At 63.2% G+C, this 66,108-nt stretch overlaps 18 non-coding genes across 18 annotated transcripts; all 18 read left to right on the top strand.

Moving 5' to 3' along the window:
• Positions 1-1,912: 1,912 nt before the first annotated feature.
• LOC142865310 (5S ribosomal RNA) lies at positions 1,913-2,031 on the top strand. Its single transcript, XR_012915613.1, has one exon. It is a non-coding gene; the product is annotated as a 5S ribosomal RNA (ribosomal RNA).
• Positions 2,032-5,819: 3,788 nt separating this feature from the next.
• LOC142865381 (5S ribosomal RNA) lies at positions 5,820-5,938 on the top strand. Its single transcript, XR_012915684.1, has one exon. It is a non-coding gene; the product is annotated as a 5S ribosomal RNA (ribosomal RNA).
• Positions 5,939-9,698: 3,760 nt separating this feature from the next.
• LOC142865394 (5S ribosomal RNA) lies at positions 9,699-9,817 on the top strand. Its single transcript, XR_012915697.1, has one exon. It is a non-coding gene; the product is annotated as a 5S ribosomal RNA (ribosomal RNA).
• Positions 9,818-13,598: 3,781 nt separating this feature from the next.
• On the top strand, positions 13,599-13,717 carry LOC142865304 (5S ribosomal RNA). Its single transcript, XR_012915607.1, has one exon. It is a non-coding gene; the product is annotated as a 5S ribosomal RNA (ribosomal RNA).
• Positions 13,718-17,209: 3,492 nt separating this feature from the next.
• On the top strand, positions 17,210-17,328 carry LOC142865306 (5S ribosomal RNA). The gene has a single exon (XR_012915609.1). It is a non-coding gene; the product is annotated as a 5S ribosomal RNA (ribosomal RNA).
• A 3,531-nt stretch (positions 17,329-20,859) lies between these two features.
• On the top strand, positions 20,860-20,978 carry LOC142865301 (5S ribosomal RNA). The gene has a single exon (XR_012915604.1). It is a non-coding gene; the product is annotated as a 5S ribosomal RNA (ribosomal RNA).
• Positions 20,979-24,439: 3,461 nt separating this feature from the next.
• On the top strand, positions 24,440-24,558 carry LOC142865308 (5S ribosomal RNA). The gene has a single exon (XR_012915611.1). It is a non-coding gene; the product is annotated as a 5S ribosomal RNA (ribosomal RNA).
• Positions 24,559-28,351: 3,793 nt separating this feature from the next.
• LOC142865380 (5S ribosomal RNA) lies at positions 28,352-28,470 on the top strand. Its single transcript, XR_012915683.1, has one exon. It is a non-coding gene; the product is annotated as a 5S ribosomal RNA (ribosomal RNA).
• Positions 28,471-32,231: 3,761 nt separating this feature from the next.
• On the top strand, positions 32,232-32,350 carry LOC142865307 (5S ribosomal RNA). The gene has a single exon (XR_012915610.1). It is a non-coding gene; the product is annotated as a 5S ribosomal RNA (ribosomal RNA).
• Positions 32,351-36,134: 3,784 nt separating this feature from the next.
• On the top strand, positions 36,135-36,253 carry LOC142865393 (5S ribosomal RNA). The gene has a single exon (XR_012915696.1). It is a non-coding gene; the product is annotated as a 5S ribosomal RNA (ribosomal RNA).
• Positions 36,254-40,036: 3,783 nt separating this feature from the next.
• Positions 40,037-40,155, top strand: LOC142865303 (5S ribosomal RNA). Its single transcript, XR_012915606.1, has one exon. It is a non-coding gene; the product is annotated as a 5S ribosomal RNA (ribosomal RNA).
• Positions 40,156-43,634: 3,479 nt separating this feature from the next.
• Positions 43,635-43,753, top strand: LOC142865291 (5S ribosomal RNA). Its single transcript, XR_012915594.1, has one exon. It is a non-coding gene; the product is annotated as a 5S ribosomal RNA (ribosomal RNA).
• Positions 43,754-47,283: 3,530 nt separating this feature from the next.
• On the top strand, positions 47,284-47,402 carry LOC142865290 (5S ribosomal RNA). The gene has a single exon (XR_012915593.1). It is a non-coding gene; the product is annotated as a 5S ribosomal RNA (ribosomal RNA).
• Positions 47,403-50,945: 3,543 nt separating this feature from the next.
• Positions 50,946-51,064, top strand: LOC142865289 (5S ribosomal RNA). The gene has a single exon (XR_012915592.1). It is a non-coding gene; the product is annotated as a 5S ribosomal RNA (ribosomal RNA).
• A 3,537-nt stretch (positions 51,065-54,601) lies between these two features.
• Positions 54,602-54,720, top strand: LOC142865288 (5S ribosomal RNA). Its single transcript, XR_012915591.1, has one exon. It is a non-coding gene; the product is annotated as a 5S ribosomal RNA (ribosomal RNA).
• Positions 54,721-58,258: 3,538 nt separating this feature from the next.
• On the top strand, positions 58,259-58,377 carry LOC142865286 (5S ribosomal RNA). Its single transcript, XR_012915589.1, has one exon. It is a non-coding gene; the product is annotated as a 5S ribosomal RNA (ribosomal RNA).
• Positions 58,378-61,903: 3,526 nt separating this feature from the next.
• On the top strand, positions 61,904-62,022 carry LOC142865285 (5S ribosomal RNA). The gene has a single exon (XR_012915588.1). It is a non-coding gene; the product is annotated as a 5S ribosomal RNA (ribosomal RNA).
• A 3,536-nt stretch (positions 62,023-65,558) lies between these two features.
• LOC142865284 (5S ribosomal RNA) lies at positions 65,559-65,677 on the top strand. The gene has a single exon (XR_012915587.1). It is a non-coding gene; the product is annotated as a 5S ribosomal RNA (ribosomal RNA).
• Positions 65,678-66,108: the final 431 nt, after the last annotated feature.

Below are 66,108 nucleotides of genomic sequence, written 5' to 3'. Positions count from 1 at the left end.
ACGCAGCTCTCCACGTCGGATTCCGGGGCTCTCTGTCCTGCCCGAAGGCCCAGCTGGCCTGCGGGTCCTTAGAGTGGCAAAAACATCCGAAAACTGAGATTGAGGGTCCGGTGGGTGTCTGCACTTTTGTGCTGGGCACCCCAGGGAGGCCCGGGGGCTGGCTGGACAACGTGGTCTGCTGGGCGGGGGGGTTGGAGGAGCAACTGATGCCCTTTGCACTTTGGGTAGCAAGAGTCTGAGGTGTCTCTGAGCCCTGTGCCCTGGGGGGGGGGGCGGGGGGGAGGAGGAGGAGGAGGAGGAGGAGGAGGTGGGAAGGGCCGGGGCCTGCAGTCCTGTTCCCGGGGTGGCACGGCAAGTGGCTTCTTCCACAGGCTGCTTGGCCTGGGCTCCCTGCACCTGGGCCTTTGGAGGACCGGCCCTGTGCTTGCCAACACTTCCTGCAGGGACCCAGAGCTGGGAGGTGGCATCTCTCAGCCCTGGGTCGGGCAGAGCCCCAGCGGGCCATGCCCACAACCTCTCTCAGCACCGGTCCCCCAGAAGGCTCCTTTGGGACCAGGATTCTCTTGCGGTGACTCTTTAAGGTCTGGCCCCTGGATGGAGGGGCACCAGGAGTAGAGGAGCAGGAAGGGGAAGGGGGTGGCCATGCGAGGGGACACTTTGAGGCCAAGTCCCAGCTTCAGCCTGATCCTCCTGGGAACCCCGCTCTGAGACAAGGAGCCGGGCTTCGCATTCCCACAGCAGCCAGTCGTGGGCTGAGGACACCTGGGGCGTTGGGAACTCCCTGGCTTCTCCTTGGTTTAACGTCTAGAGCTGCTTGTGAATCACGCCGCCACACACACCCGAGCGCAGGTGTCTTCCGCACAGACTGCGGGCCTCGCTCTTCTGAATGCCGCTAGCTCGCCACCCACCCACGGGTGAACCTGGTCAGGGTGCTTTCTCTCAGGGGCAGACTCTTTTCCGGGCGGGCTACCGGTGTCTCTGTTTGCTCGTTTCTTGCTTCCATTTCGGGAAAGTCTTCCTTGCTGGGTGTGGAAATCTCCTATGCCTTCCCTCGCCTATTCTGTCAGCTTTCAAATTCTCTTTCAGTTGCCACCCTCACAGATGGATTAGGAAACTCTTTCCGGTGCACTCATTAGTGAAATGACCTCCAGGAAGCTGGAATCCAATATCTAATGGCCGATTTTTAGCGAGTCCACACGCCAGGGTGGTCGGGGTCCAATGCAGCCCCGGCCAGGCCCAGGCCCCTTGGACTGGGCCACAGGAGGACACGGAGGAGGGTCCCGGCCCCCACGAAGCGGTGCCGGCAGTTCTCCACGGGCTTGGGCGTTTTCCAGAGGTAGGAGATGGAGGGGACTGATTTCTTCAGCGCCCCCCAAACCACGCCACCCCACCCCACCCATGGGACACATCCCCAGAGAGAGACGCCCCATACACTGGCTGTGCCCCAGCCCTGGCCCCGGGGAATAGGCGGCAGCCCACCCACAGGGCGAGGGGGGGGCGCAGCTGAAAGGGGTTGTGGGGGAGGGCGGCCCCTGGCTGGGGTCAAAGGGCGAGCGTCCCGCGGCGTGCGCAGTCAGCGGCAGGCAGCGACGCGCTGGGGGTGGGCAGCGGGTAGGTGAAGGAGGCCGGGCGAGGAGACGAGGGGGGCTGGGAGGGCTCCACCTTGGCGAGTCCAGCCGTGGAGGCGCATCTTGTGTGAGTGTGAGTGAGTGTGAGTGTGTGTGTGTGTGTAGAGAGAGACAGCCCCCCGCCCCGCCCCGCCCCGCCCATCACCCCCGTCCCTGGGAGCCCGCGGGACCGGCCGGCGAACTCAACCGGCCCGGCCGGGCGCGGGGCCTGGGGCGGGAGGCGGCGGCGGGGAAGCCCAGAGAGGCTCGGCTTCTCGAGCGGGGCAGGGGCGCCCTCCGCCGCCGTCTAGGGCCACACCACCCTGAACGCCCCCGATCTCGTCTGGTCTCGGAAGCTAAGCAGGGTCGGGCCTGGTTAGTACTTGGATGGGAGACCGCCTGGGAATACCGGGTGCCACAGGCTGCTGCTTTTTTTTTTTTTTTTTTTTTTTTTTTGCCTCTTGTTCTGTCCCCTTTCTGGGAGCGTGGCGGCGGCCCGCGGTGGGGGTCACCCCCACCCTCAGCGCCCGCCCGCGTTGCCTGGCGCCCCAGCCCGCACCGTGGGGCCTCCTCTTGTCCCAAGCCGCGACACCGCCGCCACGCGGCAGCATGCGTGGCATCTGGACTGTCAGGTCTCAGACCAAAGGTCTGCTCTGTGGGAACCGACACGCTGGAGGAAACCTTGAGAGTCTGAGAGGGGAGGGAGTTCCAGAAGAAGGCCAGGATGTCATTTTGAGGGAGCATGTGACCAGAACTCGTCCCGTTGCTTTTGGGGTTCTATGGGCTACACGCAGGAATCTTTGGTGGTGGCACCTGATGTTGGGGGATCCGGAGTCACACCCAGACCTGCTCCACAGGCCTCCTTTTACTTTTCTCTTCGGATTCATTATTTTTAAAAAGTGTCTCTTACCTCTATGATTGCATTTTCTTTTCTCTCTCTCTTCAAGCAGATGATGGGAGTACAAGTATTCAGGTGACATGTGTTGCCCGTGCCCCCCTCCCCCCTGTGTTCTTTTTTTTTTTTTTTTTTTGAGACAGAGTCTCGTTTTGCTGCCCAGGCTAGAGTGAGTGCCATGGCGTCAGCCTAGCTCACAGCAACCTCAATCTCCGGGCTCAAGCAATCCTGCTGCCTCAGCCTCCCGAGTAGTTGGGACTACAGGCATGCACCACCACGCCCGGCTGTGTTTTTCTATATATATTAGTTGGCCAATTAATTTCTTTCTATTTTTAGTAGAGACGGGGTCTCGCTCTTGCTCAGGCTGGTTTCGAACTCCTGACATGGAGCAATCCGCCCGCCTCGGCCTCCCAGAGAGCTAGGATTACAGGCGTGAGCCACCGCGCCCGGCCCCCCCTGTGTTCTTATTCTTATACCTCTCAGGTTGTTCCAGCGTATTGTGGGGGTACCAATGTTAAGGTCGGGTGCCTTGCCCTCTCCAAGCCTCCCCCCTCGGGTCAGAGCTTCAAGTGCGCCCATCCCCCAGTCGGTGCGCACCCACCCCATGCCTAATGGATGTGTATGCCCCTCCCCTCCCCCCACCCGCCCGACACCCACCCGATGAAGGTGATTCCTCTCTGTCCACTTAGGCGTCCATCCGTTCGTACCAATTTGCTGGTGAGCGCGCTCACGTGGTGCTCGTGTGTCCATTCTTGGGATACCTGGCTTACTGGAACGGGTACCAGCTCTGGCCAGGAGAACACGAGAGGCGCCCTCTCACCGCTGCTCCTCACAGCCGAATGGCACTCCGTGGTGTCCACGCGCCACATTTTATTCATGCACTCCTGGATGGATGGGCACTCGGGTCGCTTCCACGTCTTTGCGATTGTGAATTGTGCCCTAACTGTAACCCTAACCCTTACCCAGCCCGTCTCCTCTGCCCCTGCCTGACGCACTCCTCCCCGGCCAGGCCCATCACTGTCCTGGGCCCCCGACTGACCGGCTCCTCCCCGCCCGGCCTGTCACCGTCCTCTGCCCCTGCCTGACATGCTCCTTCCCGCCCACCCGGCCTCTCACCGTCCTCGGCCCCTGCCTGACCGGCTCCTCCGTCGCCTCGGCCTTCCAAGGGCTTGGTGTGGACGCTGCTTCCAGGAAGCCCTCCAGGAACCCGGCAGCAGGGTGGCCGCAGCAGTCTCCAGCAGCCGTCCCTAAGTCGCTTGAGTGCGGGGGACGTGCCCCCGCTGTGCCGCGGGGGCCCAGCCTGGTGTCTTCCCTGAGGCCCTGGGGCTGCCGGCTGGGCTGCCGCTCCCCACAAGGGGAGAGCCGCGGAGGTGGGGACCGCCTCCTGATGGGGACGTACACGCAGCTCTCCACGTCGGATTCCGGGGCTCTCTGTCCTGCCCGAAGGCCCAGCTGGCCTGCGGGTCCTTAGAGTGGCAAAAACATCCGAAAACTGAGATTGAGGGTCCGGTGGGTGTCTGCACTTTTGTGCTGGGCACCCCAGGGAGGCCCGGGGGCTGGCTGGACAACGTGGTCTGCTGGGCGGGGGGGTTGGAGGAGCAACTGATGCCCTTTGCACTTTGGGTAGCAAGAGTCTGAGGTGTCTCTGAGCCCTGTGCCCTGGGGGGGGGGGCGGGGGGGAGGAGGAGGAGGAGGAGGAGGAGGAGGTGGGAAGGGCCGGGGCCTGCAGTCCTGTTCCCGGGGTGGCACGGCAAGTGGCTTCTTCCACAGGCTGCTTGGCCTGGGCTCCCTGCACCTGGGCCTTTGGAGGACCGGCCCTGTGCTTGCCAACACTTCCTGCAGGGACCCAGAGCTGGGAGGTGGCATCTCTCAGCCCTGGGTCGGGCAGAGCCCCAGCGGGCCATGCCCACAACCTCTCTCAGCACCGGTCCCCCAGAAGGCTCCTTTGGGACCAGGATTCTCTTGCGGTGACTCTTTAAGGTCTGGCCCCTGGATGGAGGGGCACCAGGAGTAGAGGAGCAGGAAGGGGAAGGGGGTGGCCATGCGAGGGGACACTTTGAGGCCAAGTCCCAGCTTCAGCCTGATCCTCCTGGGAACCCCGCTCTGAGACAAGGAGCCGGGCTTCGCATTCCCACAGCAGCCAGTCGTGGGCTGAGGACACCTGGGGCGTTGGGAACTCCCTGGCTTCTCCTTGGTTTAACGTCTAGAGCTGCTTGTGAATCGCGCCGCCACACACACCCGAGCGCAGGTGTCTTCCGCACAGACTGCGGGCCTCGCTCTTCTGAATGCCGCTGGCTCGCCACCCACCCACGGGTGAACCTGGTCAGGGTGCTTTCTCTCAGGGGCAGACTCTTTTCCGGGCGGGCTACCGGTGTCTCTGTTTGCTCGTTTCTTTCTTCCATTTCGGGAAAGTCTTCCTTGCTGGGTGTGGAAATCTCCTATGCCTTCCCTCACCTATTCTGTCAGCTTTCAAATTCTCTTTCAGTTGCCACCCTCACAGATGGATTAGGAAACTCTTTCCGGTGCACTCATTAGTGAAATGACCTCCAGGAAGCTGGAATCCAATATCTAATGGCCGATTTTTAGCGAGTCCACACGCCAGGGTGGTCGGGGTCCAATGCAGCCCCGGCCAGGCCCAGGCCCCTTGGACTGGGCCACAGGAGGACACGGAGGAGGGTCCCGGCCCCCACGAAGCGGTGCCGGCAGTTCTCCACGGGCTTGGGCGTTTTCCAGAGGTAGGAGATGGAGGGGACTGATTTCTTCAGCGCCCCCCAAACCACGCCACCCCATCCCACCCATGGGACACATCCCCAGAGAGAGACGCCCCATACACTGGCTGTGCCCCAGCCCTGGCCCGGGGGAATAGGCGGCAGCCCACCCACAGGGCGAGGGGGGGGGCGCAGCTGAAAGGGGTTGTGGGGGAGGGCGGCCCCTGGCTGGGGTCAAAGGGCGAGCGTCCCGCGCGTGCGCAGTCAGCGGCAGGCAGCGACGCGCTGGGGGTGGGCAGCGGGTAGGTGAAGGAGGCCGGGCGAGGAGACGAGGGGGGCTGGGAGGGCTCCACCTTGGCGAGTCCAGCCGTGGAGGCGCATCTTGTGTGAGTGTGAGTGAGTGTGAGTGTGTGTGTGTGTGTATAGAGAGACAGCCCCCCGCCCCGCCCCGCCCCGCCCCGCCCATCACCCCCGTCCCTGGGAGCCCGCGGGACCCGGCCGGCGAACTCAACCGGCCCGGCCCGGCGCGGGGCCTGGGGCGGGAGGCGGCGGCGGGGAAGCCCAGAGAGGCTCGGCTTCTTGAGCGGGGCAGGGGCGCCCTCCGCCGCCGTCTAGGGCCACACCACCCTGAACGCCCCCGATCTCCTCTGGTCTCGGAAGCTAAGCAGGGTCGGGCCTGGTTAGTACTTGGATGGGAGACCGCCTGGGAATACCGGGTGCCACAGGCTGCTGCTTTTTTTTTTTTTTTTTTGCCTCTTGTTCTGTCCCCTTTCTGGGAGCGTGGCGGCGGCCCGGGGTGGGGGTCACCCCCACCCTCAGCGCTCGCCCGCGGTGCCTGGCGCCCCAGCCCGCACCGTGGGGCCTCCTCTTGTCCCAAGCCGCGACACCGCCGCCACGCGGCAGCATGCGTGGCATCTGGACTGTCAGGTCTCAGACCAAAGGTCTGCTCTGTGGGAACCGACACGCTGGAGGAAACCTTGAGAGTCTGAGAGGGGAGGGAGTTCCAGAAGAAGGCCAGGATGTCATTTTGAGGGAGTATGTGACCAGAACTCGTCCCGTTGCTTTTGGGGTTCTATGGGCTACACGCAGGAATCTTTGGTGGTGGCACCTGATGTTGGGGGATCCGGAGTCACACCCAGACCTGCTCCACAGGCCTCCTTTTACTTTTCTCTTCGGATTCATTATTTTTAAAAAGTGTCTCTTACCTCTATGATTGCATTTTCTTTTCTCTCTCTCTTCAAGCAGATGATGGGAGTACAAGTATTCAGGTGACATGTGTTGCCCGTGCCCCCCTCCCCCCTGTGTTCTTTTTTTTTTTTTTTTTTTGAGACAGAGTCTCGTTTTGCTGCCCAGGCTAGAGTGAGTGCCATGGCGTCAGCCTAGCTCACAGCAACCTCAATCTCCGGGCTCAAGCAATCCTGCTGCCTCAGCCTCCCGAGTAGTTGGGACTACAGGCATGCACCACCACGCCCGGCTGTGTTTTTCTATATATATTAGTTGGCCAATTAATTTCTTTCTATTTTTAGTAGAGACGGGGTCTCGCTCTTGCTCAGGCTGGTTTCGAACTCCTGACCTGGAGCAATCCGCCCGCCTCGGCCTCCCAGAGAGCTAGGATTACAGGCGTGAGCCACCGCGCCCGGCCCCCCCTGTGTTCTTATTCATATACCTCTCATGTTGTTCCAGCGTATTGTGGGGGTACCAATGTTAAGGTCGGGTGCCTTGCCCTCTCCAAGCCTCCCCCCTCGGGTCAGAGCTTCAAGTGCGCCCATCCCCCAGTCGGTGCGCACCCACCCCATGCCTAATGGATGTGTATGCCCCTCCCCTCCCCCCACCCGATGAAGGTGATTCCTCTCTGTCCACTTAGGCGTCCATCCGTTCGTACCAATTTGCTGGTGAGCGCGCTCACGTGGTGCTCGTGTGTCCATTCTTGGGATACCTGGCTTACTGGAACGGGTTCCAGCTCTGGCCAGGAGAACACGAGAGGCGCCCTCTCACCGCTGCTCCTCACAGCCGAATGGCACTCCGTGATGTCCACGCGCCACATTTTATTCATGCACTCCTGGATGGATGGGCACTCGGGTCGCTTCCACGTCTTTGCGATTGTGAATTGTGCCCTAACTGTAACCCTAACCCTTACCCAGCCCGTCTCCTCTGCCCCTGCCTGACGCACTCCTCCCCGGCCAGGCCCGTCACTGTCCTGGGCCCCCGCCTGACCGGCTCCTCCCCGCCCGGCCTGTCACCGTCCCCTGCCCCTGCCTGACATGCTCCTTCCCGCCCACCCGGCCTCTCACCGTCCTCGGCCCCTGCCTGACCGGCTCCTCCATCGCCTGGGCCTTCCAAGGGCTTGGTGTGGACGCTGCTTCCAGGAAGCCCTCCAGGAACCCGACAGCAGGGTGGCCGCAGCAGTCTCCAGCAGCCGTCCCTAAGTCGCTTGAGTGCGGGGGACGTGCCCCTGCTGTGCCGCGGGGGCCCAGCCTGGTGTCTTCCCTGAGGCCCTGGGGCTGCCGGCTGGGCTGCCGCTCCCCACAAGGGGAGAGCCGCGGAGGTGGGGACCGCCTCCTGATGGGGACGTACACGCAGCTCTCCACGTCGGATTCCGGGGCTCTCTGTCCTGCCCGAAGGCCCAGCTGGCCTGCGGGTCCTTAGAGTGGCAAAAACATCCGAAAACTGAGATTGAGGGTCCGGTGGGTGTCTGCACTTTTGAGCTGGGCACCCCAGGGAGGCCCGGGGGCTGGCTGGACAACGTGGTCTGCTGGGCGGGGGGGTTGGAGGAGCAACTGATGCCCTTTGCACTTTGGGTAGCAAGAGTCTGAGGTGTCTCTGAGCCCTGTGCCCTGTGGGGGGGGGGCGGGGGGAGGAGGAGGAGGAGGAGGAGGAGGTGGGAAGGGCCGGGGCCTGCAGTCCTGTTCCCGGGGTGGCACGGCAAGTGGCTTCTTCCACAGGCTGCTTGGCCTGGGCTCCCTGCACCTGGGCCTTTGGAGGACCGGCCCTGTGCTTGCCAACACTTCCTGCAGGGACCCAGAGCTGGGAGGTGGCATCTCTCAGCCCTGGGTCGGGCAGAGCCCCAGCGGGCCATGCCCACAACCTCTCTCAGCACCGGTCCCCCAGAAGGCTCCTTTGGGACCAGGATTCTCTTGCGGTGACTCTTTAAGGTCTGGCCCCTGGATGGAGGGGCACCAGGAGTAGAGGAGCAGGAAGGGGAAGGGGGTGGCCATGCGAGGGGACACTTTGAGGCCAAGTCCCAGCTTCAGCCTGATCCTCCTGGGAACCCCGCTCTGAGACAAGGAGCCGGGCTTCGCATTCCCACAGCAGCCAGTCGTGGGCTGAGGACACCTGGGGCGTTGGGAACTCCCTGGCTTCTCCTTGGTTTAACGTCTAGAGCTGCTTGTGAATCGCGCCGCCACACACACCCGAGCGCAGGTGTCTTCCGCACAGACTGCGGGCCTCGCTCTTCTGAATGCCGCTAGCTCGCCACCCACCCACGGGTGAACCTGGTCAGGGTGCTTTCTCTCAGGGGCAGACTCTTTTCCGGGCGGGCTACCGGTGTCTCTGTTTGCTCCTTTCTTTCTTCCATTTCGGGAAAGTCTTCCTTGCTGGGTGTGGAAATCTCCTATGCCTTCCCTCGCCTATTCTGTCAGCTTTCAAATTCTCTTTCAGTTGCCACCCTCACAGATGGATTAGGAAACTCTTTCCGGTGCACTCATTAGTGAAATGACCTCCAGGAAGCTGGAATCCAATATCTAATGGCCGATTTTTAGCGAGTCCACACGCCAGGGTGGTCGGGGTCCAATGCAGCCCCGGCCAGGCCCAGGCCCCTTGGACTGGGCCACAGGAGGACACGGAGGAGGGTCCCGGCCCCCACGAAGCGGTGCCGGCAGTTCTCCACGGGCTTGGGCGTTTTCCAGAGGTAGGAGATGGAGGGGACTGATTTCTTCAGCGCCCCCCAAACCACGCCACCCCACCCCACCCATGGGACACATCCCCAGAGAGAGACGCCCCATACACTGGCTGTGCCCCAGCCCTGGCCCGGGGGAATAGGCGGCAGCCCACCCACAGGGCGAGGAAGGGGCGCAGCTGAAAGGGGTTGTGGGGGAGGGCGGCCCCTGGCTGGGGTCAAAGGGCGAGCGTCCCGCGCGTGCGCAGTCAGCGGCAGGCAGCGACGCCCTGGGGGTGGGCAGCGGGTAGGTGAAGGAGGCCAGGCGAGGAGTCGAGGGGGGCTGGGAGGGCTCCACCTTGGCGAGTCCAGCCGTGGTGGCGCATCTTGTGTGAGTGTGAGTGAGTGTGAGTGTGTGTGTGTGTGTAGAGAGAGACAGCCCCCCACCCCGCCCCGCCCCGCCCCGCCCATCACCCCCGTCCCTGGGAGCCCGCGGGACCCGGCCGGCGAACTCAACCGGCCCGGCCCGGCGCGGGGCCTGGGGCGGGAGGCGGCGGCGGGGAAGCCCAGAGAGGCTCGGCTTCTTGAGCGGGGCAGGGGCGCCCTCCGCCGCCGTCTAGGGCCACACCACCCTGAACGCCCCCGATCTCGTCTGGTCTCGGAAGCCAAGCAGGGTCGGGCCTGGTTAGTACTTGGATGGGAGACCGCCTGGGAATACCGGGTGCCACAGGCTGCTGCTATTTTTTTTTTTTTTTTTTTTTTGCCTCTTGTTCTGTCCCCTTTCTGGGAGCGCGGCGGCGGCCCGGGGTGGGGGTCACCCCCACCCTCAGCGCCCGCCCGCGGTGCCTGGCGCCCCAGCCCGCACCGTGGGGCCTCCTCTTGTCCCAAGCCGCGACACCGCCGCCACGCGGCAGCATGCGTGGCATCTGGACTGTCAGGTCTCAGACCAAAGGTCTGCTCTGTGGGAACCGACACGCTGGAGGAAACCTTGAGAGTCTGAGAGGGGAGGGAGTTCCAGAAGAAGGCCAGGATGTCATTTTGAGGGAGTATGTGACCAGAACTCGTCCCGTTGCTTTTGGGGTTCTATGGGCTACACGCAGGAATCTTTGGTGGTGGCACCTGATGTTGGGGGATCCGGAGTCACACCCAGACCTGCTCCACAGGCCTCCTTTTACTTTTCTCTTCGGATTCATTATTTTTAAAAAGTGTCTCTTACCTCTATGATTGCATTTTCTTTTCTCTCTCTCTTCAAGCAGATGATGGGAGTACAAGTATTCAGGTGACATGTGTTGCCCGTGCCCCCCTCCCCCCTGTGTTCTTTTTTTTTTTTTTTTTTTGAGACAGAGTCTCGTTTTGCTGCCCAGGCTAGAGTGAGTGCCATGGCGTCAGCCTAGCTCACAGCAACCTCAATCTCCGGGCTCAAGCAATCCTGCTGCCTCAGCCTCCCGAGTAGTTGGGACTACAGGCATGCACCACCACGCCCGGCTGTGTTTTTCTATATATATTAGTTGGCCAATTAATTTCTTTCTATTTTTAGTAGAGACGGGGTCTCGCTCTTGCTCAGGCTGGTTTCGAACTCCTGACCTGGAGCAATCCGCCCGCCTCGGCCTCCCAGAGAGCTAGGATTACAGGCGTGAGCCACCGCGCCCGGCCCCCCCTGTGTTCTTATTCATATACCTCTCATGTTGTTCCAGCGTATTGTGGGGGTACCAATGTTAAGGTCGGGTGCCTTGCCCTCTCCAAGCCTCCCCCCTCGGGTCAGAGCTTCAAGTGCGCCCATCCCCCAGTCGGTGCGCACCCACCCCATGCCTAATGGATGTGTATGCCCCTCCCCTCCCCCCACCCGATGAAGGTGATTCCTCTCTGTCCACTTAGGCGTCCATCCGTTCGTACCAATTTGCTGGTGAGCGCGCTCACGTGGTGCTCGTGTGTCCATTCTTGGGATACCTGGCTTACTGGAACGGGTTCCAGCTCTGGCCAGGAGAACACGAGAGGCGCCCTCTCACCGCTGCTCCTCACAGCCGAATGGCACTCCGTGGTGTCCACGCGCCACATTTTATTCATGCACTCCTGGATGGATGGGCACTCGGGTCGCTTCCACGTCTTTGCGATTGTGAATTGTGCCCTAACTGTAACCCTAACCCTTACCCAGCCCGTCTCCTCTGCCCCTGCCTGACGCACTCCTCCCCGGCCAGGCCCGTCACTGTCCTGGGCCCCCGCCTGACCGGCTCCTCCCCGCCCGGCCTGTCACCGTCCTCTGCCCCTGCCTGACATGCTCCTTCCCGCCCACCCGGCCTCTCACCGTCCTCGGCCCCTGCCTGACCGGCTCCTCCATCGCCTGGGCCTTCCAAGGGCTTGGTGTGGACGCTGCTTCCAGGAAGCCCTCCAGGAACCCGACAGCAGGGTGGCCGCAGCAGTCTCCAGCAGCCGTCCCTAAGTCGCTTGAGTGCGGGGGACGTGCCCCTGCTGTGCCGCGGGGGCCCAGCCTGGTGTCTTCCCTGAGGCCCTGGGGCTGCCGGCTGGGCTGCCGCTCCCCACAAGGGGAGAGCCGCGGAGGTGGGGACCGCCTCCTGATGGGGACGTACACGCAGCTCTCCACGTCGGATTCCGGGGCTCTCTGTCCTGCCCGAAGGCCCAGCTGGCCTGCGGGTCCTTAGAGTGGCAAAAACATCCGAAAACTGAGATTGAGGGTCCGGTGGGTGTCTGCACTTTTGAGCTGGGCACCCCAGGGAGGCCCGGGGGCTGGCTGGACAACGTGGTCTGCTGGGCGGGGGGGTTGGAGGAGCAACTGATGCCCTTTGCACTTTGGGTAGCAAGAGTCTGAGGTGTCTCTGAGCCCTGTGCCCTGTGGGGGGGGGCGGGGGGAGGAGGAGGAGGAGGAGGAGGAGGTGGGAAGGGCCGGGGCCTGCAGTCCTGTTCCCGGGGTGGCACGGCAAGTGGCTTCTTCCACAGGCTGCTTGGCCTGGGCTCCCTGCACCGGGGCCTTTGGAGGACCGGCCCTGTGCTTGCCAACACTTCCTGCAGGGACCCAGAGCTGGGAGGTGGCATCTCTCAGCCCTGGGTCGGGCAGAGCCCCAGCGGGCCATGCCCACAACCTCTCTCAGCACCGGTCCCCCAGAAGGCTCCTTTGGGACCAGGATTCTCTTGCGGTGACTCTTTAAGGTCTGGCCCCTGGATGGAGGGGCACCAGGAGTAGAGGAGCAGGAAGGGGAAGGGGGTGGCCATGCGAGGGGACACTTTGAGGCCAAGTCCCAGCTTCAGCCTGATCCTCCTGGGAACCCCGCTCTGAGACAAGGAGCCGGGCTTCGCATTCCCACAGCAGCCAGTCGTGGGCTGAGGACACCTGGGGCGTTGGGAACTCCCTGGCTTCTCCTTGGTTTAACGTCTAGAGCTGCTTGTGAATCGCGCCGCCACACACACCCGAGCGCAGGTGTCTTCCGCACAGACTGCGGGCCTCGCTCTTCTGAATGCCGCTAGCTCGCCACCCACCCACGGGTGAACCTGGTCAGGGTGCTTTCTCTCAGGGGCAGACTCTTTTCCGGGCGGGCTACCGGTGTCTCTGTTTGCTCGTTTCTTTCTTCCATTTCGGGAAAGTCTTCCTTGCTGGGTGTGGAAATCTCCTATGCCTTCCCTCGCCTATTCTGTCAGCTTTAAAATTCTCTTTCAGTTGCCACCCTCACAGATGGATTAGGAAACTCTTTCCGGTGCACTCATTAGTGAAATGACCTCCAGGAAGCTGGAATCCAATATCTAATGGCCGATTTTTAGCGAGTCCACACGCCAGGGTGGTCGGGGTCCAATGCAGCCCCGGCCAGGCCCAGGCCCCTTGGACTGGGCAACAGGAGGACACGGTGGAGGGTCCCGGCCCCCACGAAGCGGTGCCGGCAGTTCTCCACGGGCTTGGGCGTTTTCCAGAGGTAGGAGATGGAGGGGACTGATTTCTTCAGCGCCCCCCAAACCACGCCACCCCATCCCACCCATGGGACACATCCCCAGAGAGAGACGCCCCATACACTGGCTGTGCCCCAGCCCTGGCCCCGGGGAATAGGCGGCAGCCCACCCACAGGGTGGGGGGGGGGCGCAGCTGAAAGGGGTTGTGGGGGAGGGCGGCCCCTGGCTGGGGTCAAAGGGCAAGCGTCCCGCGTGTGCGCAGTCAGCGGCAGGCAGCGACGCGCTGGGGGTGGGCAGCGGGTAGGTGAAGGAGGCCGGGCGAGGAGACGAGGGGGGCTGGGAGGGCTCCACCTTGGCGAGTCCAGCCGTGGAGGCGCATCTTGTGTGAGTGTGAGTGAGTGTGAGTGTGTGTGTGTGTGTATAGAGAGACAGCCCCCCGCCCCGCCCCGCCCCGCCCCGCCCGTCACCCCCGTCCCTCGGAGCCCGCCGGACCCGGCCGGTGAACTCAACAGGCCCGGCCCGGTGCGGGTCAGCGCCGGCGCGGGGCCTGGGGCGGGGGGAGGAGGCGGCGGGGAAGCGCAGAGAGGCTCGGCTTCTTGAGAGGGGCAGGGGCGCCCTCCGCTGTCTAGGGCCACACCACCCTGAACGCGCCCGATCTCGTCTGGTCTCGGAAGCTAAGCAGGGTCGGGCCTGGTTAGTACTTGGATGGGAGACCGCCTGGGAATACCGGGTGCCGAAGGCTTCTTCTTTTTTTTTTTTTTTGTTTTGCCTCTTGTTCTGTCCCCTTTCTGGGAGCGAGTCGGCGGCCCGGGGTGGGGGTCACCCCCACCCTCAGCGCCCGCCGCGGTGCCTGGCGCCCCAGCCCGCACCGTGGGGCCTCCTCTTGTCCCAAGCCGCGACACCGCCGTCACGCGGCAGCATGCGTGGCTTCTGGACTGTCAGGTCTCAGACCAAAGGTCTGCTTCTGTGGGAACCGAGACGCTGGAGGAAACCTTGAGAGTCTGAGAGGGGAGGGAGTTCCAGAAGAAGGCCAGGATGTCATTTTGAGGGAGTATGTGACCAGAACTCGTCCCGTTGCTTTTGGGGTTCTATGGGCTACACGCAGGAATCTTTGGTGGTGGCACCTGATGTTGGGGGATCCGGAGTCACACCCAGACCTGCTCCACAGGCCTCCTTTTACTTTTCTCTTCGGATTCATTATGTTTAAAAAGTGTCTCTTATCTCTATGATTGCATTTTCTTTTCTCTCTCTTTTCAAGCAGATGATGGGAGTCCAAGTATTAAGGTGACATGTGTTGCCCGTGCCCCCCTCCCCCCTGTGTTCTTATTCATTTACCTCTGATGTTGTTCCAGCGTATTGTGGGGGTACCAATGTTAAGGTCGGGTACGTTGCCCTCTCCCAGCCTCCCCCCTCGGGTCAGAGCCTCAAGTGCGCCCATCCCCCAGTCGGTGCGCACCCACCCCATTCCTAATGGAGGTGTATGCCCATCCCCTCCCCCCACCCGCCCGACACCCACCCGATGAAGGTGATTCCTCTGTGTCCACTTAGGTGTCCATCGGTTCGTACCCATTTGCTGGTGAGCGCGAGCACGTGGTGCTCGTGTGTCCATTCTTGGGCTACCTGGCTTACTGGAACGGGTTCCAGCTCTGGCCAGGAGAACCACGAGAGGTGCCCTCTCACCGCTGCTCCTCCTAGCTGAATAGCACTCCGTGGTGTCCACGCGCCACATTTCATTTACGCACTCGTGGGTCCATGGGCACTCGGGTCGCTTCCAGGTCTTTGCGATTGTGACTTGTGCCCTGACTCTAACCCTAACCCTTACCCAGCCCGTCTCCTCCTCGGCCCCTGCCTGACTGACTCCTTCCCGCCCGGCCTGTCACCTGTCACCGTCCTCGGCCCCTGCCTGACGGGGCTCCTCCGTCGCCTGGGCCTTCCAAGGGCTTGGTGTGGACGCTGGTTCCAGGACGCCCTCCCAGGAACCCGGTAGCAGGGCGGCCGCAGCGTCTCGCGCCACCCAACCGTCCGCCGGCCGGCGGCCGGCGCTAAGTGGCCTGCGGGGGACGTGCCCCCACTGTGGGGCGGGCGCCCAGCCTGGTGTCTTCTCTGAGGCCCCGTGGCTGCTTTTCCCCCCCGCAAGGGGAGAGCCGCGGAGGTGGGGACCGCCTCCTCGTGGGGACGTACACCCAGCTCTCCACGTCGGATTCCGGGGCTCTCTGTCCTGCCAGAAGGCCCAGCTGGCCTGCGGGTCCTTAGAGTGGCAAAAACATCTGAAAACTGAGATTGAGGGTCCGGTGGTTGTCTGCACTTTTGTGCTGGGCACCCCAGGGAGGCCCGGGGGCTGGCTGGACAACGCGGTCTGCTGGGCAGGGGGGGGGGTTTTGGAGGAGCAACTGATGCCCTTTGCACTTTGGGTAGCAAGTGTCTGAGGTGTCTCTGAGCCCTGCGCCATGTCGGGGGGTGGGGTGGGGGGGTGGGAGGTCGGGGGGGGGTGGAGGAGCAGGAGGAGGAGGAGGAGGAGGTGGGAAGGGCCGTGGCCTGCAGTCGTGTTCCCGGGGTGGCTTCTTCCACAGGCTGCTTGGCCTGGGCTCCCTGCACCTGGGCCTTTGGAGGACTGGCCCTGTGCTTGCCAACGCTTCCCCTGCAGGGACCCAGAGCTGGGAGGTTGCATCTCTCAGCCCTGGGTCGGGCAGAGCCCCAGCGGGCCATGCCCACAACCTCTCTCAGCACGGGTCCCCCAGAAGGCTCCTTTGGGACCAGGATTCTCTTGCGGGTGACTCTTTAAGGTCTGGCCCCTGGATGGAGGGGCACCAGGAGTAGAGGAGCAGGAAGGGGAAGGGGGTGGCCATGCGAGGGGACACTTTCAGGCCAAGTCCCAGCTTCAGCCTGATCCTCCTGGGAACCCCGGGGTGTACGTCACACCTCCTGGTTGTCCCGCTCTGAGACAAGGGCTCTGAGACAAGGAGCCGGGCTTCGCATTCCCCCAGCAGCCAGTCGTGGGCTGAGGACACCTGGGGCGTTGGGAACTCCCTGGCTTCTCCTTGGCTTAACATCTGGAGCTGCTTGTGAATCGTGCCGCCACACACACCCGAGTGCAGGTGTCTTCTGCACAGACTGCGGGCCTCGCTCTTCTGAATGCCGCTAGCTCGCCACCCACCCACGGGTGAACCTGGTCAGGGTACTTTCTCTCGGGGGCAGACTCTGATCCTGGCGGGCTACCGGTGTTTCTGTTTGCTCGTTTCTTTCTTCCATTTCGGGAAAGGCTTCCTTACTGGGTGTGGAAATCTCCTATGCCTTTCCTCGCCTATTCTGTCAGCTTTAAAATTCTCTTTCAGTTGCCACCCTCACAGATGGATTAGGAAACTCTTTCCGGTGGACTCATTAGTGAAATGACCTCAATGAAGCTGGAATCCAATATCTAATCGCCGATTTTTAGCGAGTCCACACGCCAGGGTGGTCGGGGTCCAATGCAGCCCCGGCCAGGCCCAGGCCCCTTGGACTGGGCCACAGGAGGACACAGAGGAGGGTCCCGGCCCCCACGGTCGCGTTGCCGGCAGTTCTCCAAGGGCTTGGGCGTTTTCCAGAGGTAGGAGATGGAGGGGACTGATTTCTTCAGCGCCCCACAAACCACGCCACCCCACCCATGGGACACATCCCTAGAGAGAGAGAGAGACGCCCCATACACTCGCTCCCCTCCCCCATGCGCTGTGCCCCAGCCCGGGCCCGGGGGAATAGGCGGCAGCCCACCCACAGGGTGGGGGGCGCAGCTGAAAGGGGTTGTCGGGGAGGGCGGCCCCTGCCTGGGGTCAAAGGGCGGGCGACCCGCGCGTGCGCAATCGGCGGCGGCGGCGGCGGCGGCGGCGGCCACGAGCTGGGGGTGGGCCAGGCGAGGAGAGGAAGGGGGCTGGAAGGTCTCCACCTTGGCGAGTCCAGCCGTGGAGGCGCATCTTGTGTGAGTGTGAGTGAGTGAGTGTGAGTGTGAGTGTGTGTGTGTGTGTGTGTGTGTGTGTAGAGAGAGACAGCCCCCCACCCCGGCCCGCCGCTCCCTGCCCGCCCCGCCCCGCCCCGCCTGTCACCCCCGTCCCTCGGAGCCCGCCGGACCCGGCCGGTGAACTCAACAGGCCCGGCCCTGTGCGGTGCGGGTCAGCGCCGGCGCGGGGCCTGGGGCGGGGGGAGGAGGCGGCGGGGAAGCGCAGAGAGGCTCGGCTTCTTGAGCGGGGCAGGGGCGCCCTCCGCCGTCTAGGGCCACGCCACCCTGAACGCGCCAGATCTCGTCTGGTCTCGGAAGCTAAGCAGGGTCGGGCCTGGTTAGTACTTGGATGGGAGACCGCCTGGGAATACCGGGTGCCGTAGGCTTCTTCTTTTTTTTTTTTTTGTTTTGCCTCTTGTTCTGTCCCCTTTCTGGGAGCGAGTCGGCGGCCCGGGGTGGGGGTCACCCCCACCCTCAGCGCCCGCCGCGGTGCCTGGCGCCCCAGCCCGCACCGTGGGGCCTCCTCTTGTCCCAAGCCGCGACACCGCCGTCACGCGGCAGCATGCGTGGCTTCTGGACTGTCAGGTCTCAGACCAAAGGTCTGCTCTGTGGGAACCGACACGCTGGAGGAAACCTTGAGAGTCTGAGAGGGGAGGGATTCCAGAAGAAGGCCAGGATGTCATTTTGAGGGAGTATGTGACCAGAACTCGTCCCGTTGCTTTTGGGGTTCTATGGGCTACACGTAGGAATCTTTGGTGGTGGCACCTGATGTTGGGGGATCCGGAGTCACACCCAGACCTGCTCCACAGGCCTCCTTTTACTTTTCTCTTCGGATTCATTATTTTTAAAAAGTGTCTCTTATCTCTATGATTGCATTTTCTTTTCTCTCTCTTTTCAAGCAGATGATGGGAGTCCAAGTATTAAGGTGACATGTGTTGCCCGTGCCCCCCTCCCCCCTGTGTTCTTATTCATTTACCTCTGATGTTGTTCCAGCGTATTGTGGGGGTACCAATGTTAAGGTCGGGTACGTTGCCCTCTCCCAGCCTCCCCCCTCCGGTCAGAGCCTCAAGTGCGCCCATCCCCCAGTCGGTGCGCACCCACCCCATTCCTAATGGAGGTGTATGCCCATCCCCTCCCCCCACCCGCCCGACACCCACCCGATGAAGGTGATTCCTCTGTGTCCACTTAGGTGTCCATCGGTTCGTACCCATTTGCTGGTGAGCGCGAGCACGTGGTGCTCGTGTGTCCATTCTTGGGCTACCTGGCTTACTGGAACGGGTTCCAGCTCTGGCCAGGAGAACCACGAGAGGTGCCCTCTCACCGCTGCTCCTCCTAGCTGAATAGCACTCCGTGGTGTCCACGCGCCACATTTCATTTACGCACTCGTGGGTCCATGGGCACTCGGGTCGCTTCCAGGTCTTTGCGATTGTGACTTGTGCCCTGACTCTAACCCTAACCCTTACCCAGCCCGTCTCCTCCTCGGCCCCTGCCTGACTGACTCCTTCCCGCCCGGCCTGTCACCTGTCACCGTCCTCTGCCCCTGCCTGACACGCTCCTCCCCGCCCGGGCCGTCACCGTCCTCGGCCCCTGCCTGACGGGGCTCCTCCGTCGCCTGGGCCTTCCAAGGGCTTGGTGTGGACGCTGGTTCCAGGACGCCCTCCCAGGAACCCGGTAGCAGGGCGGCCGCAGCGTCTCGCGCCACCCAACCGTCCGCCGGCCGGCGGCCGGCGCTAAGTGGCCTGCGGGGGACGTGCCCCCACTGTGGGGCGGGCGCCCAGCCTGGTGTCTTCTCTGAGGCCCCGTGGCTGCTTTTCCCCCCCGCAAGGGGAGAGCCGCGGAGGTGGGGACCGCCTCCTCGTGGGGACGTACACCCAGCTCTCCACGTCGGATTCCGGGGCTCTCTGTCCTGCCAGAAGGCCCAGCTGGCCTGCGGGTCCTTAGAGTGGCAAAAACATCCGAAAACTGAGATTGAGGGTCCGGTGGTTGTCTGCACTTTTGTGCTGGGCACCCCAGGGAGGCCCGGGGGCTGGCTGGACAACGCGGTCTGCTGGGCAGGGGGGGGGGGTTTGGAGGAGCAACTGATGCCCTTTGCACTTTGGGTAGCAAGTGTCTGAGGTGTCTCTGAGCCCTGCGCCATGTCGGGGGGTTGGGTGGGGGGGTGGGAGGTCGGGGGGGGGTGGAGGAGCAGGAGGAGGAGGAGGAGGAGGTGGGAAGGGCCGTGGCCTGCAGTCGTGTTCCCGGGGTGGCTTCTTCCACAGGCTGCTTGGCCTGGGCTCCCTGCACCTGGGCCTTTGGAGGACTGGCCCTGTGCTTGCCAATGCTTCCCCTGCAGGGACCCAGAGCTGGGAGGTTGCATCTCTCAGCCCTGGGTCGGGCAGAGCCCCAGCGGGCCATGCCCACAACCTCTCTCAGCACGGGTCCCCCAGAAGGCTCCTTTGGGACCAGGATTCTCTTGCGGGTGACTCTTTAAGGTCTGGCCCCTGGATGGAGGGGCACCAGGAGTAGAGGAGCAGGAAGGGGAAGGGGGTGGCCATGCGAGGGGACACTTTCAGGCCAAGTCCCAGCTTCAGCCTGATCCTCCTGGGAACCCCGGGGTGTACGTCACACCTCCTGGTTGTCCCGCTCTGAGACAAGGGCTCTGAGACAAGGAGCCGGGCTTCGCATTCCCCCAGCAGCCAGTCGTGGGCTGAGGACACCTGGGGCGTTGGGAACTCCCTGGCTTCTCCTTGGCTTAACATCTGGAGCTGCTTGTGAATCGTGCCGCCACACACACCCGAGTGCAGGTGTCTTCTGCACAGACTGCGGGCCTCGCTCTTCTGAATGCCGCTAGCTCGCCACCCACCCACGGGTGAACCTGGTCAGGGTACTTTCTCTCGGGGGCAGACTCTGATCCTGGCGGGCTACCGGTGTTTCTGTTTGCTCGTTTCTTTCTTCCATTTCGGGAAAGGCTTCCTTACTGGGTGTGGAAATCTCCTATGCCTTTCCTCGCCTATTCTGTCAGCTTTAAAATTCTCTTTCAGTTGCCACCCTCACAGATGGATTAGGAAACTCTTTCCGGTGCACTCATTAGTGAAATGACCTCAATGAAGCTGGAATCCAATATCTAATCGCCGATTTTTAGCGAGTCCACACGCCAGGGTGGTCGGGGTCCAATGCAGCCCCGGCCAGGCCCAGGCCCCTTGGACTGGGCCACAGGAGGACACAGAGGAGGGTCCCGGCCCCCACGGTCGCGTTGCCGGCAGTTCTCCAAGGGCTTGGGCGTTTTCCAGAGGTAGGAGATGGAGGGGACTGATTTCTTCAGCGCCCCACAAACCACGCCACCCCACCCATGGGACACATCCCTAGAGAGAGAGAGAGACGCCCCATACACTCGCTCCCCTCCCCCATGCGCTGTGCCCCAGCCCGGGCCCGGGGGAATAGGCGGCAGCCCACCCACAGGGTGGGGGGCGCAGCTGAAAGGGGTTGTCGGGGAGGGCGGCCCCTGCCTGGGGTCAAAGGGAGGGCGACCCGCGCGTGCGCAATCGGCGGCGGCGGCGGCGGCCACGAGCTGGGGGTGGGCCAGGCGAGGAGAGGAAGGGGGCTGGAAGGTCTCCACCTTGGCGAGTCCAGCCGTGGAGGCGCATCTTGTGTGAGTGTGAGTGAGTGAGTGTGAGTGTGAGTGTGAGTGTGTGTGTGTGTGTGTGTGTGTGTAGAGAGAGACAGCCCCCCACCCCGGCCCGCCGCTCCCTGCCCGCCCCGCTTCGCCCCGCCCCGCCTGTCACCCCCGTCCCTCGGAGCCCGCCGGACCCGGCCGGTGAACTCAACAGGCCCGGCCCGGTGCGGGTCAGCGCCGGCGCGGGGCCTGGGGCGGGGGGAGGAGGCGGCGGGGAAGCGCAGAGAGGCTCGGCTTCTTGAGCGGGGCAGGGGCGCCCTCCGCCATCTAGGGCCACACCACCCTGAACGCGCCCGATCTCGTCTGGTCTCGGAAGCTAAGCAGGGTCGGGCCTGGTTAGTACTTGGATGGGAGACCGCCTGGGAATACCGGGTGCCGTAGGCTTCTTCTTTTTTTTTTTTTTGTTTTGCCTCTTGTTCTGTCCCCTTTCTGGGAGCGAGTCGGCGGCCCGGGGTGGGGGTCACCCCCACCCTCAGCGCCCGCCGCGGTGCCTGGCGCCCCAGCCCGCACCGTGGGGCCTCCTCTTGTCCCAAGCCGCGACACCGCCGTCACGCGGCAGCATGCGTGGCTTCTGGACTGTCAGGTCTCAGACCAAAGGTCTGCTCTGTGGGAACCGACACGCTGGAGGAAACCTTGAGAGTCTGAGAGGGGAGGGAGTTCCAGAAGAAGGCCAGGATGTCATTTTGAGGGAGTATGTGACCAGAACTCGTCCCGTTGCTTTTGGGGTTCTATGGGCTACACGTAGGAATCTTTGGTGGTGGCACCTGATGTTGGGGGATCCGGAGTCACACCCAGACCTGCTCCACAGGCCTCCTTTTACTTTTCTCTTCGGATTCATTATGTTTAAAAAGTGTCTCTTATCTCTATGATTGCATTTTCTTTTCTCTCTCTTTTCAAGCAGATGATGGGAGTCCAAGTATCAAGGTGACATGTGTTGCCCGTGCCCCCCTCCCCCCTGTGTTCTTATTCATTTACCTCTGATGTTGTTCCAGCGTATTGTGGGGGTACCAATGTTAAGGTCGGGTACGTTGCCCTCTCCCAGCCTCCCCCCTCCGGTCAGAGCCTCAAGTGCGCCCATCCCCCAGTCGGTGCGCACCCACCCCATTCCTAATGGAGGTGTATGCCCATCCCCTCCCCCCACCCGCCCGACACCCACCCGATGAAGGTGATTCCTCTGTGTCCACTTAGGTGTCCATCGGTTCGTACCCATTTGCTGGTGAGCGCGAGCACGTGGTGCTCGTGTGTCCATTCTTGGGCTACCTGGCTTACTGGAACGGGTTCCAGCTCTGGCCAGGAGAACCACGAGAGGTGCCCTCTCACCGCTGCTCCTCCTAGCTGAATAGCACTCCGTGGTGTCCACGCGCCACATTTCATTTACGCACTCGTGGGTCCATGGGCACTCGGGTCGCTTCCAGGTCTTTGCGATTGTGACTTGTGCCCTGACTCTAACCCTAACCCTTACCCAGCCCGTCTCCTCCTCGGCCCCTGCCTGACTGACTCCTTCCCGCCCGGCCTGTCACCTGTCACCGTCCTCTGCCCCTGCCTGACACGCTCCTCCCCGCCCGGGCCGTCACCGTCCTCGGCCCCTGCCTGACGGGGCTCCTCCGTCGCCTGGGCCTTCCAAGGGCTTGGTGTGGACGCTGGTTCCAGGACGCCCTCCCAGGAACCCGGTAGCAGGGCGGCCGCAGCGTCTCGCGCCACCCAACCGTCCGCCGGCCGGCGGCCGGCGCTAAGTGGCCTGCGGGGGACGTGCCCCCACTGTGGGGCGGGCGCCCAGCCTGGTGTCTTCTCTGAGGCCCCGTGGCTGCTTTTCCCCCCCCGCAAGGGGAGAGCCGCGGAGGTGGGGACCGCCTCCTCGTGGGGACGTACACCCAGCTCTCCACGTCGGATTCCGGGGCTCTCTGTCCTGCCAGAAGGCCCAGCTGGCCTGCGGGTCCTTAGAGTGGCAAAAACATCCGAAAACTGAGATTGAGGGTCCGGTGGTTGTCTGCACTTTTGTGCTGGGCACCCCAGGGAGGCCCGGGGGCTGGCTGGACAACGCGGTCTGCTGCGCAGGGGGGGGGTTTGGAGGAGCAACTGATGCCCTTTGCACTTTGGGTAGCAAGTATCTGAGGTGTCTCTGAGCCCTGCGCCATGTCGGGGGGTGGGGTGGGGGGGTGGGAGGTCGGGGGGGGGTGGAGGAGCAGGAGGAGGAGGAGGAGGAGGTGGGAAGGGCTGTGGCCTGCAGTCGTGTTCCCGGGGTGGCTTCTTCCACAGGCTGCTTGGCCTGGGCTCCCTGCACCTGGGCCTTTGGAGGACTGGCCCTGTGCTTGCCAATGCTTCCCCTGCAGGGACCCAGAGCTGGGAGGTTGCATCTCTCAGCCCTGGGTCGGGCAGAGCCCCAGCGGGCCATGCCCACAACCTCTCTCAGCACGGGTCCCCCAGAAGGCTCCTTTGGGACCAGGATTCTCTTGCGGGTGACTCTTTAAGGTCTGGCCCCTGGATGGAGGGGCACCAGGAGTAGAGGAGCAGGAAGGGGAAGGGGGTGGCCATGCGAGGGGACACTTTCAGGCCAAGTCCCAGCTTCAGCCTGATCCTCCTGGGAACCCCGGGGTGTACGTCACACCTCCTGGTTGTCCCGCTCTGAGACAAGGGCTCTGAGACAAGGAGCCGGGCTTCGCATTCCCCCAGCAGCCAGTCGTGGGCTGAGGACACCTGGGGCGTTGGGAACTCCCTGGCTTCTCCTTGGCTTAACATCTGGAGCTGCTTGTGAATCGTGCCGCCACACACACCCGAGTGCAGGTGTCTTCTGCACAGACTGCGGGCCTCGCTCTTCTGAATGCCGCTAGCTCGCCACGCACCCACGGGTGAACCTGGTCAGGGTACTTTCTCTCGGGGGCAGACTCTGATCCTGGCGGGCTACCGGTGTCTCTGTTTGCTCGTTTCTTTCTTCCATTTCGGGAAAGGCTTCCTTACTGGGTGTGGAAATCTCCTATGCCTTTCCTCGCCTATTCTGTCAGCTTTAAAATTCTCTTTCAGTTGCCACCCTCACAGATGGATTAGGAAACTCTTTCCGGTGCACTCATTAGTGAAATGACCTCAATGAAGCTGGAATCCAATATCTAATCGCCGATTTTTAGCGAGTCCACACGCCAGGGTGGTCGGGGTCCAATGCAGCCCCGGCCAGGCCCAGGCCCCTTGGACTGGGCCACAGGAGGACACAGAGGAGGGTCCCGGCCCCCACGGTCGCGTTGCCGGCAGTTCTCCAAGGGCTTGGGCGTTTTCCAGAGGTAGGAGATGGAGGGGACTGATTTCTTCAGCGCCCCCCAAACCACGCCACCCCACCCCACCCATGGGACACATCCCCAGAGAGAGACGCCCCATACACTGGCTGTGCCCCAGCCCTGGCCCCGGGGAATAGGCGGCAGCCCACCCACAGGGCGAGGGGGGGGCGCAGCTGAAAGGGGTTGTGGGGGAGGGCGGCCCCTGGCTGGGGTCAAAGGGCGAGCGTCCCGCGGCGTGCGCAGTCAGCGGCAGGCAGCGACGCGCTGGGGGTGGGCAGCGGGTAGGTGAAGGAGGCCGGGCGAGGAGACGAGGGGGGCTGGGAGGGCTCCACCTTGGCGAGTCCAGCCGTGGAGGCGCATCTTGTGTGAGTGTGAGTGAGTGTGAGTGTGTGTGTGTGTGTAGAGAGAGACAGCCCCCCGCCCCGCCCCGCCCCGCCCATCACCCCCGTCCCTGGGAGCCCGCGGGACCGGCGGGCGAACTCAACCGGCCCGGCCCGGCGCGGGGCCTGGGGCGGGAGGCGGCGGCGGGGAAGCCCAGAGAGGCTCGGCTTCTCGAGCGGGGCAGGGGCGCCCTCCGCCGCCGTCTAGGGCCACACCACCCTGAACGCCCCCGATCTCGTCTGGTCTCGGAAGCTAAGCAGGGTCGGGCCTGGTTAGTACTTGGATGGGAGACCGCCTGGGAATACCGGGTGCCACAGGCTGCTGCTTTTTTTTTTTTTTTTTATTTTTTTTTGCCTCTTGTTCTGTCCCCTTTCTGGGAGCGTGGCGGCGGCCCGCGGTGGGGGTCACCCCCACCCTCAGCGCCCGCCCGCGTTGCCTGGCGCCCCAGCCCGCACCGTGGGGCCTCCTCTTGTCCCAAGCCGCGACACCGCCGCCACGCGGCAGCATGCGTGGCATCTGGACTGTCAGGTCTCAGACCAAAGGTCTGCTCTGTGGGAACCGACACGCTGGAGGAAACCTTGAGAGTCTGAGAGGGGAGGGAGTTCCAGAAGAAGGCCAGGATGTCATTTTGAGGGAGCATGTGACCAGAACTCGTCCCGTTGCTTTTGGGGTTCTATGGGCTACACGCAGGAATCTTTGGTGGTGGCACCTGATGTTGGGGGATCCGGAGTCACACCCAGACCTGCTCCACAGGCCTCCTTTTACTTTTCTCTTCGGATTCATTATTTTTAAAAAGTGTCTCTTACCTCTATGATTGCATTTTCTTTTCTCTCTCTCTTCAAGCAGATGATGGGAGTACAAGTATTCAGGTGACATGTGTTGCCCGTGCCCCCCTCCCCCCTGTGTTCTTTTTTTTTTTTTTTTTTTTGAGACAGAGTCTCGTTTTGCTGCCCAGGCTAGAGTGAGTGCCATGGCGTCAGCCTAGCTCACAGCAACCTCAATCTCCGGGCTCAAGCAATCCTGCTGCCTCAGCCTCCCGAGTAGTTGGGACTACAGGCATGCACCACCACGCCCGGCTGTGTTTTTCTATATATATTAGTTGGCCAATTAATTTCTTTCTATTTTTAGTAGAGACGGGGTCTCGCTCTTGCTCAGGCTGGTTTCGAACTCCTGACCTGGAGCAATCCGCCCGCCTCGGCCTCCCAGAGAGCTAGGATTACAGGCGTGAGCCACCGCGCCCGGCCCCCCCTGTGTTCTTATTCTTATACCTCTCAGGTTGTTCCAGCGTATTGTGGGGGTACCAATGTTAAGGTCGGGTGCCTTGCCCTCTCCAAGCCTCCCCCCTCGGGTCAGAGCTTCAAGTGCGCCCATCCCCCAGTCGGTGCGCACCCACCCCATGCCTAATGGATGTGTATGCCCCTCCCCTCCCCCCACCCGCCCGACACCCACCCGATGAAGGTGATTCCTCTCTGTCCACTTAGGCGTCCATCCGTTCGTACCAATTTGCTGGTGAGCGCGCTCACGTGGTGCTCGTGTGTCCATTCTTGGGATACCTGGCTTACTGGAACGGGTACCAGCTCTGGCCAGGAGAACACGAGAGGCGCCCTCTCACCGCTGCTCCTCACAGCCGAATGGCACTCCGTGGTGTCCACGCGCCACATTTTATTCATGCACTCCTGGATGGATGGGCACTCGGGTCGCTTCCACGTCTTTGCCATTGTGAATTGTGCCCTAACTGTAACCCTAACCCTTACCCAGCCCGTCTCCTCTGCCCCTGCCTGACGCACTCCTCCCCGGCCAGGCCCGTCACTGTCCTGGGCCCCCGACTGACCGGCTCCTCCCCGCCCGGCCTGTCACCGTCCTCTGCCCCTGCCTGACATGCTCCTTCCCGCCCACCCGGCCTCTCACCGTCCTCGGCCCCTGCCTGACCGGCTCCTCCGTCGCCTCGGCCTTCCAAGGGCTTGGTGTGGACGCTGCTTCCAGGAAGCCCTCCAGGAACCCGGCAGCAGGGTGGCCGCAGCAGTCTCCAGCAGCCGTCCCTAAGTCGCTTGAGTGCGGGGGACGTGCCCCCGCTGTGCCGCGGGGGCCCAGCCTGGTGTCTTCCCTGAGGCCCTGGGGCTGCCGGCTGGGCTGCCGCTCCCCACAAGGGGAGAGCCGCGGAGGTGGGGACCGCCTCCTGATGGGGACGTACACGCAGCTCTCCACGTCGGATTCCGGGGCTCTCTGTCCTGCCCGAAGGCCCAGCTGGCCTGCGGGTCCTTAGAGTGGCAAAAACATCCGAAAACTGAGATTGAGGGTCCGGTGGGTGTCTGCACTTTTGTGCTGGGCACCCCAGGGAGGCCCGGGGGCTGGCTGGACAACGTGGTCTGCTGGGCGGGGGGGTTGGAGGAGCAACTGATGCCCTTTGCACTTTGGGTAGCAAGAGTCTGAGGTGTCTCTGAGCCCTGTGCCCTGGGGGGGGGGGCGGGGGGGAGGAGGAGGAGGAGGAGGAGGAGGAGGTGGGAAGGGCCGGGGCCTGCAGTCCTGTTCCCGGGGTGGCACGGCAAGTGGCTTCTTCCACAGGATGCTTGGCCTGGGCTCCCTGCACCTGGGCCTTTGGAGGACCGGCCCTGTGCTTGCCAACACTTCCTGCAGGGACCCAGAGCTGGGAGGTGGCATCTCTCAGCCCTGGGTCGGGCAGAGCCCCAGCGGGCCATGCCCACAACCTCTCTCAGCACCGGTCCCCCAGAAGGCTCCTTTGGGACCAGGATTCTCTTGCGGTGACTCTTTAAGGTCTGGCCCCTGGATGGAGGGGCACCAGGAGTAGAGGAGCAGGAAGGGGAAGGGGGTGGCCATGCGAGGGGACACTTTGAGGCCAAGTCCCAGCTTCAGCCTGATCCTCCTGGGAACCCCGCTCTGAGACAAGGAGCCGGGCTTCGCATTCCCACAGCAGCCAGTCGTGGGCTGAGGACACCTGGGGCGTTGGGAACTCCCTGGCTTCTCCTTGGTTTAACGTCTAGAGCTGCTTGTGAATCGCGCCGCCACACACACCCGAGCGCAGGTGTCTTCCGCACAGACTGCGGGCCTCGCTCTTCTGAATGCCGCTAGCTCACCACCCACCCACGGGTGAACCTGGTCAGGGTGCTTTCTCTCAGGGGCAGACTCTTTTCCGGGCGGGCTACCGGTGTCTCTGTTTGCTCGTTTCTTTCTTCCATTTCGGGAAAGTCTTCCTTGCTGGGTGTGGAAATCTCCTATGCCTTCCCTCACCTATTCTGTCAGCTTTCAAATTCTCTTTCAGTTGCCACCCTCACAGATGGATTAGGAAACTCTTTCCGGTGCACTCATTAGTGAAATGACCTCCAGGAAGCTGGAATCCAATATCTAATCGCCGATTTTTAGCGAGTCCACACGCCAGGGTGGTCGGGGTCCAATGCAGCCCCGGCCAGGCCCAGGCCCCTTGGACTGGGCCACAGGAGGACACGGAGGAGGGTCCCGGCCCCCACGAAGCGGTGCCGGCAGTTCTCCACGGGCTTGGGCGTTTTCCAGAGGTAGGAGATGGAGGGGACTGATTTCTTCAGCGCCCCCCAAACCACGCCACCCCATCCCACCCATGGGACACATCCCCAGAGAGAGATGCCCCATACACTGGCTGTGCCCCAGCCCTGGCCCGGGGGAATAGGCGGCAGCCCACCCACAGGGCGAGGGGGGGGGCACAGCTGAAAGGGGTTGTGGGGGAGGGCGGCCCCTGGCTGGGGTCAAAGGGCGAGCGTCCCGCGCGTGCGCAGTCAGCGGCAGGCAGCGACGCCCTGGGGGTGGGCAGCGGGTAGGTGAAGGAGGCCGGGCGAGGAGACGAGGGGGGCTGGGAGGGCTCCACCTTGGCGAGTCCAGCCGTGGAGGCGCATCTTGTGTGAGTGTGAGTGAGTGTGAGTGTGTGTGTGTGTGTGTGTATAGAGAGACAGCCCCCCGCCCCGCCCCGCCCCGCCCCGCCCATCACCCCCGTCCCTGGGAGCCCGCGGGACCCGGCCGGCGAACTCAACCGGCCCGGCCCGGCGCGGGGCCTGGGGCGGGAGGCGGCGGCGGGGAAGCCCAGAGAGGCTCGGCTTCTTGAGCGGGGCAGGGGCGCCCTCCGCCGCCGTCTAGGGCCACACCACCCTGAACGCCCCCGATCTCCTCTGGTCTCGGAAGCTAAGCAGGGTCGGGCCTGGTTAGTACTTGGATGGGAGACCGCCTGGGAATACCGGGTGCCACAGGCTGCTGCTTTTTTTTTTTTTTTTTTTGCCTCTTTTCTGTCCCCTTTCTGGGAGCGTGGCGGCGGCCCGGGGTGGGGGTCACCCCCACCCTCAGCGCTCGCCCGCGGTGCCTGGCGCCCCAGCCCGCACCGTGGGGCCTCCTCTTGTCCCAAGCCGCGACACCGCCGCCACGCGGCAGCATGCGTGGCATCTGGACTGTCAGGTCTCAGACCAAAGGTCTGCTCTGTGGGAACCGACACGCTGGAGGAAACCTTGAGAGTCTGAGAGGGGAGGGAGTTCCAGAAGAAGGCCAGGATGTCATTTTGAGGGAGTATGTGACCAGAACTCGTCCCGTTGCTTTTGGGGTTCTATGGGCTACACGCAGGAATCTTTGGTGGTGGCACCTGATGTTGGGGGATCCGGAGTCACACCCAGACCTGCTCCACAGGCCTCCTTTTACTTTTCTCTTCGGATTCATTATTTTTAAAAAGTGTCTCTTACCTCTATGATTGCATTTTCTTTTCTCTCTCTCTTCAAGCAGATGATGGGAGTACAAGTATTCAGGTGACATGTGTTGCCCGTGCCCCCCTCCCCCCTGTGTTCTTTTTTTTTTTTTTTTTTTGAGACAGAGTCTCGTTTTGCTGCCCAGGCTAGAGTGAGTGCCATGGCGTCAGCCTAGCTCACAGCAACCTCAATCTCCGGGCTCAAGCAATCCTGCTGCCTCAGCCTCCCGAGTAGTTGGGACTACAGGCATGCACCACCACGCCCGGCTGTGTTTTTCTATATATATTAGTTGGCCAATTAATTTCTTTCTATTTTTAGTAGAGACGGGGTCTCGCTCTTGCTCAGGCTGGTTTCGAACTCCTGACCTGGAGCAATCCGCCCGCCTCGGCCTCCCAGAGAGCTAGGATTACAGGCGTGAGCCACCGCGCCCGGCCCCCCCTGTGTTCTTATTCATATACCTCTCAGGTTGTTCCAGCGTATTGTGGGGGTACCAATGTTAAGGTCGGGTGCCTTGCCCTCTCCAAGCCTCCCCCCTCGGGTCAGAGCTTCAAGTGCGCCCATCCCCCAGTCGGTGCGCACCCACCCCATGCCTAATGGATGTGTATGCCCCTCCCCTCCCCCCACCCGCCCGACACCCACCCGATGAAGGTGATTCCTCTCTGTCCACTTAGGCGTCCATCCGTTCGTACCAATTTGCTGGTGAGCGCGCTCACGTGGTGCTCGTGTGTCCATTCTTGGGATACCTGGCTTACTGGAACGGGTACCAGCTCTGGCCAGGAGAACACGAGAGGCGCCCTCTCACCGCTGCTCCTCACAGCCGAATGGCACTCCGTGGTGTCCACGCGCCACATTTTATTCATGCACTCCTGGATGGATGGGCACTCGGGTCGCTTCCACGTCTTTGCGATTGTGAATTGTGCCCTAACTGTAACCCTAACCCTTACCCAGCCCGTCTCCTCTGCCCCTGCCTGACGCACTCCTCCCCGGCCAGGCCCGTCACTGTCCTGGGCCCCCGCCTGTCCGGCTCCTCCCCGCCCGGCCTGTCACCGTCCTCTGCCCCTGCCTGACATGGTCCTTCCCGCCCGCCCGGCCTCTCACCGTCCTCGGCCCCTGCCTGACCGGCTCCTCCGTCGCCTGGGCCTTCCAAGGGCTTGGTGTGGACGCTGCTTCCAGGAAGCCCTCCAGGAACCCGGCAGCAGGGTGGCCGCAGCAGTCTCCAGCAGCCGTCCCTAAGTCGCTTGAGTGCGGGGGGACGTGCCCCCGCTGTGCCGCGGGGGCCCAGCCTGGTGTCTTCCCTGAGGCCCTGGGGCTGCCGGCTGGGCTGCCGCTCCCCACAAGGGGAGAGCCGCGGAGGTGGGGACCGCCTCCTGATGGGGACGTACACGCAGCTCTCCACGTCGGATTCCGGGGCTCTCTGTCCTGCCCGAAGGCCCAGCTGGCCTGCGGGTCCTTAGAGTGGCAAAAACATCCGAAAACTGAGATTGAGGGTCCGGTGGGTGTCTGCACTTTTGTGCTGGGCACCCCAGGGAGGCCCGGGGGCTGGCTGGACAACGTGGTCTGCTGGGCGGGGGGGTTGGAGGAGCAACTGATGCCCTTTGCACTTTGGGTAGCAAGAGTCTGAGGTGTCTCTGAGCCCTGTGCCCTGTGGGGGGGGCAGGGGGAGGAGGAGGAGGAGGTGGGAAGGGCCGGGGCCTGCAGTCCTGTTCCCGGGGTGGCACGGCAAGTGGCTTCTTCCACAGGCTGCTTGGCCTGGGCTCCCTGCACCTGGGCCTTTGGAGGACCGGCCCTGTGCTTGCCAACACTTCCTGCAGGGACCCAGAGCTGGGAGGTGGCATCTCTCAGCCCTGGGTCGGGCAGAGCCCCAGCGGGCCATGCCCACAACCTCTCTCAGCACCGGTCCCCCAGAAGGCTCCTTTGGGACCAGGATTCTCTTGCGGTGACTCTTTAAGGTCTGGCCCCTGGATGGAGGGGCACCAGGAGTAGAGGAGCAGGAAGGGGAAGGGGGTGGCCATGCGAGGGGACACTTTGAGGCCAAGTCCCAGCTTCAGCCTGATCCTCCTGGGAACCCCGCTCTGAGACAAGGAGCCGGGCTTCGCATTCCCACAGCAGCCAGTCGTGGGCTGAGGACACCTGGGGCGTTGGGAACTCCCTGGCTTCTCCTTGGTTTAACGTCTAGAGCTGCTTGTGAATCGCGCCGCCACACACACCCGAGCGCAGGTGTCTTCCGCACAGACTGCGGGCCTCGCTCTTCTGAATGCCGCTAGCTCGCCACCCACCCACGGGTGAACCTGGTCAGGGTGCTTTCTCTCAGGGGCAGACTCTTTTCCGGGCGGGCTACCGGTGTCTCTGTTTGCTCGTTTCTTGCTTCCATTTCGGGAAAGTCTTCCTTGCTGGGTGTGGAAATCTCCTATGCCTTCCCTCGCCTATTCTGTCAGCTTTCAAATTCTCTTTCAGTTGCCACCCTCACAGATGGATTAGGAAACTCTTTCCGGTGCACTCATTAGTGAAATGACCTCCAGGAAGCTGGAATCCAATATCTAATGGCCGATTTTTAGCGAGTCCACACGCCAGGGTGGTCGGGGTCCAATGCAGCCCCGGCCAGGCCCAGGCCCCTTGGACTGGGCCACAGGAGGACACGGAGGAGGGTCCCGGCCCCCACGAAGCGGTGCCGGCAGTTCTCCACGGGCTTGGGCGTTTTCCAGAGGTAGGAGATGGAGGGGACTGATTTCTTCAGCGCCCCCCAAACCACGCCACCCCACCCCACCCATGGGACACATCCCCAGAGAGAGACGCCCCATACACTGGCTGTGCCCCAGCCCTGGCCCCGGGGAATAGGCGGCAGCCCACCCACAGGGCGAGGGGGGGGGCGCAGCTGAAAGGGGTTGTGGGGGAGGGCGGCCCCTGGCTGGGGTCAAAGGGCGAGCGTCCCGCGGCGTGCGCAGTCAGCGGCAGGCAGCGACGCGCTGGGGGTGGGCAGCGGGTAGGTGAAGGAGGCCGGGCGAGGAGACGAGGGGGGCTGGGAGGGCTCCACCTTGGCGAGTCCAGCCGTGGAGGCGCATCTTGTGTGAGTGTGAGTGAGTGTGAGTGTGTGTGTGTGTGTAGAGAGAGACAGCCCCCCGCCCCGCCCCGCCCCGCCCATCACCCCCGTCCCTGGGAGCCCGCGGGACCGGCCGGCGAACTCAACCGGCCCGGCCCGGCGCGGGGCCTGGGGCGGGAGGCGGCGGCGGGGAAGCCCAGAGAGGCTCGGCTTCTCGAGCGGGGCAGGGGCGCCCTCCGCCGCCGTCTAGGGCCACACCACCCTGAACGCCCCCGATCTCGTCTGGTCTCGGAAGCTAAGCAGGGTCGGGCCTGGTTAGTACTTGGATGGGAGACCGCCTGGGAATACCGGGTGCCACAGGCTGCTGCTTTTTTTTTTTTTTTTTTTTTTTTTTGCCTCTTGTTCTGTCCCCTTTCTGGGAGCGTGGCAGCGGCCCGCGGTGGGGGTCACCCCCACCCTCAGCGCCCGCCCGCGTTGCCTGGCGCCCCAGCCCGCACCGTGGGGCCTCCTCTTGTCCCAAGCCGCGACACCGCCGCCACGCGGCAGCATGCGTGGCATCTGGACTGTCAGGTCTCAGACCAAAGGTCTGCTCTGTGGGAACCGACACGCTGGAGGAAACCTTGAGAGTCTGAGAGGGGAGGGAGTTCCAGAAGAAGGCCAGGATGTCATTTTGAGGGAGCATGTGACCAGAACTCGTCCCGTTGCTTTTGGGGTTCTATGGGCTACACGCAGGAATCTTTGGTGGTGGCACCTGATGTTGGGGGATCCGGAGTCACACCCAGACCTGCTCCACAGGCCTCCTTTTACTTTTCTCTTCGGATTCATTATTTTTAAAAAGTGTCTCTTACCTCTATGATTGCATTTTCTTTTCTCTCTCTCTTCAAGCAGATGATGGGAGTACAAGTATTCAGGTGACATGTGTTGCCCGTGCCCCCCTCCCCCCTGTGTTCTTTTTTTTTTTTTTTTTTTGAGACAGAGTCTCGTTTTGCTGCCCAGGCTAGAGTGAGTGCCATGGCGTCAGCCTAGCTCACAGCAACCTCAATCTCCGGGCTCAAGCAATCCTGCTGCCTCAGCCTCCCGAGTAGTTGGGACTACAGGCATGCACCACCACGCCCGGCTGTGTTTTTCTATATATATTAGTTGGCCAATTAATTTCTTTCTATTTTTAGTAGAGACGGGGTCTCGCTCTTGCTCAGGCTGGTTTCGAACTCCTGACCTGGAGCAATCCGCCCGCCTCGGCCTCCCAGAGAGCTAGGATTACAGGCGTGAGCCACCGCGCCCGGCCCCCCCTGTGTTCTTATTCTTATACCTCTCAGGTTGTTCCAGCGTATTGTGGGGGTACCAATGTTAAGGTCGGGTGCCTTGCCCTCTCCAAGCCTCCCCCCTCGGGTCAGAGCTTCAAGTGCGCCCATCCCCCAGTCGGTGCGCACCCACCCCATGCCTAATGGATGTGTATGCCCCTCCCCTCCCCCCACCCGCCCGACACCCACCCGATGAAGGTGATTCCTCTCTGTCCACTTAGGCGTCCATCCGTTCGTACCAATTTGCTGGTGAGCGCGCTCACGTGGTGCTCGTGTGTCCATTCTTGGGATACCTGGCTTACTGGAACGGGTACCAGCTCTGGCCAGGAGAACACGAGAGGCGCCCTCTCACCGCTGCTCCTCACAGCCGAATGGCACTCCGTGGTGTCCACGCGCCACATTTTATTCATGCACTCCTGGATGGATGGGCACTCGGGTCGCTTCCACGTCTTTGCGATTGTGAATTGTGCCCTAACTGTAACCCTAACCCTTACCCAGCCCGTCTCCTCTGCCCCTGCCTGACGCACTCCTCCCCGGCCAGGCCCATCACTGTCCTGGGCCCCCGACTGACCGGCTCCTCCCCGCCCAGCCTGTCACCGTCCTCTGCCCCTGCCTGACATGCTCCTTCCCGCCCACCCGGCCTCTCACCGTCCTCGGCCCCTGCCTGACCGGCTCCTCCATCGCCTGGGCCTTCCAAGGGCTTGGTGTGGACGCTGCTTCCAGGAAGCCCTCCAGGAACCCGACAGCAGGGTGGCCGCAGCAGTCTCCAGCAGCCGTCCCTAAGTCGCTTGAGTGCGGGGGACGTGCCCCTGCTGTGCCGCGGGGGCCCAGCCTGGTGTCTTCCCTGAGGCCCTGGGGCTGCCGGCTGGGCTGCCGCTCCCCACAAGGGGAGAGCCGCGGAGGTGGGGACCGCCTCCTGATGGGGACGTACACGCAGCTCTCCACGTCGGATTCCGGGGCTCTCTGTCCTGCCCGAAGGCCCAGCTGGCCTGCGGGTCCTTAGAGTGGCAAAAACATCCGAAAACTGAGATTGAGGGTCCGGTGGGTGTCTGCACTTTTGAGCTGGGCACCCCAGGGAGGCCCGGGGGCTGGCTGGACAACGTGGTCTGCTGGGCGGGGGGGTTGGAGGAGCAACTGATGCCCTTTGCACTTTGGGTAGCAAGAGTCTGAGGTGTCTCTGAGCCCTGTGCCCTGTGGGGGGGGGGCGGGGGGAGGAGGAGGAGGAGGAGGAGGAGGTGGGAAGGGCCGGGGCCTGCAGTCCTGTTCCCGGGGTGGCACGGCAAGTGGCTTCTTCCACAGGCTGCTTGGCCTGGGCTCCCTGCACCTGGGCCTTTGGAGGACCGGCCCTGTGCTTGCCAACACTTCCTGCAGGGACCCAGAGCTGGGAGGTGGCATCTCTCAGCCCTGGGTCGGGCAGAGCCCCAGCGGGCCATGCCCACAACCTCTCTCAGCACCGGTCCCCCAGAAGGCTCCTTTGGGACCAGGATTCTCTTGCGGTGACTCTTTAAGGTCTGGCCCCTGGATGGAGGGGCACCAGGAGTAGAGGAGCAGGAAGGGGAAGGGGGTGGCCATGCGAGGGGACACTTTGAGGCCAAGTCCCAGCTTCAGCCTGATCCTCCTGGGAACCCCGCTCTGAGACAAGGAGCCGGGCTTCGCATTCCCACAGCAGCCAGTCGTGGGCTGAGGACACCTGGGGCGTTGGGAACTCCCTGGCTTCTCCTTGGTTTAACGTCTAGAGCTGCTTGTGAATCGCGCCGCCACACACACCCGAGCGCAGGTGTCTTCCGCACAGACTGCGGGCCTCGCTCTTCTGAATGCCGCTAGCTCGCCACCCACCCACGGGTGAACCTGGTCAGGGTGCTTTCTCTCAGGGGCAGACTCTTTTCCGGGCGGGCTACCGGTGTCTCTGTTTGCTCCTTTCTTTCTTCCATTTCGGGAAAGTCTTCCTTGCTGGGTGTGGAAATCTCCTATGCCTTCCCTCGCCTATTCTGTCAGCTTTCAAATTCTCTTTCAGTTGCCACCCTCACAGATGGATTAGGAAACTCTTTCCGGTGCACTCATTAGTGAAATGACCTCCAGGAAGCTGGAATCCAATATCTAATGGCCGATTTTTAGCGAGTCCACACGCCAGGGTGGTCGGGGTCCAATGCAGCCCCGGCCAGGCCCAGGCCCCTTGGACTGGGCCACAGGAGGACACGGAGGAGGGTCCCGGCCCCCACGAAGCGGTGCCGGCAGTTCTCCACGGGCTTGGGCGTTTTCCAGAGGTAGGAGATGGAGGGGACTGATTTCTTCAGCGCCCCCCAAACCACGCCACCCCACCCCACCCATGGGACACATCCCCAGAGAGAGACGCCCCATACACTGGCTGTGCCCCAGCCCTGGCCCGGGGGAATAGGCGGCAGCCCACCCACAGGGCGAGGGGGGGGGCGCAGCTGAAAGGGGTTGTGGGGGAGGGCGGCCCCTGGCTGGGGTCAAAGGGCGAGCGTCCCGCGCGTGCGCAGTCAGCGGCAGGCAGCGACGCCCTGGGGGTGGGCAGCGGGTAGGTGAAGGAGGCCAGGCGAGGAGTCGAGGGGGGCTGGGAGGGCTCCACCTTGGCGAGTCCAGCCGTGGTGGCGCATCTTGTGTGAGTGTGAGTGAGTGTGAGTGTGTGTGTGTGTGTAGAGAGAGACAGCCCCCCACCCCGCCCCGCCCCGCCCCGCCCATCACCCCCGTCCCTGGGAGCCCGCGGGACCCGGCCGGCGAACTCAACCGGCCCGGCCCGGCGCGGGGCCTGGGGCGGGAGGCGGCGGCGGGGAAGCCCAGAGAGGCTCGGCTTCTTGAGCGGGGCAGGGGCGCCCTCCGCCGCCGTCTAGGGCCACACCACCCTGAACGCCCCCGATCTCGTCTGGTCTCGGAAGCCAAGCAGGGTCGGGCCTGGTTAGTACTTGGATGGGAGACCGCCTGGGAATACCGGGTGCCACAGGCTGCTGCTATTTTTTTTTTTTTTTTTTTTTTTGCCTCTTGTTCTGTCCCCTTTCTGGGAGCGCGGCGGCGGCCCGGGGTGGGGGTCACCCCCACCCTCAGCGCCCGCCCGCGTTGCCTGGCGCCCCAGCCCGCACCGTGGGGCCTCCTCTTGTCCCAAGCCGCGACACCGCCGCCACGCGGCAGCATGCGTGGCATCTGGACTGTCAGGTCTCAGACCAAAGGTCTGCTCTGTGGGAACCGACACGCTGGAGGAAACCTTGAGAGTCTGAGAGGGGAGGGAGTTCCAGAAGAAGGCCAGGATGTCATTTTGAGGGAGTATGTGACCAGAACTCGTCCCGTTGCTTTTGGGGTTCTATGGGCTACACGCAGGAATCTTTGGTGGTGGCACCTGATGTTGGGGGATCCGGAGTCACACCCAGACCTGCTCCACAGGCCTCCTTTTACTTTTCTCTTCGGATTCATTATTTTTAAAAAGTGTCTCTTACCTCTATGATTGCATTTTCTTTTCTCTCTCTCTTCAAGCAGATGATGGGAGTACAAGTATTCAGGTGACATGTGTTGCCCGTGCCCCCCTCCCCCCTGTGTTCTTTTTTTTTTTTTTTTTTTGAGACAGAGTCTCGTTTTGCTGCCCAGGCTAGAGTGAGTGCCATGGCGTCAGCCTAGCTCACAGCAACCTCAATCTCCGGGCTCAAGCAATCCTGCTGCCTCAGCCTCCCGAGTAGTTGGGACTACAGGCATGCACCACCACGCCCGGCTGTGTTTTTCTATATATATTAGTTGGCCAATTAATTTCTTTCTATTTTTAGTAGAGACGGGGTCTCGCTCTTGCTCAGGCTGGTTTCGAACTCCTGACCTGGAGCAATCCGCCCGCCTCGGCCTCCCAGAGAGCTAGGATTACAGGCGTGAGCCACCGCGCCCGGCCCCCCCTGTGTTCTTATTCATATACCTCTCATGTTGTTCCAGCGTATTGTGGGGGTACCAATGTTAAGGTCGGGTGCCTTGCCCTCTCCAAGCCTCCCCCCTCGGGTCAGAGCTTCAAGTGCGCCCATCCCCCAGTCGGTGCGCACCCACCCCATGCCTAATGGATGTGTATGCCCCTCCCCTCCCCCCACCCGATGAAGGTGATTCCTCTCTGTCCACTTAGGCGTCCATCCGTTCGTACCAATTTGCTGGTGAGCGCGCTCACGTGGTGCTCGTGTGTCCATTCTTGGGATACCTGGCTTACTGGAACGGGTTCCAGCTCTGGCCAGGAGAACACGAGAGGCGCCCTCTCACCGCTGCTCCTCACAGCCGAATGGCACTCCGTGGTGTCCACGCGCCACATTTTATTCATGCACTCCTGGATGGATGGGCACTCGGGTCGCTTCCACGTCTTTGCGATTGTGAATTGTGCCCTAACTGTAACCCTAACCCTTACCCAGCCCGTCTCCTCTGCCCCTGCCTGACGCACTCCTCCCCGGCCAGGCCCGTCACTGTCCTGGGCCCCCGCCTGACCGGCTCCTCCCCGCCCGGCCTGTCACCGTCCTCTGCCCCTGCCTGACATGCTCCTTCCCGCCCACCCGGCCTCTCACCGTCCTCGGCCCCTGCCTGACCGGCTCCTCCATCGCCTGGGCCTTCCAAGGGCTTGGTGTGGACGCTGCTTCCAGGAAGCCCTCCAGGAACCCGACAGCAGGGTGGCCGCAGCAGTCTCCAGCAGCCGTCCCTAAGTCGCTTGAGTGCGGGGGACGTGCCCCTGCTGTGCCGCGGGGGCCCAGCCTGGTGTCTTCCCTGAGGCCCTGGGGCTGCCGGCTGGGCTGCCGCTCCCCACAAGGGGAGAGCCGCGGAGGTGGGGACCGCCTCCTGATGGGGACGTACACGCAGCTCTCCACGTCGGATTCCGGGGCTCTCTGTCCTGCCCGAAGGCCCAGCTGGCCTGCGGGTCCTTAGAGTGGCAAAAACATCCGAAAACTGAGATTGAGGGTCCGGTGGGTGTCTGCACTTTTGAGCTGGGCACCCCAGGGAGGCCCGGGGGCTGGCTGGACAACGTGGTCTGCTGGGCGGGGGGGTTGGAGGAGCAACTGATGCCCTTTGCACTTTGGGTAGCAAGAGTCTGAGGTGTCTCTGAGCCCTGTGCCCTGTGGGGGGGGGCGGGGGGAGGAGGAGGAGGAGGAGGAGGAGGTGGGAAGGGCCGGGGCCTGCAGTCCTGTTCCCGGGGTGGCACGGCAAGTGGCTTCTTCCACAGGCTGCTTGGCCTGGGCTCCCTGCACCGGGGCCTTTGGAGGACCGGCCCTGTGCTTGCCAACACTTCCTGCAGGGACCCAGAGCTGGGAGGTGGCATCTCTCAGCCCTGGGTCGGGCAGAGCCCCAGCGGGCCATGCCCACAACCTCTCTCAGCACCGGTCCCCCAGAAGGCTCCTTTGGGACCAGGATTCTCTTGCGGTGACTCTTTAAGGTCTGGCCCCTGGATGGAGGGGCACCAGGAGTAGAGGAGCAGGAAGGGGAAGGGGGTGGCCATGCGAGGGGACACTTTGAGGCCAAGTCCCAGCTTCAGCCTGATCCTCCTGGGAACCCCGCTCTGAGACAAGGAGCCGGGCTTCGCATTCCCACAGCAGCCAGTCGTGGGCTGAGGACACCTGGGGCGTTGGGAACTCCCTGGCTTCTCCTTGGTTTAACGTCTAGAGCTGCTTGTGAATCGCGCCGCCACACACACCCGAGCGCAGGTGTCTTCCGCACAGACTGCGGGCCTCGCTCTTCTGAATGCCGCTAGCTCGCCACCCACCCACGGGTGAACCTGGTCAGGGTGCTTTCTCTCAGGGGCAGACTCTTTTCCGGGCGGGCTACCGGTGTCTCTGTTTGCTCGTTTCTTTCTTCCATTTCGGGAAAGTCTTCCTTGCTGGGTGTGGAAATCTCCTATGCCTTCCCTCGCCTATTCTGTCAGCTTTAAAATTCTCTTTCAGTTGCCACCCTCACAGATGGATTAGGAAATTCTTTCCGGTGCACTCATTAGTGAAATGACCTCCAGGAAGCTGGAATCCAATATCTAATGGCCGATTTTTAGCGAGTCCACACGCCAGGGTGGTCGGGGTCCAATGCAGCCCCGGCCAGGCCCAGGCCCCTTGGACTGGGCCACAGGAGGACACGGTGGAGGGTCCCGGCCCCCACGAAGCGGTGCCGGCAGTTCTCCAAGGGCTTGGGCGTTTTCCAGAGGTAGGAGATGGAGGGGACTGATTTCTTCAGCGCCCCCCAAACCACGCCACCCCATCCCACCCATGGGACACATCCCCAGAGAGAGACGCCCCATACACTGGCTGTGCCCCAGCCCTGGCCCCGGGGAATAGGCGGCAGCCCACCCACAGGGTGAGGGGGGGGGCGCAGCTGAAAGGGGTTGTGGGGGAGGGCGGCCCCTGGCTGGGGTCAAAGGGCAAGCGTCCCGCGCGTGCGCAGTCAGCGGCAGGCAGCGACGCGCTGGGGGTGGGCAGCGGGTAGGTGAAGGAGGCCGGGCGAGGAGACGAGGGGGGCTGGGAGGGCTCCACCTTGGCGAGTCCAGCCGTGGAGGCGCATCTTGTGTGAGTGTGAGTGAGTGTGAGTGTGTGTGTGTGTGTATAGAGAGACAGCCCCCCGCCCCGCCCCGCCCCGCCCCGCCCGTCACCCCCGTCCCTCGGAGCCCGCCGGACCCGGCCGGTGAACTCAACAGGCCCGGCCCGGTGCGGGTCAGCGCCGGCGCGGGGCCTGGGGCGGGGGGAGGAGGCGGCGGGGAAGCGCAGAGAGGCTCGGCTTCTTGAGAGGGGCAGGGGCGCCCTCCGCTGTCTAGGGCCACACCACCCTGAACGCGCCCGATCTCGTCTGGTCTCGGAAGCTAAGCAGGGTCGGGCCTGGTTAGTACTTGGATGGGAGACCGCCTGGGAATACCGGGTGCCGAAGGCTTCTTCTTTTTTTTTTTTTTTGTTTTGCCTCTTGTTCTGTCCCCTTTCTGGGAGCGAGTCGGCGGCCCGGGGTGGGGGTCACCCCCACCCTCAGCGCCCGCCGCGGTGCCTGGCGCCCCAGCCCGCACCGTGGGGCCTCCTCTTGTCCCAAGCCGCGACACCGCCGTCACGCGGCAGCATGCGTGGCTTCTGGACTGTCAGGTCTCAGACCAAAGGTCTGCTTCTGTGGGAACCGAGACGCTGGAGGAAACCTTGAGAGTCTGAGAGGGGAGGGAGTTCCAGAAGAAGGCCAGGATGTCATTTTGAGGGAGTATGTGACCAGAACTCGTCCCGTTGCTTTTGGGGTTCTATGGGCTACACGCAGGAATCTTTGGTGGTGGCACCTGATGTTGGGGGATCCGGAGTCACACCCAGACCTGCTCCACAGGCCTCCTTTTACTTTTCTCTTCGGATTCATTATGTTTAAAAAGTGTCTCTTATCTCTATGATTGCATTTTCTTTTCTCTCTCTTTTCAAGCAGATGATGGGAGTCCAAGTATTAAGGTGACATGTGTTGCCCGTGCCCCCCTCCCCCCTGTGTTCTTATTCATTTACCTCTGATGTTGTTCCAGCGTATTGTGGGGGTACCAATGTTAAGGTCGGGTACGTTGCCCTCTCCCAGCCTCCCCCCTCGGGTCAGAGCCTCAAGTGCGCCCATCCCCCAGTCGGTGCGCACCCACCCCATTCCTAATGGAGGTGTATGCCCATCCCCTCCCCCCACCCGCCCGACACCCACCCGATGAAGGTGATTCCTCTGTGTCCACTTAGGTGTCCATCGGTTCGTACCCATTTGCTGGTGAGCGCGAGCACGTGGTGCTCGTGTGTCCATTCTTGGGCTACCTGGCTTACTGGAACGGGTTCCAGCTCTGGCCAGGAGAACCACGAGAGGTGCCCTCTCACCGCTGCTCCTCCTAGCTGAATAGCACTCCGTGGTGTCCACGCGCCACATTTCATTTACGCACTCGTGGGTCCATGGGCACTCGGGTCGCTTCCAGGTCTTTGCGATTGTGACTTGTGCCCTGACTCTAACCCTAACCCTTACCCAGCCCGTCTCCTCCTCGGCCCCTGCCTGACTGACTCCTTCCCGCCCGGCCTGTCACCTGTCACCGTCCTCGGCCCCTGCCTGACGGGGCTCCTCCGTCGCCTGGGCCTTCCAAGGGCTTGGTGTGGACGCTGGTTCCAGGACGCCCTCCCAGGAACCCGGTAGCAGGGCGGCCGCAGCGTCTCGCGCCACCCAACCGTACGCCGGCCGGCGGCCGGCGCTAAGTGGCCTGCGGGGGACGTGCCCCCACTGTGGGGCGGGCGCCCAGCCTGGTGTCTTCTCTGAGGCCCCGTGGCTGCTTTTCCCCCCCGCAAGGGGAGAGCCGCGGAGGTGGGGACCGCCTCCTCGTGGGGACGTACACCCAGCTCTCCACGTCGGATTCCGGGGCTCTCTGTCCTGCCAGAAGGCCCAGCTGGCCTGCGGGTCCTTAGAGTGGCAAAAACATCTGAAAACTGAGATTGAGGGTCCGGTGGTTGTCTGCACTTTTGTGCTGGGCACCCCAGGGAGGCCCGGGGGCTGGCTGGACAACGCGGTCTGCTGGGCAGGGGGGGGGGTTTTGGAGGAGCAACTGATGCCCTTTGCACTTTGGGTAGCAAGTGTCTGAGGTGTCTCTGAGCCCTGCGCCATGTCGGGGGGTGGGGTGGGGGGGTGGGAGGTCGGGGGGGGGGTGGAGGAGCAGGAGGAGGAGGAGGAGGAGGTGGGAAGGGCCGTGGCCTGCAGTCGTGTTCCCGGGGTGGCTTCTTCCACAGGCTGCTTGGCCTGGGCTCCCTGCACCTGGGCCTTTGGAGGACTGGCCCTGTGCTTGCCAACGCTTCCCCTGCAGGGACCCAGAGCTGGGAGGTTGCATCTCTCAGCCCTGGGTCGGGCAGAGCCCCAGCGGGCCATGCCCACAACCTCTCTCAGCACGGGTCCCCCAGAAGGCTCCTTTGGGACCAGGATTCTCTTGCGGGTGACTCTTTAAGGTCTGGCCCCTGGATGGAGGGGCACCAGGAGTAGAGGAGCAGGAAGGGGAAGGGGGTGGCCATGCGAGGGGACACTTTCAGGCCAAGTCCCAGCTTCAGCCTGATCCTCCTGGGAACCCCGGGGTGTACGTCACACCTCCTGGTTGTCCCGCTCTGAGACAAGGGCTCTGAGACAAGGAGCCGGGCTTCGCATTCCCCCAGCAGCCAGTCGTGGGCTGAGGACACCTGGGGCGTTGGGAACTCCCTGGCTTCTCCTTGGCTTAACATCTGGAGCTGCTTGTGAATCGTGCCGCCACACACACCCGAGTGCAGGTGTCTTCTGCACAGACTGCGGGCCTCGCTCTTCTGAATGCCGCTAGCTCGCCACCCACCCACGGGTGAACCTGGTCAGGGTACTTTCTCTCGGGGGCAGACTCTGATCCTGGCGGGCTACCGGTGTTTCTGTTTGCTCGTTTCTTTCTTCCATTTCGGGAAAGGCTTCCTTACTGGGTGTGGAAATCTCCTATGCCTTTCCTCGCCTATTCTGTCAGCTTTAAAATTCTCTTTCAGTTGCCACCCTCACAGATGGATTAGGAAACTCTTTCCGGTGCACTCATTAGTGAAATGACCTCAATGAAGCTGGAATCCAATATCTAATCGCCGATTTTTAGCGAGTCCACACGCCAGGGTGGTCGGGGTCCAATGCAGCCCCGGCCAGGCCCAGGCCCCTTGGACTGGGCCACAGGAGGACACAGAGGAGGGTCCCGGCCCCCACGGTCGCGTTGCCGGCAGTTCTCCAAGGGCTTGGGCGTTTTCCAGAGGTAGGAGATGGAGGGGACTGATTTCTTCAGCGCCCCACAAACCACGCCACCCCACCCATGGGACACATCCCTAGAGAGAGAGAGAGACGCCCCATACACTCGCTCCCCTCCCCCATGCGCTGTGCCCCAGCCCGGGCCCGGGGGAATAGGCGGCAGCCCACCCACAGGGTGGGGGGCGCAGCTGAAAGGGGTTGTCGGGGAGGGCGGCCCCTGCCTGGGGTCAAAGGGCGGGCGACCCGCGCGTGCGCAATCGGCGGCGGCGGCGGCGGCCACGAGCTGGGGGTGGGCCAGGCGAGGAGAGGAAGGGGGCTGGAAGGTCTCCACCTTGGCGAGTCCAGCCGTGGAGGCGCATCTTGTGTGAGTGTGAGTGAGTGAGTGTGAGTGTGAGTGTGAGTGTGTGTGTGTGTGTGTGTGTAGAGAGAGACAGCCCCCCACCCCGGCCCGCCGCTCCCTGCCCGCCCCGCCCCGCCCCGCCTGTCACCCCCGTCCCTCGGAGCCCGCCGGACCCGGCCGGTGAACTCAACAGGCCCGGCCCGGTGCGGGTCAGCGCCGGCGCGGGGCCTGGGGCGGGGGGAGGAGGCGGCGGGGAAGCGCAGAGAGGCTCGGCTTCTTGAGCGGGGCAGGGGCGCCCTCCGCCGTCTAGGGCCACACCACCCTGAACGCGCCCGATCTCGTCTGGTCTCGGAAGCTAAGCAGGGTCGGGCCTGGTTAGTACTTGGATGGGAGACCGCCTGGGAATACCGGGTGCCGTAGGCTTCTTCTTTTTTTTTTTTTTTGTTTTGCCTCTTGTTCTGTCCCCTTTCTGGGAGCGAGTCGGCGGCCCGGGGTGGGGGTCACCCCCACCCTCAGCGCCCGCCGCGGTGCCTGGCGCCCCAGCCCGCACCGTGGGGCCTCCTCTTGTCCCAAGCCGCGACACCGCCGTCACGCGGCAGCATGCGTGGCTTCTGGACTGTCAGGTCTCAGACCAAAGGTCTGCTCTGTGGGAACCGACACGCTGGAGGAAACCTTGAGAGTCTGAGAGGGGAGGGAGTTCCAGAAGAAGGCCAGGATGTCATTTTGAGGGAGTATGTGACCAGAACTCGTCCCGTTGCTTTTGGGGTTCTATGGGCTACACGTAGGAATCTTTGGTGGTGGCACCTGATGTTGGGGGATCCGGAGTCACACCCAGACCTGCTCCACAGGCCTCCTTTTACTTTTCTCTTCGGATTCATTATTTTTAAAAAGTGTCTCTTATCTCTATGATTGCATTTTCTTTTCTCTCTCTTTTCAAGCAGATGATGGGAGTCCAAGTATCAAGGTGACATGTGTTGCCCGTGCCCCCCTCCCCCCTGTGTTCTTATTCATTTACCTCTGATGTTGTTCCAGCGTATTGTGGGGGTACCAATGTTAAGGTCGGGTACGTTGCCCTCTCCCAGCCTCCCCCCTCCGGTCAGAGCCTCAAGTGCGCCCATCCCCCAGTCGGTGCGCACCCACCCCATTCCTAATGGAGGTGTATGCCCATCCCCTCCCCCCACCCGCCCGACACCCACCCGATGAAGGTGATTCCTCTGTGTCCACTTAGGTGTCCATCGGTTCGTACCCATTTGCTGGTGAGCGCGAGCACGTGGTGCTCGTGTGTCCATTCTTGGGCTACCTGGCTTACTGGAACGGGTTCCAGCTCTGGCCAGGAGAACCACGAGAGGTGCCCTCTCACCGCTGCTCCTCCTAGCTGAATAGCACTCCGTGGTGTCCACGCGCCACATTTCATTTACGCACTCGTGGGTCCATGGGCACTCGGGTCGCTTCCAGGTCTTTGCGATTGTGACTTGTGCCCTGACTCTAACCCTAACCCTTACCCAGCCCGTCTCCTCCTCGGCCCCTGCCTGACTGACTCCTTCCCGCCCGGCCTGTCACCTGTCACCGTCCTCTGCCCCTGCCTGACACGCTCCTCCCCGCCCGGGCCGTCACCGTCCTCGGCCCCTGCCTGACGGGGCTCCTCCGTCGCCTGGGCCTTCCAAGGGCTTGGTGTGGACGCTGGTTCCAGGACGCCCTCCCAGGAACCCGGTAGCAGGGCGGCCGCAGCGTCTCGCGCCACCCAACCGTCCGCCGGCCGGCGGCCGGCGCTAAGTGGCCTGCGGGGGACGTGCCCCCACTGTGGGGCGGGCGCCCAGCCTGGTGTCTTCTCTGAGGCCCCGTGGCTGCTTTTCCCCCCCGCAAGGGGAGAGCCGCGGAGGTGGGGACCGCCTCCTCGTGGGGACGTACACCCAGCTCTCCACGTCGGATTCCGGGGCTCTCTGTCCTGCCAGAAGGCCCAGCTGGCCTGCGGGTCCTTAGAGTGGCAAAAACATCCGAAAACTGAGATTGAGGGTCCGGTGGTTGTCTGCACTTTTGTGCTGGGCACCCCAGGGAGGCCCGGGGGCTGGCTGGACAACGCGGTCTGCTGGGCAGGGGGGGGGTTTGGAGGAGCAACTGATGCCCTTTGCACTTTGGGTAGCAAGTGTCTGAGGTGTCTCTGAGCCCTGCGCCATGTCGGGGGGTGGGGTGGGGGGGTGGGAGGTCGGGGGGGGGTGGAGGAGCAGGAGGAGGAGGAGGAGGAGGTGGGAAGGGCCGTGGCCTGCAGTCGTGTTCCCGGGGTGGCTTCTTCCACAGGCTGCTTGGCCTGGGCTCCCTGCACCTGGGCCTTTGGAGGACTGGCCCTGTGCTTGCCAATGCTTCCCCTGCAGGGACCCAGAGCTGGGAGGTTGCATCTCTCAGCCCTGGGTCGGGCAGAGCCCCAGCGGGCCATGCCCACAACCTCTCTCAGCACGGGTCCCCCAGAAGGCTCCTTTGGGACCAGGATTCTCTTGCGGGTGACTCTTTAAGGTCTGGCCCCTGGATGGAGGGGCACCAGGAGTAGAGGAGCAGGAAGGGGAAGGGGGTGGCCATGCGAGGGGACACTTTCAGGCCAAGTCCCAGCTTCAGCCTGATCCTCCTGGGAACCCCGGGGTGTACGTCACACCTCCTGGTTGTCCCGCTCTGAGACAAGGGCTCTGAGACAAGGAGCCGGGCTTCGCATTCCCCCAGCAGCCAGTCGTGGGCTGAGGACACCTGGGGCGTTGGGAACTCCCTGGCTTCTCCTTGGCTTAACATCTGGAGCTGCTTGTGAATCGTGCCGCCACACACACCCGAGTGCAGGTGTCTTCTGCACAGACTGCGGGCCTCGCTCTTCTGAATGCCGCTAGCTCGCCACCCACCCACGGGTGAACCTGGTCAGGGTACTTTCTCTCGGGGGCAGACTCTGATCCTGGCGGGCTACCGGTGTTTCTGTTTGCTCGTTTCTTTCTTCCATTTCGGGAAAGGCTTCCTTACTGGGTGTGGAAATCTCCTATGCCTTTCCTCGCCTATTCTGTCAGCTTTAAAATTCTCTTTCAGTTGCCACCCTCACAGATGGATTAGGAAACTCTTTCCGGTGCACTCATTAGTGAAATGACCTCAATGAAGCTGGAATCCAATATCTAATCGCCGATTTTTAGCGAGTCCACACGCCAGGGTGGTCGGGGTCCAATGCAGCCCCGGCCAGGCCCAGGCCCCTTGGACTGGGCCACAGGAGGACACAGAGGAGGGTCCCGGCCCCCACGGTCGCGTTGCCGGCAGTTCTCCAAGGGCTTGGGCGTTTTCCAGAGGTAGGAGATGGAGGGGACTGATTTCTTCAGCGCCCCACAAACCACGCCACCCCACCCATGGGACACATCCCTAGAGAGAGAGAGAGAGACGCCCCATACACTCGCTCCCCTCCCCCATGCGCTGTGCCCCAGCCCGGGCCCGGGGGAATAGGCGGCAGCCCACCCACAGGGTGGGGGGCGCAGCTGAAAGGGGTTGTCGGGGAGGGCGGCCCCTGCCTGGGGTCAAAGGGCGGGCGACCCGCGCGTGCGCAATCGGCGGCGGCGGCGGCGGCGGCCACGAGCTGGGGGTGGGCCAGGCGAGGAGAGGAAGGGGGCTGGAAGGTCTCCACCTTGGCGAGTCCAGCCGTGGAGGCGCATCTTGTGTGAGTGTGAGTGAGTGAGTGTGAGTGTGAGTGTGTGTGTGTGTGTGTGTGTGTGTATAGAGAGACAGCCCCCCACCCGGGCCCGCCGCTCCCTGCCCGCCCCGCCCCGCCCCGCCCCGCCTGTCACCCCCGTCCCTCGGAGCCCGCCGGACCCGGCCGGTGAACTCAACAGGCCCGGCCCGGTGCGGGTCAGCGCCGGCGCGGGGCCTGGGGCGGGGGGAGGAGGCGGCGGGGAAGCGCAGAGAGGCTCGGCTTCTTGAGCGGGGCAGGGGCGCCCTCCGCCGTCTAGGGCCACACCACCCTGAACGCGCCCGATCTCGTCTGGTCTCGGAAGCTAAGCAGGGTCGGGCCTGGTTAGTACTTGGATGGGAGACCGCCTGGGAATACCGGGTGCCGTAGGCTTCTTCTTTTTTTTTTTTTTGTTTTGCCTCTTGTTCTGTCCCCTTTCTGGGAGCGAGTCGGCGGCCCGGGGTGGGGGTCACCCCCACCCTCAGCGCCCGCCGCGGTGCCTGGCGCCCCAGCCCGCACCGTGGGGCCTCCTCTTGTCCCAAGCCGCGACACCGCCGTCACGCGGCAGCATGCGTGGCTTCTGGACTGTCAGGTCTCAGACCAAAGGTCTGCTCTGTGGGAACCGACACGCTGGAGGAAACCTTGAGAGTCTGAGAGGGGAGGGAGTTCCAGAAGAAGGCCAGGATGTCATTTTGAGGGAGTATGTGACCAGAACTCGTCCCGTTGCTTTTGGGGTTCTATGGGCTACACGTAGGAATCTTTGGTGGTGGCACCTGATGTTGGGGGATCCGGAGTCACACCCAGACCTGCTCCACAGGCCTCCTTTTACTTTTCTCTTCGGATTCATTATGTTTAAAAAGTGTCTCTTATCTCTATGATTGCATTTTCTTTTCTCTCTCTTTTCAAGCAGATGATGGGAGTCCAAGTATTAAGGTGACATGTGTTGCCCGTGCCCCCCTCCCCCCTGTGTTCTTATTCATTTACCTCTGATGTTGTTCCAGCGTATTGTGGGGGTACCAATGTTAAGGTCGGGTACGTTGCTCTCTCCCAGCCTCCCCCCTCCGGTCAGAGCCTCAAGTGTGCCCATCCCCCAGTCGGGGCGCACCCACCCCATTCCTAATGGAGGTGTATGCCCATCCCCTCCCCCCACCCGCCCGACACCCACCCGATGAAGGTGATTCCTCTGTGTCCACTTAGGTGTCCATCGGTTCGTACCCATTTGCTGGTGAGCGCGAGCACGTGGTGCTCGTGTGTCCATTCTTGGGCTACCTGGCTTACTGGAACGGGTTCCAGCTCTGGCCAGGAGAACCACGAGAGGTGCCCTCTCACCGCTGCTCCTCCTAGCTGAATAGCACTCCGTGGTGTCCACGCGCCACATTTCATTTACGCACTCGTGGGTTGATGGGCACTCGGGTCGCTTCCAGGTCTTTGCGATTGTGACTTGTGCCCTGACTCTAACCCTAACCCTTACCCAGCCCGTCTCCTCCTCGGCCCCTGCCTGACTGACTCCTTCCCGCCCGGCCTGTCACCTGTCACCGTCCTCTGCCCCCTGCCTGACACGCTCCTCCCCGCCCGGGCCGTCACCGTCCTCGGCCCCTGCCTGACGGGGCTCCTCCGTCGCCTGGGCCTTCCAAGGGCTTGGTGTGGACGCTGGTTCCAGGACGCCCTCCCAGGAACCCGGTAGCAGGGCGGCCGCAGCGTCTCGCGCCACCCAACCGTCCGCCGGCCGGCGGCCGGCGCTAAGTGGCCTGTGGGGGACGTGCCCCCACTGTGGGGCGGGCGCCCAGCCTGGTGTCTTCTCTGAGGCCCCGTGGCTGCTTTTCCCCCCCGCAAGGGGGAGAGCCGCGGAGGTGGGGACCGCCTCCTCGTGGGGACGTACACCCAGCTCTCCACGTCGGATTCCGGGGCTCTCTGTCCTGCCAGAAGGCCCAGCTGGCCTGCGGGTCCTTAGAGTGGCAAAAACATCCGAAAACTGAGATTGAGGGTCCGGTGGTTGTCTGCACTTTTGTGCTGGGCACCCCAGGGAGGCCCGGGGGCTGGCTGGACAACGCGGTCTGCTGGGCAGGGGGGGGGGTTTGGAGGAGCAACTGATGCCCTTTGCACTTTGGGTAGCAAGTGTCTGAGGTGTCTCTGAGCCCTGCGCCATGTCGGGGGGTGGGGTGGGGGGGTGGGAGGTCGGGGGGGGGGTGGAGGAGCAGGAGGAGGAGGAGGAGGAGGTGGGAAGGGCCGTGGCCTGCAGTCGTGTTCCCGGGGTGGCTTCTTCCACAGGCTGCTTGGCCTGGGCTCCCTGCACCTGGGCCTTTGGAGGACTGGCCCTGTGCTTGCCAATGCTTCCCCTGCAGGGACCCAGAGCTGGGAGGTTGCATCTCTCAGCCCTGGGTCGGGCAGAGCCCCAGCGGGCCATGCCCACAACCTCTCTCAGCACGGGTCCCCCAGAAGGCTCCTTTGGGACCAGGATTCTCTTGCGGGTGACTCTTTAAGGTCTGGCCCCTGGATGGAGGGGCACCAGGAGTAGAGGAGCAGGAAGGGGAAGGGGGTGGCCATGCGAGGGGACACTTTCAGGCCAAGTCCCAGCTTCAGCCCTGATCCTCCTGGGAACCCCGGGGTGTACGTCACACCTCCTGGTTGTCCCGCTCTGAGACAAGGGCTCTGAGACAAGGAGCCGGGCTTCGCATTCCCCCAGCAGCCAGTCGTGGGCTGAGGACACCTGGGGCGTTGGGAACTCCCTGGCTTCTCCTTGGCTTAACATCTGGAGCTGCTTGTGAATCGTGCCGCCACACACACCCGAGTGCAGGTGTCTTCTGCACAGACTGCGGGCCTCGCTCTTCTGAATGCCGCTAGCTCGCCACCCACCCACGGGTGAACCTGGTCAGGGTACTTTCTCTCGGGGGCAGACTCTGATCCTGGCGGGCTACCGGTGTCTCTGTTTGCTCGTTTCTTTCTTCCATTTCGGGAAAGGCTTCCTTACTGGGTGTGGAAATCTCCTATGCCTTTCCTCGCCTATTCTGTCAGCTTTAAAATTCTCTTTCAGTTGCCACCCTCACAGATGGATTAGGAAACTCTTTCCGGTGGACTCATTAGTGAAATGACCTCAATGAAGCTGGAATCCAATATCTAATCGCCGATTTTTAGCGAGTCCACACGCCAGGGTGGTCGGGGTCCAATGCAGCCCCGGCCAGGCCCAGGCCCCTTGGACTGGGCCACAGGAGGACACAGAGGAGGGTCCCGGCCCCCACGGTCGCGTTGCCGGCAGTTCTCCAAGGGCTTGGGCGTTTTCCAGAGGTAGGAGATGGAGGGGACTGATTTCTTCAGCGCCCCACAAACCACGCCACCCCACCCATGGGACACATCCCTAGAGAGAGAGAGAGACGCCCCATACACTCGCTCCCCTCCCCCATGCGCTGTGCCCCAGCCCGGGCCCGGGGGAATAGGCGGCAGCCCACCCACAGGGTGGGGGGCGCAGCTGAAAGGGGTTGTCGGGGAGGGCGGCCCCTGCCTGGGGTCAAAGGGCGGGCGACCCGCGCGTGCGCAATCGGCGGCGGCGGCGGCGGCGGCGGCCACGAGCTGGGGGTGGGCCAGGCGAGGAGAGGAAGGGGGCTGGAAGGTCTCCACCTTGGCGAGTCCAGCCGTGGAGGCGCATCTTGTGTGAGTGTGAGTGAGTGAGTGTGAGTGTGAGTGTGAGTGTGTGTGTGTGTGTGTGTGTGTGTGTAGAGAGAGACAGCCCCCCACCCCGGCCCGCCGCTCCCTGCCCGCCCCGCCCCGCCCCGCCCCGCCTGTCACCCCCGTCCCTCGGAGCCCGCCGGACCCGGCCGGTGAACTCAACAGGCCCGGCCCGGTGCGGGTCAGCGCCGGCGCGGGGCCTGGGGCGGGGGGAGGAGGCGGCGGGGAAGCGCAGAGAGGCTCGGCTTCTTGAGCGGGGCAGGGGCGCCCTCCGCCGTCTAGGGCCACACCACCCTGAACGCGCCCGATCTCGTCTGGTCTCGGAAGCTAAGCAGGGTCGGGCCTGGTTAGTACTTGGATGGGAGACCGCCTGGGAATACCGGGTGCCGTAGGCTTCTTCTTTTTTTTTTTTTTGTTTTGCCTCTTGTTCTGTCCCCTTTCTGGGAGCGAGTCGGCGGCCCGGGGTGGGGGTCACCCCCACCCTCAGCGCCCGCCGCGGTGCCTGGCGCCCCAGCCCGCACCGTGGGGCCTCCTCTTGTCCCAAGCCGCGACACCGCCGTCACGCGGCAGCATGCGTGGCTTCTGGACTGTCAGGTCTCAGACCAAAGGTCTGCTCTGTGGGAACCGACACGCTGGAGGAAACCTTGAGAGTCTGAGAGGGGAGGGAGTTCCAGAAGAAGGCCAGGATGTCATTTTGAGGGAGTATGTGACCAGAACTCGTCCCGTTGCTTTTGGGGTTCTATGGGCTACACGTAGGAATCTTTGGTGGTGGCACCTGATGTTGGGGGATCCGGAGTCACACCCAGACCTGCTCCACAGGCCTCCTTTTACTTTTCTCTTCGGATTCATTATTTTTAAAAAGTGTCTCTTATCTCTATGATTGCATTTTCTTTTCTCTCTCTTTTCAAGCAGATGATGGGAGTCCAAGTATCAAGGTGACATGTGTTGCCCGTGCCCCCCTCCCCCCTGTGTTCTTATTCATTTACCTCTGATGTTGTTCCAGCGTATTGTGGGGGTACCAATGTTAAGGTCGGGTACGTTGCCCTCTCCCAGCCTCCCCCCTCCGGTCAGAGCCTCAAGTGCGCCCATCCCCCAGTCGGTGCGCACCCACCCCATTCCTAATGGAGGTGTATGCCCATCCCCTCCCCCCACCCGCCCGACACCCACCCGATGAAGGTGATTCCTCTGTGTCCACTTAGGTGTCCATCGGTTCGTACCCATTTGCTGGTGAGCGCGAGCACGTGGTGCTCGTGTGTCCATTCTTGGGCTACCTGGCTTACTGGAACGGGTTCCAGCTCTGGCCAGGAGAACCACGAGAGGTGCCCTCTCACCGCTGCTCCTCCTAGCTGAATAGCACTCCGTGGTGTCCACGCGCCACATTTCATTTACGCACTCGTGGGTCCATGGGCACTCGGGTCGCTTCCAGGTCTTTGCGATTGTGACTTGTGCCCTGACTCTAACCCTAACCCTTACCCAGCCCGTCTCCTCCTCGGCCCCTGCCTGACTGACTCCTTCCCGCCCGGCCTGTCACCTGTCACCGTCCTCTGCCCCTGCCTGACACGCTCCTCCCCGCCCGGGCCGTCACCGTCCTCGGCCCCTGCCTGACGGGGCTCCTCCGTCGCCTGGGCCTTCCAAGGGCTTGGTGTGGACGCTGGTTCCAGGACGCCCTCCCAGGAACCCGGTAGCAGGGCGGCCGCAGCGTCTCGCGCCACCCAACCGTCCGCCGGCCGGCGGCCGGCGCTAAGTGGCCTGCGGGGGACGTGCCCCCACTGTGGGGCGGGCGCCCAGCCTGGTGTCTTCTCTGAGGCCCCGTGGCTGCTTTTCCCCCCCGCAAGGGGAGAGCCGCGGAGGTGGGGACCGCCTCCTCGTGGGGACGTACACCCAGCTCTCCACGTCGGATTCCGGGGCTCTCTGTCCTGCCAGAAGGCCCAGCTGGCCTGCGGGTCCTTAGAGTGGCAAAAACATCCGAAAACTGAGATTGAGGGTCCGGTGGTTGTCTGCACTTTTGTGCTGGGCACCCCAGGGAGGCCCGGGGGCTGGCTGGACAACGCGGTCTGCTGGGCAGGGGGGGGGTTTGGAGGAGCAACTGATGCCCTTTGCACTTTGGGTAGCAAGTGTCTGAGGTGTCTCTGAGCCCTGCGCCATGTCGGGGGGTGGGGTGGGGGGGTGGGAGGTCGGGGGGGGGTGGAGGAGCAGGAGGAGGAGGAGGAGGAGGTGGGAAGGGCCGTGGCCTGCAGTCGTGTTCCCGGGGTGGCTTCTTCCACAGGCTGCTTGGCCTGGGCTCCCTGCACCTGGGCCTTTGGAGGACTGGCCCTGTGCTTGCCAATGCTTCCCCTGCAGGGACCCAGAGCTGGGAGGTTGCATCTCTCAGCCCTGGGTCGGGCAGAGCCCCAGCGGGCCATGCCCACAACCTCTCTCAGCACGGGTCCCCCAGAAGGCTCCTTTGGGACCAGGATTCTCTTGCGGGTGACTCTTTAAGGTCTGGCCCCTGGATGGAGGGGCACCAGGAGTAGAGGAGCAGGAAGGGGAAGGGGGTGGCCATGCGAGGGGACACTTTCAGGCCAAGTCCCAGCTTCAGCCTGATCCTCCTGGGAACCCCGGGGTGTACGTCACACCTCCTGGTTGTCCCGCTCTGAGACAAGGGCTCTGAGACAAGGAGCCGGGCTTCGCATTCCCCCAGCAGCCAGTCGTGGGCTGAGGACACCTGGGGCGTTGGGAACTCCCTGGCTTCTCCTTGGCTTAACATCTGGAGCTGCTTGTGAATCGTGCCGCCACACACACCCGAGTGCAGGTGTCTTCTGCACAGACTGCGGGCCTCGCTCTTCTGAATGCCGCTAGCTCGCCACCCACCCACGGGTGAACCTGGTCAGGGTACTTTCTCTCGGGGGCAGACTCTGATCCTGGCGGGCTACCGGTGTTTCTGTTTGCTCGTTTCTTTCTTCCATTTCGGGAAAGGCTTCCTTACTGGGTGTGGAAATCTCCTATGCCTTTCCTCGCCTATTCTGTCAGCTTTAAAATTCTCTTTCAGTTGCCACCCTCACAGATGGATTAGGAAACTCTTTCCGGTGGACTCATTAGTGAAATGACCTCAATGAAGCTGGAATCCAATATCTAATCGCCGATTTTTAGCGAGTCCACACGCCAGGGTGGTCGGGGTCCAATGCAGCCCCGGCCAGGCCCAGGCCCCTTGGACTGGGCCACAGGAGGACACAGAGGAGGGTCCCGGCCCCCACGGTCGCGTTGCCGGCAGTTCTCCAAGGGCTTGGGCGTTTTCCAGAGGTAGGAGATGGAGGGGACTGATTTCTTCAGCGCCCCACAAACCACGCCACCCCACCCATGGGACACATCCCTAGAGAGAGAGAGAGAGACGCCCCATACACTCGCTCCCCTCCCCCATGCGCTGTGCCCCAGCCCGGGCCCGGGGGAATAGGCGGCAGCCCACCCACAGGGTGGGGGGCGCAGCTGAAAGGGGTTGTCGGGGAGGGCGGCCCCTGCCTGGGGTCAAAGGGCGGGCGACCCGCGCGTGCGCAATCGGCGGCGGCGGCGGCGGCGGCCACGAGCTGGGGGTGGGCCAGGCGAGGAGAGGAAGGGGGCTGGAAGGTCTCCACCTTGGCGAGTCCAGCCGTGGAGGCGCATCTTGTGTGAGTGTGAGTGAGTGAGTGTGAGTGTGAGTGTGAGTGTGTGTGTGTGTGTGTGTGTGTGTGTAGAGAGAGACAGCCCCCCACCCCGGCCCGCCGCTCCCTGCCCGCCCCGCCCCGCCCCGCCCCGCCTGTCACCCCCGTCCCTCGGAGCCCGCCGGACCCGGCCGGTGAACTCAACAGGCCCGGCCCGGTGCGGGTCAGCGCCGGCGCGGGGCCTGGGGCGGGGGGAGGAGGCGGCGGGGAAGCGCAGAGAGGCTCGGCTTCTTGAGCGGGGCAGGGGCGCCCTCCGCCGTCTAGGGCCACACCACCCTGAACGCGCCCGATCTCGTCTGGTCTCGGAAGCTAAGCAGGGTCGGGCCTGGTTAGTACTTGGATGGGAGACCGCCTGGGAATACCGGGTGCCGTAGGCTTCTTCTTTTTTTTTTTTTTGTTTTGCCTCTTGTTCTGTCCCCTTTCTGGGAGCGAGTCGGCGGCCCGGGGTGGGGGTCACCCCCACCCTCAGCGCCCGCCGCGGTGCCTGGCGCCCCAGCCCGCACCGTGGGGCCTCCTCTTGTCCCAAGCCGCGACACCGCCGTCACGCGGCAGCATGCGTGGCTTCTGGACTGTCAGGTCTCAGACCAAAGGTCTGCTCTGTGGGAACCGACACGCTGGAGGAAACCTTGAGAGTCTGAGAGGGGAGGGAGTTCCAGAAGAAGGCCAGGATGTCATTTTGAGGGAGTATGTGACCAGAACTCGTCCCGTTGCTTTTGGGGTTCTATGGGCTACACGTAGGAATCTTTGGTGGTGGCACCTGATGTTGGGGGATCCGGAGTCACACCCAGACCTGCTCCACAGGCCTCCTTTTACTTTTCTCTTCGGATTCATTATGTTTAAAAAGTGTCTCTTATCTCTATGATTGCATTTTCTTTTCTCTCTCTTTTCAAGCAGATGATGGGAGTCCAAGTATTAAGGTGACATGTGTTGCCCGTGCCCCCCTCCCCCCTGTGTTCTTATTCATTTACCTCTGATGTTGTTCCAGCGTATTGTGGGGGTACCAATGTTAAGGTCGGGTATGTTGCCCTCTCCCAGCCTCCCCCCTCCGGTCAGAGCCTCAAGTGCGCCCATCCCCCAGTCGGGGCGCACCCACCCCATTCCTAATGGAGGTGTATGCCCATCCCCTCCCCCCACCCGCCCGACACCCACCCGATGAAGGTGATTCCTCTGTGTCCACTTAGGTGTCCATGGGTTCGTACCCATTTGCTGGTGAGCGCGAGCACGTGGTGCTCGTGTGTCCATTCTTGGGCTACCTGGCTTACTGGAACGGGTTCCAGCTCTGGCCAGGAGAACCACGAGAGGTGCCCTCTCACCGCTGCTCCTCCTAGCTGAATAGCACTCCGTGGTGTCCACGCGCCACATTTCATTTACGCACTCGTGGGTCGATGGGCACTCGGGTCGCTTCCAGGTCTTTGCGATTGTGACTTGTGCCCTGACTCTAACCCTAACCCTTACCCAGCCCGTCTCCTCCTCGGCCCCTGCCTGACTGACTCCTTCCCGCCCGGCCTGTCACCTGTCACCGTCCTCTGCCCCTGCCTGACACGCTCCTCCCCGCCCGGGCCGTCACCGTCCTCGGCCCCTGCCTGACGGGGCTCCTCCGTCGCCTGGGCCTTCCAAGGGCTTGGTGTGGACGCTGGTTCCAGGACGCCCTCCCAGGAACCCGGTAGCAGGGCGGCCGCAGCGTCTCGCGCCACCCAACCGTCCGCCGGCCGGCGGCCGGCGCTAAGTGGCCTGTGGGGGACGTGCCCCCACTGTGGGGCGGGCGCCCAGCCTGGTGTCTTCTCTGAGGCCCCGTGGCTGCTTTTCCCCCCCGCAAGGGGAGAGCCGCGGAGGTGGGGACCGCCTCCTCGTGGGGACGTACACCCAGCTCTCCACGTCGGATTCCGGGGCTCTCTGTCCTGCCAGAAGGCCCAGCTGGCCTGCGGGTCCTTAGAGTGGCAAAAACATCCGAAAACTGAGATTGAGGGTCCGGTGGTTGTCTGCACTTTTGTGCTGGGCACCCCAGGGAGGCCCGGGGGCTGGCTGGACAACGCGGTCTGCTGGGCAGGGGGGGGGGTTTGGAGGAGCAACTGATGCCCTTTGCACTTTGGGTAGCAAGTGTCTGAGGTGTCTCTGAGCCCTGCGCCATGTCGGGGGGTGGGGTGGGGGGGTGGGAGGTCGGGGGGGGGGGTGGAGGAGCAGGAGGAGGAGGAGGAGGAGGTGGGAAGGGCCGTGGCCTGCAGTCGTGTTCCCGGGGTGGCTTCTTCCACAGGCTGCTTGGCCTGGGCTCCCTGCACCTGGGCCTTTGGAGGACTGGCCCTGTGCTTGCCAATGCTTCCCCTGCAGGGACCCAGAGCTGGGAGGTTGCATCTCTCAGCCCTGGGTCGGGCAGAGCCCCAGCGGGCCATGCCCACAACCTCTCTCAGCACGGGTCCCCCAGAAGGCTCCTTTGGGACCAGGATTCTCTTGCGGGTGACTCTTTAAGGTCTGGCCCCTGGATGGAGGGGCACCAGGAGTAGAGGAGCAGGAAGGGGAAGGGGGTGGCCATGCGAGGGGACACTTTCAGGCCAAGTCCCAGCTTCAGCCTGATCCTCCTGGGAACCCCGGGGTGTACGTCACACCTCCTGGTTGTCCCGCTCTGAGACAAGGGCTCTGAGACAAGGAGCCGGGCTTCGCATTCCCCCAGCAGCCAGTCGTGGGCTGAGGACACCTGGGGCGTTGGGAACTCCCTGGCTTCTCCTTGGCTTAACATCTGGAGCTGCTTGTGAATCGTGCCGCCACACACACCCGAGTGCAGGTGTCTTCTGCACAGACTGCGGGCCTCGCTCTTCTGAATGCCGCTAGCTCGCCACCCACCCACGGGTGAACCTGGTCAGGGTACTTTCTCTCGGGGGCAGACTCTGATCCTGGCGGGCTACCGGTGTCTCTGTTTGCTCGTTTCTTTCTTCCATTTCGGGAAAGGCTTCCTTACTGGGTGTGGAAATCTCCTATGCCTTTCCTCGCCTATTCTGTCAGCTTTAAAATTCTCTTTCAGTTGCCACCCTCACAGATGGATTAGGAAACTCTTTCCGGTGGACTCATTAGTGAAATGACCTCAATGAAGCTGGAATCCAATATCTAATCACCGATTTTTAGCGAGTCCACACGCCAGGGTGGTCGGGGTCCAATGCAGCCCCGGCCAGGCCCAGGCCCCTTGGACTGGGCCACAGGAGGACACAGAGGAGGGTCCCGGCCCCCACGGTCGCGTTGCCGGCAGTTCTCCAAGGGCTTGGGCGTTTTCCAGAGGTAGGAGATGGAGGGGACTGATTTCTTCAGCGCCCCACAAACCACGCCACCCCACCCATGGGACACATCCCTAGAGAGAGAGAGAGACGCCCCATACACTCGCTCCCCTCCCCCATGCGCTGTGCCCCAGCCCGGGCCCGGGGGAATAGGCGGCAGCCCACCCACAGGGTGGGGGGCGCAGCTGAAAGGGGTTGTCGGGGAGGGCGGCCCCTGCCTGGGGTCAAAGGGCGGGCGACCCGCGCGTGCGCAATCGGCGGCGGCGGCGGCGGCGGCCACGAGCTGGGGGTGGGCCAGGCGAGGAGAGGAAGGGGGCTGGAAGGTCTCCACCTTGGCGAGTCCAGCCGTGGAGGCGCATCTTGTGTGAGTGTGAGTGAGTGAGTGTGAGTGTGAGTGTGAGTGTGTGTGTGTGTGTGTGTGTGTGTGTAGAGAGAGACAGCCCCCCACCCCGGCCCGCCGCTCCCTGCCCGCCCCGCCCCGCCCCGCCCCGCCTGTCACCCCCGTCCCTCGGAGCCCGCCGGACCCGGCCGGTGAACTCAACAGGCCCGGCCCGGTGCGGGTCAGCGCCGGCGCGGGGCCTGGGGCGGGGGGAGGAGGCGGCGGGGAAGCGCAGAGAGGCTCGGCTTCTTGAGCGGGGCAGGGGCGCCCTCCGCCGTCTAGGGCCACACCACCCTGAACGCGCCCGATCTCGTCTGGTCTCGGAAGCTAAGCAGGGTCGGGCCTGGTTAGTACTTGGATGGGAGACCGCCTGGGAATACCGGGTGCCGTAGGCTTCTTCTTTTTTTTTTTTTTGTTTTGCCTCTTGTTCTGTCCCCTTTCTGGGAGCGAGTCGGCGGCCCGGGGTGGGGGTCACCCCCACCCTCAGCGCCCGCCGCGGTGCCTGGCGCCCCAGCCCGCACCGTGGGGCCTCCTCTTGTCCCAAGCCGCGACACCGCCGTCACGCGGCAGCATGCGTGGCTTCTGGACTGTCAGGTCTCAGACCAAAGGTCTGCTCTGTGGGAACCGACACGCTGGAGGAAACCTTGAGAGTCTGAGAGGGGAGGGAGTTCCAGAAGAAGGCCAGGATGTCATTTTGAGGGAGTATGTGACCAGAACTCGTCCCGTTGCTTTTGGGGTTCTATGGGCTACACGTAGGAATCTTTGGTGGTGGCACCTGATGTTGGGGGATCCGGAGTCACACCCAGACCTGCTCCACAGGCCTCCTTTTACTTTTCTCTTCGGATTCATTATTTTTAAAAAGTGTCTCTTATCTCTATGATTGCATTTTCTTTTCTCTCTCTTTTCAAGCAGATGATGGGAGTCCAAGTATCAAGGTGACATGTGTTGCCCGTGCCCCCCTCCCCCCTGTGTTCTTATTCATTTACCTCTGATGTTGTTCCAGCGTATTGTGGGGGTACCAATGTTAAGGTCGGGTACGTTGCCCTCTCCCAGCCTCCCCCCTCCGGTCAGAGCCTCAAGTGCGCCCATCCCCCAGTCGGTGCGCACCCACCCCATTCCTAATGGAGGTGTATGCCCATCCCCTCCCCCCACCCGCCCGACACCCACCCGATGAAGGTGATTCCTCTGTGTCCACTTAGGTGTCCATCGGTTCGTACCCATTTGCTGGTGAGCGCGAGCACGTGGTGCTCGTGTGTCCATTCTTGGGCTACCTGGCTTACTGGAACGGGTTCCAGCTCTGGCCAGGAGAACCACGAGAGGTGCCCTCTCACCGCTGCTCCTCCTAGCTGAATAGCACTCCGTGGTGTCCACGCGCCACATTTCATTTACGCACTCGTGGGTCCATGGGCACTCGGGTCGCTTCCAGGTCTTTGCGATTGTGACTTGTGCCCTGACTCTAACCCTAACCCTTACCCAGCCCGTCTCCTCCTCGGCCCCTGCCTGACTGACTCCTTCCCGCCCGGCCTGTCACCTGTCACCGTCCTCTGCCCCTGCCTGACACGCTCCTCCCCGCCCGGGCCGTCACCGTCCTCGGCCCCTGCCTGACGGGGCTCCTCCGTCGCCTGGGCCTTCCAAGGGCTTGGTGTGGACGCTGGTTCCAGGACGCCCTCCCAGGAACCCGGTAGCAGGGCGGCCGCAGCGTCTCGCGCCACCCAACCGTACGCCGGCCGGCGGCCGGCGCTAAGTGGCCTGCGGGGGACGTGCCCCCACTGTGGGGCGGGCGCCCAGCCTGGTGTCTTCTCTGAGGCCCCGTGGCTGCTTTTCCCCCCCGCAAGGGGAGAGCCGCGGAGGTGGGGACCGCCTCCTCGTGGGGACGTACACCCAGCTCTCCACGTCGGATTCCGGGGCTCTCTGTCCTGCCAGAAGGCCCAGCTGGCCTGCGGGTCCTTAGAGTGGCAAAAACATCCGAAAACTGAGATTGAGGGTCCGGTGGTTGTCTGCACTTTTGTGCTGGGCACCCCAGGGAGGCCCGGGGGCTGGCTGGACAACGCGGTCTGCTGGGCAGGGGGGGGGTTTGGAGGAGCAACTGATGCCCTTTGCACTTTGGGTAGCAAGTGTCTGAGGTGTCTCTGAGCCCTGCGCCATGTCGGGGGGTGGGGTGGGGGGGTGGGAGGTCGGGGGGGGGTGGAGGAGCAGGAGGAGGAGGAGGAGGAGGTGGGAAGGGCCGTGGCCTGCAGTCGTGTTCCCGGGGTGGCTTCTTCCACAGGCTGCTTGGCCTGGGCTCCCTGCACCTGGGCCTTTGGAGGACTGGCCCTGTGCTTGCCAATGCTTCCCCTGCAGGGACCCAGAGCTGGGAGGTTGCATCTCTCAGCCCTGGGTCGGGCAGAGCCCCAGCGGGCCATGCCCACAACCTCTCTCAGCACGGGTCCCCCAGAAGGCTCCTTTGGGACCAGGATTCTCTTGCGGGTGACTCTTTAAGGTCTGGCCCCTGGATGGAGGGGCACCAGGAGTAGAGGAGCAGGAAGGGGAAGGGGGTGGCCATGCGAGGGGACACTTTCAGGCCAAGTCCCAGCTTCAGCCTGATCCTCCTGGGAACCCCGGGGTGTACGTCACACCTCCTGGTTGTCCCGCTCTGAGACAAGGGCTCTGAGACAAGGAGCCGGGCTTCGCATTCCCCCAGCAGCCAGTCGTGGGCTGAGGACACCTGGGGCGTTGGGAACTCCCTGGCTTCTCCTTGGCTTAACATCTGGAGCTGCTTGTGAATCGTGCCGCCACACACACCCGAGTGCAGGTGTCTTCTGCACAGACTGCGGGCCTCGCTCTTCTGAATGCCGCTAGCTCGCCACCCACCCACGGGTGAACCTGGTCAGGGTACTTTCTCTCGGGGGCAGACTCTGATCCTGGCGGGCTACCGGTGTTTCTGTTTGCTCGTTTCTTTCTTCCATTTCGGGAAAGGCTTCCTTACTGGGTGTGGAAATCTCCTATGCCTTTCCTCGCCTATTCTGTCAGCTTTAAAATTCTCTTTCAGTTGCCACCCTCACAGATGGATTAGGAAACTCTTTCCGGTGCACTCATTAGTGAAATGACCTCAATGAAGCTGGAATCCAATATCTAATCGCCGATTTTTAGCGAGTCCACACGCCAGGGTGGTCGGGGTCCAATGCAGCCCCGGCCAGGCCCAGGCCCCTTGGACTGGGCCACAGGAGGACACAGAGGAGGGTCCCGGCCCCCACGGTCGCGTTGCCGGCAGTTCTCCAAGGGCTTGGGCGTTTTCCAGAGGTAGGAGATGGAGGGGACTGATTTCTTCAGCGCCCCACAAACCACGCCACCCCACCCATGGGACACATCCCTAGAGAGAGAGAGAGAGACGCCCCATACACTCGCTCCCCTCCCCCATGCGCTGTGCCCCAGCCCGGGCCCGGGGGAATAGGCGGCAGCCCACCCACAGGGTGGGGGGCGCAGCTGAAAGGGGTTGTCGGGGAGGGCGGCCCCTGCCTGGGGTCAAAGGGCGGGCGACCCGCGCGTGCGCAATCGGCGGCGGCGGCGGCGGCCACGAGCTGGGGGTGGGCCAGGCGAGGAGAGGAAGGGGGCTGGAAGGTCTCCACCTTGGCGAGTCCAGCCGTGGAGGCGCATCTTGTGTGAGTGTGAGTGAGTGAGTGTGAGTGTGAGTGTGTGTGTGTGTGTGTGTGTGTGTATAGAGAGACAGCCCCCCACCCGGGCCCGCCGCTCCCTGCCCGCCCCGCCCCGCCCCGCCCCGCCTGTCACCCCCGTCCCTCGGAGCCCGCCGGACCCGGCCGGTGAACTCAACAGGCCCGGCCCGGTGCGGGTCAGCGCCGGCGCGGGGCCTGGGGCGGGGGGAGGAGGCGGCGGGGAAGCGCAGAGAGGCTCGGCTTCTTGAGCGGGGCAGGGGCGCCCTCCGCCGTCTAGGGCCACACCACCCTGAACGCGCCCGATCTCGTCTGGTCTCGGAAGCTAAGCAGGGTCGGGCCTGGTTAGTACTTGGATGGGAGACCGCCTGGGAATACCGGGTGCCGTAGGCTTCTTCTTTTTTTTTTTTTTGTTTTGCCTCTTGTTCTGTCCCCTTTCTGGGAGCGAGTCGGCGGCCCGGGGTGGGGGTCACCCCCACCCTCAGCGCCCGCCGCGGTGCCTGGCGCCCCAGCCCGCACCGTGGGGCCTCCTCTTGTCCCAAGCCGCGACACCGCCGTCACGCGGCAGCATGCGTGGCTTCTGGACTGTCAGGTCTCAGACCAAAGGTCTGCTCTGTGGGAACCGACACGCTGGAGGAAACCTTGAGAGTCTGAGAGGGGAGGGAGTTCCAGAAGAAGGCCAGGATGTCATTTTGAGGGAGTATGTGACCAGAACTCGTCCCGTTGCTTTTGGGGTTCTATGGGCTACACGTAGGAATCTTTGGTGGTGGCACCTGATGTTGGGGGATCCGGAGTCACACCCAGACCTGCTCCACAGGCCTCCTTTTACTTTTCTCTTCGGATTCATTATGTTTAAAAAGTGTCTCTTATCTCTATGATTGCATTTTCTTTTCTCTCTCTTTTCAAGCAGATGATGGGAGTCCAAGTATTAAGGTGACATGTGTTGCCCGTGCCCCCCTCCCCCCTGTGTTCTTATTCATTTACCTCTGATGTTGTTCCAGCGTATTGTGGGGGTACCAATGTTAAGGTCGGGTACGTTGCTCTCTCCCAGCCTCCCCCCTCCGGTCAGAGCCTCAAGTGTGCCCATCCCCCAGTCGGGGCGCACCCACCCCATTCCTAATGGAGGTGTATGCCCATCCCCTCCCCCCACCCGCCCGACACCCACCCGATGAAGGTGATTCCTCTGTGTCCACTTAGGTGTCCATCGGTTCGTACCCATTTGCTGGTGAGCGCGAGCACGTGGTGCTCGTGTGTCCATTCTTGGGCTACCTGGCTTACTGGAACGGGTTCCAGCTCTGGCCAGGAGAACCACGAGAGGTGCCCTCTCACCGCTGCTCCTCCTAGCTGAATAGCACTCCGTGGTGTCCACGCGCCACATTTCATTTACGCACTCGTGGGTCGATGGGCACTCGGGTCGCTTCCAGGTCTTTGCGATTGTGACTTGTGCCCTGACTCTAACCCTAACCCTTACCCAGCCCGTCTCCTCCTCGGCCCCTGCCTGACTGACTCCTTCCCGCCCGGCCTGTCACCTGTCACCGTCCTCTGCCCCTGCCTGACACGCTCCTCCCCGCCCGGGCCGTCACCGTCCTCGGCCCCTGCCTGACGGGGCTCCTCCGTCGCCTGGGCCTTCCAAGGGCTTGGTGTGGACGCTGGTTCCAGGACGCCCTCCCAGGAACCCGGTAGCAGGGCGGCCGCAGCGTCTCGCGCCACCCAACCGTCCGCCGGCCGGCGGCCGGCGCTAAGTGGCCTGTGGGGGACGTGCCCCCACTGTGGGGCGGGCGCCCAGCCTGGTGTCTTCTCTGAGGCCCCGTGGCTGCTTTTCCCCCCCGCAAGGGGAGAGCCGCGGAGGTGGGGACCGCCTCCTCGTGGGGACGTACACCCAGCTCTCCACGTCGGATTCCGGGGCTCTCTGTCCTGCCAGAAGGCCCAGCTGGCCTGCGGGTCCTTAGAGTGGCAAAAACATCCGAAAACTGAGATTGAGGGTCCGGTGGTTGTCTGCACTTTTGTGCTGGGCACCCCAGGGAGGCCCGGGGGCTGGCTGGACAACGCGGTCTGCTGGGCAGGGGGGGGGGTTTGGAGGAGCAACTGATGCCCTTTGCACTTTGGGTAGCAAGTGTCTGAGGTGTCTCTGAGCCCTGCGCCATGTCGGGGGGTGGGGTGGGGGGGTGGGAGGTCGGGGGGGGGTGGAGGAGCAGGAGGAGGAGGAGGAGGAGGTGGGAAGGGCCGTGGCCTGCAGTCGTGTTCCCGGGGTGGCTTCTTCCACAGGCTGCTTGGCCTGGGCTCCCTGCACCTGGGCCTTTGGAGGACTGGCCCTGTGCTTGCCAATGCTTCCCCTGCAGGGACCCAGAGCTGGGAGGTTGCATCTCTCAGCCCTGGGTCGGGCAGAGCCCCAGCGGGCCATGCCCACAACCTCTCTCAGCACGGGTCCCCCAGAAGGCTCCTTTGGGACCAGGATTCTCTTGCGGGTGACTCTTTAAGGTCTGGCCCCTGGATGGAGGGGCACCAGGAGTAGAGGAGCAGGAAGGGGAAGGGGGTGGCCATGCGAGGGGACACTTTCAGGCCAAGTCCCAGCTTCAGCCTGATCCTCCTGGGAACCCCGGGGTGTACGTCACACCTCCTGGTTGTCCCGCTCTGAGACAAGGGCTCTGAGACAAGGAGCCGGGCTTCGCATTCCCCCAGCAGCCAGTCGTGGGCTGAGGACACCTGGGGCGTTGGGAACTCCCTGGCTTCTCCTTGGCTTAACATCTGGAGCTGCTTGTGAATCGTGCCGCCACACACACCCGAGTGCAGGTGTCTTCTGCACAGACTGCGGGCCTCGCTCTTCTGAATGCCGCTAGCTCGCCACCCACCCACGGGTGAACCTGGTCAGGGTACTTTCTCTCGGGGGCAGACTCTGATCCTGGCGGGCTACCGGTGTCTCTGTTTGCTCGTTTCTTTCTTCCATTTCGGGAAAGGCTTCCTTACTGGGTGTGGAAATCTCCTATGCCTTTCCTCGCCTATTCTGTCAGCTTTAAAATTCTCTTTCAGTTGCCACCCTCACAGATGGATTAGGAAACTCTTTCCGGTGGACTCATTAGTGAAATGACCTCAATGAAGCTGGAATCCAATATCTAATCGCCGATTTTTAGCGAGTCCACACGCCAGGGTGGTCGGGGTCCAATGCAGCCCCGGCCAGGCCCAGGCCCCTTGGACTGGGCCACAGGAGGACACAGAGGAGGGTCCCGGCCCCCACGGTCGCGTTGCCGGCAGTTCTCCAAGGGCTTGGGCGTTTTCCAGAGGTAGGAGATGGAGGGGACTGATTTCTTCAGCGCCCCACAAACCACGCCACCCCACCCATGGGACACATCCCTAGAGAGAGAGAGAGACGCCCCATACACTCGCTCCCCTCCCCCATGCGCTGTGCCCCAGCCCGGGCCCGGGGGAATAGGCGGCAGCCCACCCACAGGGTGGGGGGCGCAGCTGAAAGGGGTTGTCGGGGAGGGCGGCCCCTGCCTGGGGTCAAAGGGCGGGCGACCCGCGCGTGCGCAATCGGCGGCGGCGGCGGCGGCGGCCACGAGCTGGGGGTGGGCCAGGCGAGGAGAGGAAGGGGGCTGGAAGGTCTCCACCTTGGCGAGTCCAGCCGTGGAGGCGCATCTTGTGTGAGTGTGAGTGAGTGAGTGTGAGTGTGAGTGTGAGTGTGTGTGTGTGTGTGTGTGTGTGTGTAGAGAGAGACAGCCCCCCACCCCGGCCCGCCGCTCCCTGCCCGCCCCGCCCCGCCCCGCCCCGCCTGTCACCCCCGTCCCTCGGAGCCCGCCGGACCCGGCCGGTGAACTCAACAGGCCCGGCCCGGTGCGGGTCAGCGCCGGCGCGGGGCCTGGGGCGGGGGGAGGAGGCGGCGGGGAAGCGCAGAGAGGCTCGGCTTCTTGAGCGGGGCAGGGGCGCCCTCCGCCGTCTAGGGCCACACCACCCTGAACGCGCCCGATCTCGTCTGGTCTCGGAAGCTAAGCAGGGTCGGGCCTGGTTAGTACTTGGATGGGAGACCGCCTGGGAATACCGGGTGCCGTAGGCTTCTTCTTTTTTTTTTTTTTGTTTTGCCTCTTGTTCTGTCCCCTTTCTGGGAGCGAGTCGGCGGCCCGGGGTGGGGGTCACCCCCACCCTCAGCGCCCGCCGCGGTGCCTGGCGCCCCAGCCCGCACCGTGGGGCCTCCTCTTGTCCCAAGCCGCGACACCGCCGTCACGCGGCAGCATGCGTGGCTTCTGGACTGTCAGGTCTCAGACCAAAGGTCTGCTCTGTGGGAACCGACACGCTGGAGGAAACCTTGAGAGTCTGAGAGGGGAGGGAGTTCCAGAAGAAGGCCAGGATGTCATTTTGAGGGAGTATGTGACCAGAACTCGTCCCGTTGCTTTTGGGGTTCTATGGGCTACACGTAGGAATCTTTGGTGGTGGCACCTGATGTTGGGGGATCCGGAGTCACACCCAGACCTGCTCCACAGGCCTCCT

The sequence above is a fragment of the Microcebus murinus genome, chromosome 28 (assembly GCF_040939455.1).
Source record: "Microcebus murinus isolate Inina chromosome 28, M.murinus_Inina_mat1.0, whole genome shotgun sequence".
In the NCBI taxonomy this organism is placed as follows: Eukaryota; Metazoa; Chordata; class Mammalia; order Primates; family Cheirogaleidae; genus Microcebus; species Microcebus murinus.
This window is presented reverse-complemented; position numbering and strand designations above follow the sequence as displayed.